General features: G+C 42.4%; 2 long non-coding RNA genes and 1 pseudogene across 2 annotated transcripts; 1 reads left to right on the top strand and 2 right to left on the bottom strand.

Annotated features, from left to right (window-relative positions):
* Positions 1–15,297: 15,297 nt before the first annotated feature.
* Positions 15,298–16,624, bottom strand: LOC121772182. The gene is made up of 2 exons (XR_006044280.1): positions 15,959–16,624; positions 15,298–15,886 (listed from the first exon to the last, which is right to left on the bottom strand). It is a non-coding gene; the product is annotated as an uncharacterized LOC121772182 (long non-coding RNA).
* A 3,257-nt stretch (positions 16,625–19,881) lies between these two features.
* LOC121768006 lies at positions 19,882–21,611 on the bottom strand. Its single transcript, XR_006043261.1, has 2 exons — positions 21,363–21,611; positions 19,882–20,557 (listed from the first exon to the last, which is right to left on the bottom strand). It is a non-coding gene; the product is annotated as an uncharacterized LOC121768006 (long non-coding RNA).
* A 531-nt stretch (positions 21,612–22,142) lies between these two features.
* Positions 22,143–31,157, top strand: LOC121791378 (annotated as a pseudogene).
* The last annotated feature ends 29,791 nt before the right edge of the window (positions 31,158–60,948 follow it).

The raw sequence follows: 60,948 nt of genomic DNA, 5'->3' as shown, positions 1-60,948 counted from the left end.
TGAAGACTAGGCATCAAAATAAACCAACTCTGCTAAGATCTCACGTCGAACGCTTAATCCACTTCGGATCCAAGCAATCCGAAACCAACAACAACTAGATTCCACTCCATAACTTCCGATCTAATAGATCTACTCCGATCAACTCTGAATTTAAACGTTTCCACAATCAAGCTACAAAACCAAATTCAAACCTCCGATTCATTCACCAACAAACTCCGATCACTCTGATCCAGCCATTACTCTGCTCAGATTCAGTAAACAATTGCGAAACACATCCAAAACAAGTAAGCTAGCTCAAACTCCAGAAAATCACAACAGCAAAATCAGACATCGACATAACAGAAAATTAAACTTGCATAAAACACGGAATAGTCGATAAAACAGAGTGCCGAGCTTCGAGCAGCGAAGCTCGGTGAAATCCACAAAATACGAGCAAAATAAACAGAAACTTGTTTCTTCGCCCTCAACGGGACGGTGTTACAACCCAACTTGAAAATACGAGAAAGCGGAAAATGAACCCAAGTGCGAAACCCCCTGAATTTCCCTCGAAGAACCCAAGTGTATAGAAAAGTGAACGAGCTACAGACTGTTAGTGAGGTCTCCACCTCTGCAGATCCCTCCAGAATGCATGCATCCTTCCTTTTATAGACACGAACATAATCTTCTAGAACCTTCGTAGAAATCTTCATTCTACCCTTCAGTTCTGAGATTTACTCCGTCTTGCAATTTCTTTCACAATGTTCACTTATTCGCCAGTTTCCTCGGGCGTGTGATTGCCTCCTTCTTTTCCTTGGCCTGGCGAATTTCTTCTATACACCTGGCTTAAGACATGTGTTAGACCCAGCAAATTCACGAATTTATCCCCTAGACCTATGCATGAAATTAGCCTTATCAATAGCCCGATCAATAATGGAATCGGAGTTCATTGCCTTAGATAAGGCTGGTGAGGAAGCCGAGTGGCTTAAGAACTTCCTTGAAGATATTTCATGTTGGTCTAAGCCAGTCCCACCAGTGCTGATCCACTGCGATAGCCAAACAGCTATTGGAAGGGCAAACAATGGCTTCTATAACGGTAAGTCTCGACATATACGTCGACGACATTACACCGTGAGACATTTGATCACAACATGGGTGATTACAATTGACTATGTGAAGTCAATAGATAATCTAGCGGATCCGCTAATCAAAGGGTTAAACCGTGATCAAATGAATAAGTTGCTAGAGGGAATGGGTTTGAAATCCACAAACTAAAGAATTGTCATAGTGGTAACCCAACCATGATGACTGGAGATCCCAAGAACTTGGTTCAAAGGGACAACTAAGCTATGAGAGTTCATGAGAAACACTCAACTATATCTATTCCCTAGAGAACAATAGAGTGTTGGAAAACTTGCCTAGTGGTGAGGCTAAGTCTATGACTTTTAATGACTCCTAAGGATCTCGAGGAGATTGAGTTCTCAAGGAGGCCGAGTAGGGCAAGATACTCGATTAGGAATCACCTATATAAGTGTGAAGTGAGGCTGCTTCAAATAACACACTTATGAATCCAAAGTGGTGTCCAAGGCCGCAAAGGGCACAAAACGTGAGAACGGATGAGGTTAAGGTGTTTAAGCGTTAACACCATTGTCTCGGTGCATACCGTGGGGGATTAGTTCAAAGCATCGCGCTACTAAGCCTCATGTGTATCCGATGGTGTCGACTATGGAAGGTTCAAAGCCAACAACTACCTATCCTTATGCTTATATACCTCTCGAGGGTTGAGTTTGTGTCTGCATGCATATGCATTTGGCTATTTCCACTCATGTGGGGGATTGTTGGAATCGTTGCGGTCAAAGGTCTTTGACCAAGAATACTTCCAACGAGACATTTAATTTTATGAAATTAAATAATATAGCGTCGATCTACGTTCGTAGTAGATGACCGTGGTATATTCATTTTCTCAAATACGATTCCCGGTGAGTGGGAAATAATGGATTAAAGTTACGAAATAATTACTAGTTAATTAAATGAGCTATGGGATTAATTAAGTATCCCACATTAAAAGTTAGAAGCTTATTAAAAAAGTATTTAATAAGTGGGATTATTACATGTAATACTTCTAGTGGACTAAGATGGGCTGTAGAGCCCACACGCGCACACACGCGCGCCGCCGCCGCCCGCCCCAGCCGCGAGCCCGTGCCCGTGGACTTGGATCTTGGCAATTGGTCTTTGGGTGGTCTTTGGACTGTTCTTTGGGCCTGGCCGTGGGGCTCGGTGCTTGGGCTCGACCCCAAGGCTGGTTGGTGTAGTTCTTTTTTGACCACCAACGTTTCCACGCCAGCAAGCCAAGTGGGATGACACATCGTCAGTATGACCCGGTAAGAGCCTACGTGGCTGACACGTGATGAAGTCCACGTCATTACGAACCTGGACGCACGCCTGTCCCGATGCATCAAGGAGCAGCTCTCGTAACGGTTTGTAACGCCCGTAACGTTTGGCAGTTACAATCTCGCATTGATGAAAGCCATCATGGCTGTTGACCCCCAGCAGTGGACTGAGCCCATAAATAGGCTAGCCATTTCATGCATCTCTACACAACATACGCAAAGCATATAGCATCATAAGCTCTCTCCCTCTCCTACATTGTTTTTCTGTCGAAAGCTATGTCCTCTCCTCCATCCAGTTCGTCGAAGCTCTGTTGATTGCGGTGCTGCTTCACCAGAGACGTAGTCATTTTATCTTTGGGGACGACACGCCAAACCGAGAGCACTACCGGGGCGTATCTCGTCTTGCGGAAAGAGGCCTCCTCGACTCGGCTAAACACTTTTACGGTCTTACTGTTTCGATTTTTTCCATTGTAATTTCGGTTCATTTCGTTCTTTTGTATTCCTTCTTTGGGTTGTATTACGCCCGACTTTTATCTCTTGTAAGAAGAAGAATCCCTACAAGTTTTTCGTCAAAATATCTTATTTGTGTTGGGTTGGGAAATACTCCATCCGTCCCCAAAGACTATGTACTTTGGGTTCAGCACAGGTTTTAATGTAAAATTGGTAAAGAAAGAGAGAGGTAGAGATAAAAAGTAATTAAACTATTGGTAGTGGGGAATGGGTGCCACCTCATTAGAGAGAAAAGAATTTCTAAAATTGGAAAGTGCATATTATTGTGAGATGGATTAAAAAGGAAAGAGTGCATATTCTTGTGGGACGGAGGGCATAACCAACAAAATTCAAAGTTTGTGATATTTTAGAACAATTTTAAAGTTCAGGTGAAATACCAAAATTTGGCCAAAGTTTATATGGTTTGAGGGACCAATATCCTTAGCTATTTTAAAACATTCATGATAAACAAACTTTACATTCTTCTAATGTCAAATTGAGACTGATAAGACATGTTACGTGTATTGGTTTCGGTCGAAATTTATCATGTATTGAGGAGATATAATTCACAAACATGTCAATTAGTTTGCCGGATAAGATCATATAGGTCCTAGGAGATGCAAAATTGAGCAATTAAAGTGAAGTCAGGTAGAAGCATTTTCTATGAAGAGCTGGCAAGCAAAGGTGCAAGGGTATTAGAGGATGTTAAAACTCTTAATTCTTGTCCTGCGTCGACTCGGTGAAGATCCTAGCTTCTCTATATAAGTGTGGATAATCCTCCCCCTTATAAGGTCTTTTAAGGGATGAGTGACCCATTTCTAATATGGTATCAGAGCTGGTCCAAGTCGATGATGGATTTTATATCTCTTTACTTTATCTCTTCTCTTGCTTACCCACGTGATGGAAGTCTGATGTGTCATTCCGGCCCACACGTGAGGGGGCGTGTTAAAACTTTTAATTCTTGTCCGACATCGACTTGGTGATGATCCTAACTCCTCTATATAAGTGTAAATAACCATCCCCCTTATAAAGTCTTTTAAAGGGTGAGTGACTTATTTCTAATAGAGGAGGCGGGCTTAAAGAAAATTTCGTCGAAGGGTACAAATGTCAACACACGAAGGAAGAAGTGCCCAAGGGATTTGAGTCAAGTCGTCCTATAAATAGAAAAACTATCCACGAAGAAAGAGATTGTAAATTGGCAAATCGCATGTATTGAATGGTTTATTTTCGTAAAAATGCTTAGATCTAGATTAGGTTCTATTTAGTTTGTCGACTCATGAAAGTTGACCAATTTACTTAGATTTTGTTTCATTTCGTTGAATGTCACTTATGTCCTTAGTCTAGAAATTGCACTCTATTTTCTTATTTAAATTGCTTCATGGTGTCTAGTTCCTCTATTTTCTGGTTTAATTATCTTAGGAATAAAAAATATAAGCATTGACTTATAAGGAGCAATGCAAAACCTATAAATCGATAACTTTAAATATGAGAAATAAGTTACTCTATCCATCCCATAAAAATATATATACTTTTAGATTGTTACAAATTTTAATGCACAATTGATAAAGTAAGAAAGAAATAGTAAAAAAAATGATTAAAGTATTATTAGTGGAGAATGCGTTCTACCAGGTTTGTTTTTTTTTTCTTTTTTTTTAAAGGAGGATCAACGATGGTTCCCCTCATCTACCCCCCGAAATGACTCGGACCCCCGACCTATAGGTCGGAGGTGAAGCGTCTTACCACCGAGCTGCGCTTCGTTGTCTAGTTGGGTACAAACAAGTAAACTGTCACCCCCAAACATGGATACAAGCAAGTAAACCGTCACCCCCCAAGGGAAACTAATCCCCAAGTTGGGGCTCCCAGGGGTCGAACTCGTGACCTCCAGGATGGACACGGTATCTAAGCGCCCTTTACCTCTAGGCCAAGGGGCTTGGAAAATGCGTTCTACCACGTTAGAGAGAAGAGAGTTTCCAAATTTAGAAAGTGCATATTCTTATGGGACAAACTAAAAATGAAATAGTGCATATTCTTGTGGGCCGAAGGGAGTAAAAATACTTCATCCGTCCCACAAAGTTTGTCCTAATTGGAATCTTTCCAAAATTAGACATTAAATATACTTTTCAATCTCCTTAATATGGAACCCTTATTCCACTACACATCTCTATTTAATACAAAGTCAAACAATTTCCTAAAAATCTACGCTAGATTAAATTGGGATAAACTTGAGTTTGATCTAAACTTTACGACACAGAAGGAATATGAATAGTACTATGATAAAGAAGTAGTATTATGAAGGATCAGTACAATGCCTAAAATCGAGTCAAATTTCTGCCATAAAGTTAAATGAAGAATGTAATTGAAAAACTGTAGGAACGTGTGGATTATAACTACCAAATGTCATACTCCATTTAGAGCATCTCCAATGGCGGACGTCTGGTCGGACATCCGCGACGGGCGACCGGGACGTCCGCCATTGTGGCGTGGCAAGTCGGATACGGACGTCCCGTAAGGACGTCGGATGTCCTCGGATGTGTGGGCGACGGGCGGGCGGACGTCCGCCATTGTGGCGTGGGTCGGACGTCCGATATTTAATTTTTTTTTTTTTAAAAACTCTATATATACGACTCGTTGAACTTCATTTCATTCGCACCACTTGTGTTAACAAGTTTCTCTCTTCTTTTACTACAAATTTCATTTCTACTTAATGGAGAACGACAGGAACTCCCCCGCCACGAGCGAGTCGCAGACTCCGACATTTCCCGCCGAACTGGAGGGATACTCTAGCGGAAATGCGACAACGGTTCCGGCAATGTCGGGGATGGGTGGAATGGGTAGGATGGGTGGTATGGGTGGGATGAGTGGGATGAGTGGGATGATGTCCCCTTACTGCAATATGTACAATTGGATGGGTGGTATGGGTGGTATGATGCCCAGGGCAGCGGGGATGGGGGCATGACCCCAACTATGATGGGGATGGGGATGGGGGGCATGACCCCAAATATGATGGGGATGGGTGGGATGATGCCGGGGATGATGCCGGGGATGATGCAGACCATGCCTGGGGGAGGGGGTGGCAGGGGGCCTGAACCACTAGCGGACGATGTCTATCGGCCGGTTATCGATATGTTGTCTACTGATACCCCCTCCAGTTTTGTTCCGCAGACTCAGTTCACCGGTGTGGAAACTTTCTCTTTTGAGGAGTTGGGGCTATCTCCAGTCAGGGAGACTCCCGATGATGTGGGGACAGCGGCAAGGGGCAGGGGCAAGGGCCGTGGCAGGGGCAAGGGCAAGGGGAAAGCCACGGGCTCTTCCTCGCGAACGGTGGCTGAGGAGGAGGATGATGAGGAGACGGGAAAGAGGACGGTCTGAAGCGTGTGGGAAAACGTCGCGCTTTCGAAGGCTTGGGTTTCAATAGTCGAGGATCCCTATGTCGGTGCTAACCAGCATATTGACAGACTGTGGCATCTCGTCGCTGATGCCTACCTCACACACAAACCGGCTGGGGCGAAGTGTCGCGTTCCCGAACAATGCCGGAAACAGTGAGAGCGGTTGAGGCCTAAGCTTAGTCGATTTGCAAGCCTCTACCAAAACAATCTCCGCCAGGAAACCAGCGGTATGTCCGAGGAGGATGTGAAGAACCGTGCCCTGGCGCAGAACCCCGACAGATCTTTGAAGTTCAAAGATTTCGACCAGTGGGAGTCCTATCTCGTGGTGAAGGATTCCCAAAAGTTTTGTGGGGGTGTCGAATCGGGCTGGCAGAAGCGGACGAAGATCAACGCTTCCGGTGAATACAACAGCAGTGCTGGTTCGCACGAGCTCCCAGAAGCCGAGGAAGTGTCCCCGCTACCTCAATCAGACTCCCGCCGGCGTCGTCGCCCGATTGGGCAAAAGGCTGCGCAGCGGAAGGCTAGGGGAAGCAGCAGCGGGTCGTTCGAGGTCCAATCGGAGGCCCCTGCTCCCCCAGAAGAGTACGACCGTCTCGCCCGCGCGCAGATAACGACTAGCTTGGTCCGGACCATGCATAGGTGGCATAGCACAACAGATCATGTGTACAAAAGGATGTTGAAGGATGTCATTGATGGATGTCGGCGCGATTTGGAGATGCCACCCATTGGAGATGATGGCGCCGAGATTAGCGGCGGGGACGACGGGGGCGGCACGGGCGACGGCGAAGGCGGCACGGGCGACGGCGAGGGCGGCACAGATGACGAGGAGTGAGCCGAGTCAAAAATTTTATTATGTAATTTTTTTTTTTTATTATGTAATTTTTTTTCTTATTCTTATGTAATTTTTTTTTAATGAAGCATTTGCAATTTTCCCGTATTCCGTGTTAAAATTATAATTCCGTTACGTATATTTGTGAATTTGTGATTTTTTTTATTGCGGGAAGTCCTAGTGGGAAGGGCGGATTGTGAAGGGGATGTCCTAGTGACGTAGCAGTGGGATGGGAAGTCCTAGTGACGTGGCAGGAGGTGTTTTTGGGAAGTCCTAGTGGATGTCCGAGTGGGACATCCGCCCACTGGAGATGCTCTTATAGTCCTAAAAAATAAGGACGAGTTTCTTCGAAGACCTGTCACTTTCTCCCCTTATGATAAAAAAATATAAAAATATAAAAAAATAAAAATAATAAAAAGAATGAAGAAAGGGCATTTTACTTCCCCAAATTGAAATCCTTTAAATATGAGAAATAAGATAAAAAAAATTAATGGGTAATATGATAAAGAATTAATTTAAAAATTAACTGTTGAGTCTAAGCTTCGTAAATATAGATGGATGTAATCAAATGCAAACACTAAATTGTACGAACTTCAAACTCTTATATGGATTATTAGAAAATGTCAACAAATGAAAAAATAATAGCAACAAAAAATGTCAACATGGTGTCAACGGTTGATGTTGTGTTGACGTTGTATTGACATTGTGTTGATACTGTGTGTTGACATCAAAATTTTAAAATTTTACACTGTGTTGACATTGTGTTGAAACTGTGTTGATACTGTGTTGAGGAGCTTGAAACTTGTACAATATTTAGAGTTTGCATTTTATCACTACCCGATAGATGTATACGTCACGTATCCTAAAAAAATAATGGAAGAAAAAGCTTTTGACAAAATTATACTGCATCCATTACATTCTAAGTGGGGCAATTCTATTTTATAATACAATGTTGTTTTGTGAGTTAAGTAGAAGATAATAAAATTGATAGAGTGATGTTTATATTTTAAGAAATACTACCTCCGTATTTTAAAAATAGAAACCTTTGAAACGACAGGAGTTTTACTGCACAACTGGTAAAGTAAAAGAGAAGAAGAGAAAAATTAGTAAAATAAGATAAAAGAAGAGAGAATTTGGTAAATTAAAAGAGATGAAGATAAAAGGTAATGAAATTAATGGTAGTGGATTGTGGGGTCCACTTTATTGTAGTTGTATAAGTGGTAAATAAATTGATGTATAGAAGTTTAAAGATTTTCTAAAATAGAAAGTTTGAAAGTTTCTATTTTTAAGAGACAGACTAAAATGGAAAGAGATGTTATTTTTAATAGGGTAGTGACTTAGAGACATAATGTTTCTATGCCATAATATCTTTATGTTTTTTGGCCATAAGTATAATTTACATTGTCCCTAATTTACCCTAACATGTGTATTGATATTATTTTATCTAATTAAGGAAAATTAAACCAAATTAATTATTCTTATCAAAATGCATAAACTTAATCATGCACTAAAGTAACGGATATAAAACCAACGGGTTGTAGCGCAGTTAGCAGGGCAGAGCTATGGTGACCTTGAGGTCATGGGTTCAAACCCCACAACCCGTTGGAGACTTTCGGCCTTAATCCGCAAGTCTGGTCGAGCAGGATTAATCCAATTCCGCCGAAGGCGAATGCGAAACACTTGTGGTCAAACAAAAAAAAAGTAACGGATTTAAAAACCATTCTTGTCATGTAAATTTAAGACTATTATTTTTAAAAATCATTAATATAGATTATGAATCAACTATTACAGTATTAATTAAAAAACTGCATAACTAAATTATTGTATTTAATTTTAAAATAATTTGATAACTTAAATAGCATTAAAGTGTTTTAATTAAATTTTTATTCAATCATTAGTTTAATTTTAGTTTTTTCTTTGTCTTTTGTGCTATTCTTTCATGACTTTTTTTCATTAAATTTTATGAAACATATATTTTATAGTATATCAAAAAAATAAAAAATAAGCATTTATCTTATACAGATTTGAATTGTATAATTAAATAATATCTTGCATTATCTTTTAATTTTTTTGTTATTTTCCTTAGTTTTTATTAAATATTATCTTGCATTATAATTTAATTTAATTATTATTTGTCATATGTTATACTCTGATTATTTACAGTGCAATAAGATTACAAAACAAATTTTAATTACTTCTAATGATTTGTTATTAAATTATTTAAATAATATTTATAAAACTAATTTGTAAAGAAATCCGATATTTTTTATTTGCTAATAAAAATATACTAATATTTAAAATTTTAAATATATATCTTTAAATAATGTAATAAAAGGGGAATAGTTAAAAAAATATTATTCAGTTACATTTTACTCCCTCCGTCCGTGAAATGTTGTCCAGTCTTGCCATTTCGGTCCGTCCGTGAAATATTGTCCACCTTGCTTGTTTTCCATTTTTAGTAAATGGTCTCTACTTTCCACTAACTCATTACACTCACATTCTATTATCCATTAACTTTTTCCACTTACTTTTCTTCACATTTCTTAAAACTTGTGTCAAGTCAAACATGTACAACATTTTGCGGACGGATGAAATAAAAGATTGTATGATACACGTGTTATTAAATGCATGCATAATACTATATGCATAATCTACATTTATATTCTTAAATAGGTTATAGGCGTATTGAATAAACAAATTAATATAAGGGTAATAAAGTATATACATAAAATACAATTTTAATTAAAAATACAATATAATATATAATTCTTTTAACCCCATTATGGCATTGTCATTATGTCTAAAAATCATTTTTCTTTTTAAAATACGGAGGTAGTATGTTATTTAGAGTGAAATGTCTCAAAAAGAGAAATATACTAATTTAGAGCGTGATGAAGATAATAAACTATAATTCCAAGAAAGATTCAACATATAAAATTATTAGACGCATTTGGTGAATTTATATTTATATAAGGATAAAATTATAAAGGTCATATTGAAGTATCAATTCTAGTAGCCAAATAAAAAGATGACTATGGACTATGGTTGAGCCTAAATGTTTTATTGTATTATCATTTCAGAATTTGAATTATATTTTAAAAAAATAAAAATAGAATCTTTATAAAATAGTCCCTCTGTCCCGTTTTAGCAGTCTCGATTACTTTTTGCACTCATTTTGTAAAAATGATAATAAATAGTTAAAGTAGAGAAAGGTAAAATAAGAGAGAATAATGCAGAGACGACTATTTATTCTCTACATTATTCTCTCTTTTACGATACCATTTCTCCACTTAAACTATTTATTATCAATTTTATAAAACGAGTGCAAAAAAGTAATCAACTCTGTTAAAGCGGGAAGGAGTAACTCACACGACCATCAAATAAATTAAAGGTGGTATATAATTATTTATATCAAATATGTAACGACGACAAATTGTTATGTTAGAATTCATGATAACAATAAGTAACGTTATATGAGTGACGAGCATTAAATTCATGATATCATTGTCTCTGGATTTAAATATAATAAGAAACGTTCATTTATAATTACATTAATAAATGTAAAAAAATTTATTACATGGTTTTATGATTTTATTATTTTATGAGTGACGAGCATTAAATTCATAATTTCTTCCTGAACTCATATTTTATATACGTATATAGGGAGCACACTATGGTGACATCATAGTTAAAATGACAACATAGACAAGCAACTCAGACATATTATTCCAAGCAATCTGTGATACTAAATCAGAACACTATAGTGATACCATAGTTAAGATGACAATCTAGGCAAGCATTATGAGCTACATAGGAAAGCAATCTGTGATATGTAGATAAACAACTCGACATATGATTCCAAGTAATATGCAATACGGAATCAAATATAATCAAGTTATCTGTGATGCATATGCAAGCAAGTTGTTTGTTACGCGGCAGACTAAGGTTGAATGCTGCTAAATCTAAGAATCCACATAATTTTTTTTAATAATAATCACATATAGGAGTACTCAATATCTCTTGGTTTCTTGGCGGATTTCAATTTGCAATTTAGGGCACACAAAATTTTGGGGTCTCTACCAGTAATATGTCTTGCCTCTATTACCGGTGATAAATATTGCCTGAAAATGCATAGAGTTAAAGATTATTGCATGTTATACTGCATTACGTTAGGATAATTGTTATTAGGATCCACTGTTCAAATAATTTCCTATAGTTGCTTTCATGTACATATTGTTACTATTTGGCATAGGCTTTATTATACATGGATTTTGTCAAGTTTCTAACAAATTAAATAGCTTAGTTTGATGCTTTTATTTGCTAAATAACATTCGTGTTGTTCGAAATCATTGTACACATTGAGTTTTGTTTTGTGTGGATTGTTGCTGAAGAAACTAAAGACTTGCATCTTTGATTACAACATAAGAAAATTTTTTGTAGACACTTTTTCCCTTTCTTGAACGAATTAATTGGCACATTTTCTTGATATTCTCCTAAGGCCATGTTTGATTGACGGGAAAATAAAGTTGGCAAGGAAAATTATTCATGGGAAAATGAATCCCAAGAATACGATTCCTAATAACTTTACTTTCTTGTGTTTGGAAAATATAAAAATTTTAAATTTTATATTTGATTTAAATACCAAACTAACATTATACTCCTACTTATTATTATTTTTATTTATAAAAAAGTAATAATATAAATTTTTTAATAAATTATTGATTACAAATGGTAATAATTATATTATTATATTTATTAGTTTAAATATGGATTATCCATTATAATATATAATAATATAATTGTGATTATAGTTACATGGACTACTATAATTATAAATGAAAATAAATAAATATGATTATAATAATTTTAATTATAATATTTACTGATATTATAATTGAATAAATTTTATAATTTAAAATTTCACTATTACTTTATTGATTAATTATTAAATTATAAAATAGTTATTATTATTTATTATTATATAATTTATATTATATGATTATATTTTAATTATTTAATAAATTATTATTATGATAATAACAAATATATATAAATATTATAATAATATTGTTATAATTATGATAATTTTAATTACAATAATAATAATAATAATAATATACTTATATTGCATTAAATATGTAGGAATCCTAAAACTGGGAAAGAGAATACCTAAGAAAAGTTAGGATTCAGAATACTAGAAAGTTGTACTAACTTTCCTTGTCTCGGGCATCTGATTACTTTCCCAATTTGATTAAAAACCGAAACAAACACAGAATTTTAAAATTTAAGAAATCAGATTATTTTCCCATGCAACCAAACATGGCAGAATTGTTGTTCTAAATCGGTAATTAATCTGTATGACCGTTGGGGTATTTTTTTACTGATTTTTTTTATCGATTTTCTGCTAATTTTTCGACCATCAAAATCGGTCTGAGTTAAAAAAAATAAAAACTTTTTGTTCCTTTTTTGGAATCAATTCTTCATTCAGAAAATAAAAAAGGATCTTTCAGATTTAGATTGAGAGATCCTTATTCTCTAACAAATATACTAATGAAAGTTAAATATTAAAAATTTCTGTTGAAAATGGTTTTTTTACAAATCTGTTTTTTGTCAGTTCGAATTTTCGATATATGCATGTGGAAGAAGTATACCATGAATTCGATTTATCTCAAATTTCTCTATGAGATTTTCTATTAGGGTGTGTTTGGGAGCATGGAATTGGAGGTGTGGAATTGGAATTGGAGCGTTCAATTCCAAATCCAATATTTAGCACCACAAAAATATTTGAATTTGGAATTGAATTGCAATTCCAAATCTTCCAATTCCACAAGTTAATAACATATCAAAAGTAGAAAATTTGAATTCCAAATAGTCATAAAATTAAATAAATTCACTAAATATATCCACAACACACACTACATATATTTCACACACTACACACATTACACACATATTTCACGCACTTCACACATTTCACACACTACACACATTTCATGCACCACACACACAACACACATTTCACACACTACACACATTTCATGCACTATACACACTACACACACTTCACACACTACACACATTTCATATACTACACGCACTACACACATTTCACACTATACACATATCATTTATTTCACATACTACACATATTTCACACACTACACATATTTCACACACTTCACACATTACACATGTGACACCTCGGAATTTTGATCCCGTCTTCCAATATTAATCGGGCTTAATTAGTATAATTAAGCGCTAGCAGAACCCGTGAAATCGTAGAACTCTCGTTGTAATCTTGACTGATGTGAGCACTTGTGCTAAGGCTCATTTCATGCATGTGTTTGGTGACAAAACTGCACCCAATTCTGTAATCTAACATGTAAATGTGAGCCAGGTGTGTGTGAATTCCGCCATAACCAGAGAAAGAACGGATCAATTAGGCGGAAGGACAGAACAAGAGAAATGAAGTAGAAACTGTTGTGCTAAGTTGATCAAGTCAGAATTTAGTGGAGCCAGCAGGAGCCGTCCTCGCATGGAAGATTGAGCGTAATCCGTAAACCCCAAAAGCCAAGGGCAGAAGAGACTTTTCGAGAGGACGGTACCCTAGGGATTTGAGCCCTACACCTCTCTACCTTTCTGTATATAGAAAGCCCAGCGTGAGTAAGAGGAGGACGGACAGAGAGGTACACAAGATACATCATAGAATTCAGCTCTCTTCTAGGGCTGAAATGGGAGCTCATCCTACTTTCACAGGCATAACTTCTGTCACACATGCACACTTGGTTCTTAGTTTAGTTTAGTTAGCAGCGTGTTGGTGTTGGTTTTACGATCTCTATCTTTTGGTTCTGTGATTCCGCTTTTAGAAGAAGCGATCAAACAATTTCTACTCTTAGTATTGTTCACTTTTAGTTTGTGCTTGACGTTTCAGTCATTGGATGTGTTGACTCAGTGATTTTAGTTTAACGACCAATGTTTTGTGGAAGTTGTTTACCATGCATGAACTCTCTGATATATGTTTGATTTCCGATTTATGACGCGCATCTTAGCTCAAATGTTTTTTTGTTGTTTATTCTGTTGGATCTGCTCTGTTGTCTATGAATCTTGCTCAGTTATGAAGTAATCATGGATGGGATGTGTTAGGACGTTTAGATCTGAGTATGTTTGCGTTTGATTCGTTTCGGTAGTCATAGATCTGAAGTTTCATTTTATTATTTGCATGAGTATGAGTAGGTCAGTTTGTTTACGTCTTCACAGTAGTTGCTCTCCCCGTTGATTTGGAGTTATGTGTTCGTTCGTGGGTTGTTCTTCCATGTTAAGTTCGTTATGATGAAATTCTCTGCACTCTGAATTACTCTGTTCCTTGGTTTAGTTTGTTGAAGAAGATGAGTTTGTTAGTAAAGTTTTACTTTATCGTACGTTTTGCATGTAGTATGTTTATTTTATGAGTAGCATGTGTGTAGAGTGTGCAATGGGTGAAGTGTTTTTTTTGGTATAGTGCGTGAACCATGTGTATTTTGTTTATAGTGTATGCAATGTGTGTAGTGTGTATATTGTGTGTAATGTGTGTATTTTGTATAGAGTGTGAATTGTGTGTATTTTGTGTATGGTGTGTGCAGTGTGTGTAATTTTTAAAAATTTTAATTTTTCGATACGATTCGTTTGGATCGAAAAAAATCTAAAAACAAAAAAAAACAAAAATTGGATGCTTGAAATATGTGAAATGTTGAAGTGTGAGAAATGCGTGTAGTGTGTGTTATGTGGGAAATGCGCGTAGTGTGTGAAATTTGTGTAGTGCGTACAGTGTGTGAAATGGGTGCAATGCATGTATAGTGTGTAGTGTGTGAAGTGTGTGTTATGTGGGAAATGCGTGTAGTGTGTGAAATGTGTGTAGTGCGTACAGTGTGTGAAATGGGTGCAATGCGTGTAGTGTGTAGTGCGTGAAGTGTGTGAAATGTGTGTAGTGTGTGAAATGTGTGTAGTGTATGGAATGTGTGAAATGTGTGTAATTTGTGAAATGCGTGTAGTGTGTGTAGTGTGTGAAATGTGCGTGTAGTGTGTGAAGTGTGTGAAATGTGTGAAGTGTGTGAAATGCGTGTAGTGTGTGTAGTGTGTGAAATGCATGTAGTGTGTAGTGCGTGAAGTGTGTGAAATGTGTGTATTTTGTGTAATGTGAGTGTGAGTGTATTTTGTATATAGTGTGTATGCATAAATTCTTCAAATTCAATTCCATATCAATTACTTCATTTTACCAAACATAGGATTTGAATTCCAAACGCAGCCTTAAAGTATTGTTTAACGTAGAAAGGGAAGTGTCGTTGGATCATTTTTTTCTTCGGTTGCCTTTCCGAAACAGTAGGTGTGTGTTTTTACATTATCCTGGATTAAGAAGTATATCTCCTGCTAAGTTCATCTACACAGACATGAATGTATCAGGTGCACTTATTTGGTAGCGTAGTTAATGTTTGCTTTTTGGCAGTACTCTCTCGAACGCTTCTACTAGCAACATGACATTTCTCTGGTTACGTGTACCGCCTTTTGCGACCGCTTCTCTGATTGCATAGTCCACCATCCATTCCTCCGAGTTTTTCCTTGCCTCCAGTTCTTGATACCTCAGGCTAACCTTTTCTGCTCCTTGAAGATGTAGTCCCCTCAGATTCCTGATTAGACTTCTCGCTTTTTACTGTAGCTCGTGTTGATCTTGCATCTTCAGTTTCTGGTGTTGCCTTGTTTTCATGAACTATGCTGCATTCGTCTTCAATGCAATTCAACTCTGTATCCCCTGTATAAGGCTCGTTTCTCGAATCCTTCGTGCCCTGCAGCTTTTTGATGTTGTTGTTATTGTCACATACGAAAATGGATTCAACGGAAGAAGTTTGTTTTGATACCTTATCGTGTTTGATGGCTTGCTTTGCACTTGGCTCCAGTAGATGTTGGTGTTGCATTAGGCGTTTGACATTTCATCTTGATAGCTCTGAGCTCGCGTCTTCTTGCTGGTACGAAGCACTTCAAAGGGGGAACAAGTGCGCGAAGACGCCCATTTAAAGAGCAGTAACTGCACGGGCAAACCTTCAAACCCGAGGTCCCCTGCAATCCTGCTCCTCCAGGATAATCAGGAAACTTGCTACCTTTCAAAGTCGAGGAACACGTTGCTCGCGCTACTTCTAAACTTCCACACAAGACATCTAAGGTAGTACTTTTTTTTACCAATGTTGATTCTTGCCTAGAGGTTGAGAAAAACCTTGTTGTGTGCAAACTTGAATGATCAGGGCTTGCTCGAGGAGTCTGCCTCGTTGTACGAACCTTGGATCGTTCTCTTCTTGCGTCAGCGCTAATGGTCGACTCATGTAATTTGGGAGCTCTTCCGGTTGGCTTACCAGCCTTGTGAAGTTTGGGGGATGGTGGCTGGGGCTCGTCTTTGAACCCGATTGCTTCATCTTTTTTTTGGATCAAGTCGGCAGAGATCGATGTTTTAACACGACGAACTTAGATTTTAGAGGAAAACCTAGCGCGCGCAGAAGCAAGGGAATTGAGGTTGGTTTTCTTTTCATGCAATGAAAGAAAAGAGGTGGGGTGAAAGAAAGATTTCATTTTAGGTCTTGAAATTGATATTCCAAGTTATGTGGTTCTTGAGCATTGAATGCTAAACCCTCCACTGCTGTCTACCTCCAAGCCCACGAAAAATCAGTTGTGGCTGCATAAAATAGCAATTCATATAGGAAAAGCAATTTATTAAATAGTAGTATCAATTATAGAAAGGAAAAGGAGAGATAATTTTCAAATGTATATTATGTAGTCATATAAAGGTATAATCAGGGGCAAACCTACACGGGTCTGAGACAACCATGGAACTGCCTTTAGTTCTTATTAAATATCTCATATATGACCGGCGTGAATTTTTTATGACCGGTGTGAGTTTTAAAAAAATGTTTAATTTTCTGAAGGAAAGTGAGTTGAAAATAGTTAATGGAATATGAATCTCACTTTTATAATAATTGTGAATATAATAAGTTAGTGGGATGTGAGTCTATTTAAAGTAGTACAATAGTACGAATGAAATGAGACATTTATTGAAGACCGTCCAAATAACAAAATATGATATATTTAATTGAGACCGGAAGGAGTATATAATAATCTGCTAGCGGAGATGGATCTTGCAATTAGGCTTGTGTGTAGGCGCCACGGATTCAAATCCATTTTACCGGAGCTCTGAATGTTGTCTTTTTATTTTGTTCTGCATTACCATTTTTTTTTTCTGCGGTGTGAATAAAATAAGAGAGAATAAACTAAGAGAGATGAAGAGAGAATAAAGCAAGTGAGAGGATTAATTTTTGCTAAAAATAGAAATGACTCAGTTATGTTGGAACTTCTCAAAATAGAAAAATGACTCAATGTACATGGAACAAGGGGAGTATAATATTAATATATAAAAGTGGGACTCATATTCCACTAACTTTTTCAAACTACTTTTCTTTACATTTTTTAAAACTCATGGCGAAACCGAAATCGACAATTATTAGGAGACGGAGGGAGTATTAAAGACGGAAGAAAACTTTAATTTTATATGCATAAAAAATTTAATAAAAGAAATAAAGGCTAAAAAATTTGAGAAAACTTCCATATTAAGTGCATTTAGTTTCCATATTATCTATGATTACACTTAGTACCAATTTAGTATCTTTACGAGGCGTTCGGTTTGCAAAATTGTATCCCCAAATTAAATATGTAATGGATTTAGTTCATGAGATTCAATACTACTCAATGGATAATCATGAGACAATTAGTCATAGTTAACCTCTATAACTAAAATAATCTCATAACTTTATCCTAAATTGTATCTTAGTACTATTTTATCTAGTACCGAACACCGCCTTAGATTAGAGAACTTTTAATTTGACACATCTAACTTATATTGCCAATTCAATATATCTAGATTAGTTTGTCGAAAACATATACTAAGACAGATTAATGAAAAATGTGATTATTTCAATATGATGTGATGGCCCATCCAATTTCAAAGTAATGGAAAATAACTTAGTACTACATATTAAATGAAAACTTACACCGCAACGATTTATGTGAAGCACGGACTGTAGTATATGGCTTTGTTTGAATCCAGTTTTAATTTTGTAATTGATCATAAACTCGTAATAATAATAATAATAATAATCATATAGAATCTGTTTAATGCTCGATCATCATTATAGCGTTACAGCAGTTTGCCCCAAAGTTGAGTCTCTCTATTAATTAAGGAATAATATAACCACTTCTTCACCGCAAGATTGGAGGTCCGACAACACATCCCAACATATACTAGCCCCATATTATTTTTCAAATCTAGAGCAAAATTCAGATACTTTTCTAAAAAAAATTTGCATAAAATAATGAGATTTTGAATTATTTTAACAAAAAGCTAAAAAAGAGTAATAAAAGCTATATTAGATTTTGCATTATAAGCGAAACATGATTAAAAAAAAAAGTCATTAGTAAAAAGGTTTCACAAATGTTTCTCTCAGTCTGTAGCTATCCAACAATTGTTGTACAGGTTCCTATATTCTCTGTTTTTTTTTCAAGAAGAAAACTTGCGTGGAATAAACAATTATAAATAGTTTATAAATTTTACATAAATAGAAAATATTATACGACATTTATTTGTTACTTAAAATAAAAAAAAGATGTGATCAAATACAAACCATATATCTAATACAAACTCAAAATTTTAATCCTATCCACTAATTATTAGTGATATGTGGTTAATATTGCGTAGCTTTTCTATCTCAACAAAAGCATGTATTTTGTCAACATAGGGTATTTTTGTGAGTTAATTTTCTGAACTATTTATGCTTCCTAATTTCTCTCCCACCTTCCAAAACTGAAAATATTCACATCTTGGAAAGGATCTTAACACCATAATTGACGTCTAAACTTTATTTTGAAGACTTAAATTGATTTCTTTGCCGGTGTATTCAAGAATTTATTTTATGACTGTACCGTCACCGGCGTAATATTATCCCGCTGAATCTCATATTTCATAAAATCAATTCCGGTGTATTCTGTGTCACAACGGTTTTTATTATATGGAGGGTTCTATCGCTGATAAAGGTAATTTCGTTGCCGCATGAGATTTTAGATTTTTTATTTCCAGATTCTTGTTTTCCATATGTCGAAGATTGCCACATTCGTGATTCATATTTTCCATACGTTGAAGATTGACATATTCATGATTCGTGATTTTCATATGTTGAAGATTTTTTATTTCCATATTTGTGATTTTCAAATTCTTAAGATGCGGATGTCTGTATGTTGAGTCGACTACCAATACAATTTGTTATTCAAATTGTATTTGTTTTCTGTTGAACCTGTGTTGAAATTATTGGAATTTTTGTTGATATGTTGTATCACATGGCTGATCCAATGTTGAAATTTGTAAGCTACGGTTGATTCCACGTTGCAATTCTATTGACATTTTTGTTGATTCTATATTGATATATAGTTGTTATGTTTGTTTTTCCGTTGAACTTGTGTTGAAATTATTGGCATTTAAGATTCTAAAGCGCAATTCTATTGACTTTTTTGTTGATTCTATGCAAAATGAGACTCAACAATGGTTTAAATTTTCAACTATTTGATAAGCATGTTTTCCATCTTTTAATTGCTTTTGTCTATTCAATTTTTCCACCAACATTCGACAAGCATTTGTCAATAATGTTTCAAGATATTTTTAGGATGTTCTTATAAGAGAATAAAGACCAACAACGTGCTCAATTTGATCCGAACAGAACACCAATATTATTTTTCAATCATGTGAAAATGAGTTCTTAATCTTTTAAATTCAAATAAGAACAATGTTAAAAAAAAGGAACATTCTCAAATCTCAACAAAGTAATGTGTTAAGAACAATATTAAAAAGGGGAACCTTCTCAAATCTCAACAAAGTACTGGGCTGAAAAAACTTGTCTGCTTCAAGCTATGCTAAATAGTTTCAACAACTAAACTAATTACTAATAACCAAAATGTTGCTTGAACATCCACAAAAAGTACCAACTTTCTCAAAAAAATCAAACACACTTTCTTTTCTTCTTTGCCGGCTCCTTGTTGGACATTTTACTGGGATCTTTATTCAACAAACCATTGATCTACCTCGCGAAATCTGTTCTAAACGAAGGGGTCACATTGATGTAACTTGTCACGTACTTTGTGAATCGGTCCCTGACTTTGTTGGATTCCGAAAGAAGCATTGTCTTGCAATAAGACCCCCTCAAAATCTGCAATGTCTTGACATTAACTCCTTGAAGACCACTATTCCACAAATTGATAGGCGTACCCATATATGTCTCCATATGTCTCATCAGGAAGACCGCAGAGTCCTTGTCGTTGTTAGTTGTTTTCCATGGCAAGTCCAGCAGCCGGATTCCACGTTCTTTACTTATCACTTTAGCAAGGTGTTTGAGGCCCTTGGTTAGGAGATACCGAACAAAAAATTCCCTCTACAGAAACAACATCATAAGTGAATCAATATAAACAGGTAGAACAAAACAATACTACCATTGTAACAATTTCAACATAGAGTCATTGTAAAATAAAAGACAATCTTTTCAACTAACCGTCAAACAACCTTAAGTGTTTTATTTCAATACAGCTTCAACAACATATCAGCAAATTTGTGTATGGAATACACCTAAAATCATCTCGAATGAGATGTAATACGAAATCACAAGATCATCACAAAATCAACACGCAATCAATATAAATTTAGCAAAAACTCAGCAGGCCAAATTCAATACAAAATCAACAGAAGTGATTCAACACGCTTAAGACAATGGACAAAAATTCAACAAAAAATCTGCAAACAATCAACATAAATTTTAGAATCACCATAGAATCAATACGATTTCAATAAAATATTCGACCTCGAACAAAATAATCAACGCAATTTAAACGTAAAAAATCACCAACAGCAAAACAAAAGAATCAATGAAATTTTAGCCCAAAAAATCAACACAGATATCATAATTCAACAAAAAAGCAACACAATAGATTCAACATAAATTCAACATAAAATTTTCATAAAATTAAGACAGATTTTAGAATCAATATAGAATCAACAAGATTTCAACCAAAATTCAATATCAACAAAGAATCAACGCAATTTCACCACAAAATTCAAGCATTTTTATCGACGACTGAGCACATGATCGAAATTAGCTATGTTTTTTGGCCGGAAAAACAACCAACTTGCAGGAAAAAAAATTCAATACTTATTTAAACTAGGGTTTTGGCTGAAAAACTCACTCTTCGAGGACTCCGCCTGATCCTGCCCAGGTTTTCGCCGACCAGAACTCATTGCAACTTGACGCCGCTGCTGCAGAGACTATTACCACCGTCGTTGCTGCTTCACAAATAATCGCCGCCGCAGCTGTTGAATGAGGGTTGAGAGAACTGAGGGGGAGAATAGTCGAAAAGGAGAGAGGACGACAAGAGGCGAAAAGTTGGAATGAGGGGGAGTAATGAGGGCGAAAAGTTGGAATGAGGGCGAAAAGTTGAAACAGTTTAATTAACGTGAATAGTGGGAAATCAGGATTACATAATTATTCTATAATTAAATGATTCACCGTATAATAAAAATGTCTAATATATCCTCTATTGACAGATTCATAGAAGTTATTGAAATTTTAATCTGGGAACATAATAAGCGTGGATCACTAATAATTAGTGGCTAGGATTAAAATTTAGAGTTTGTATTAAATATATGGTTTTTATCACTACCCAAATAAAACAATTAATAAAACTGAATTAAACTTCAAATAATATAAACTATAAAATATGGTACTTAGTATTTATTTTGAAACAAAATCAAATTTTAGTAATCAACATAAATATCATAACTTGATAACTATTTATGAAATTAACTCGAACAAATTAGACAAGTAAAATTTTGGGCCCGATAAGCCATTAAAATTGGTTTAATATTAAGTTAACTAATTTATTTTATTGACCAACCAAAATATGGATATTTATTTGTAAAAATAGGCTTTCAAATCACATACTCCATTGATTAGAGATAATTAAAGAGCAAGGTAAAAAAAAGTTAAAAATAAATTGGAAGCCATCCGATCCGATAAAACGGTACCCGACCCGAGGTTGATGTTGGTAAGCTGTCCAGCTCAACCAAACCAATACTCCTTTCTACAGAAGTATTGTCGCCGCCGAAGCACCTCCGACTACACTCCTTGTTCTCACTTGAAACAAATTCCAAGTAATAGCACCGACTGTTTTCCAGCTGGATTAAGTTTTTTTCTCCTCAATTTCTTTGTTGCAATCGTTACTTGTATGCAATCACCGTTGCAGGAATTTGTGATTGTTTTTGTTCGAAAACCTAATTTTTGTTAACTTTATTTTATGATTTTGCAGTCATTTTGATATACAATCATGTCTTGGTGCACTATTGAATCGGATCCAGGTATGTTTTGATTTCGCAATTCAATGTCTCCGATTTTGCCGGAAAAATGTACTAATGGAAAGGGAATAATAACTCATTGTATGATGTGTGGTCATGAGTTGTTGGAAAGAGAAATTCCTTTTCAAGTATAAGGCATCTCACTCACTACACTGACTGTGACTAGCATGGGAGTTCTCACTTTCCTTAACCTTAGGCTCATCAAAACACATATAGTAGACACGAAGATTACAATTTGTTCGTCTTTCTTTCCGAATTAAAAGAAAAATCAGTTTTTTTATCTGAGGCTTATGGACTGGATGAAGATGGATATGCGGTTTTATTCTTTCATTCATAATTGCTGGTATTGGGTGGGGGGGGGGGGTGAGAGAGATTCTTCCATGGTTCTGCTGTCTTCGATCGCGAGGCAGAGGCACCACTCTCAAATACATTCAACTTGTGTCCTTATCCATGTCTCCACCCCCGCCACACATCATAGTCATGGACTCATGGGTGTAAAACACCTGATTTGGGGCCCTAATTAATTAATTATTGTAATCAATCGGAACATGTTGGGACTGTTCGTTTTTTTTGGATTCTACTATGTTTATTAAGTAGGTTGTTAAATTAACTTAAATAGTAGTACTAGTAGTAAAGATTATGAGGCATTTTAACTGCCACGTGGAATACACTAATTAAGAAAATTGAACAAACTCAAATATAAAGTTGAAAGTTTAGTGCTTAATTTGAAATAAATAAAAGTTTAGTAACTAATTTGGAACCAGCTCTATAGTTTAGTAACCGTTTATGAAATTGACCCCCATTTTGTTTGATGTTCATTAATAAAAGCTCATGGAAGTGTGATAAAGTTTCTTATGCATTGTACATATCTATTCAGGGGTCTGTATATGTACTCCCTTTACCCCAAGTTAGTTGAGGCGTTTCTATTGAGCACTAGATTTAGGAATTGATGTTTAAAGGTTGCACTGGAGAGAGAATAAAGTATGGTTGTGAATAAAAGTATGAGTGAGAAAGAGCGAGTAAAAGAGAGAAAATAAAGTTTTATGCCAAAAAAGGAAATGAGCCAACTACCTTGGGACGACCCAAAAAGGAATATGACTTAACTACCTTTGGCGGAAGGAGTATGTTATTTCTATCTCCACTTATGTGTTACATATTTGAGTACATTCAGGAGATATTCTGAAATATGATAACTAAATACTTTCACGCTCTTCAATTTCTTTTGCCTGTACATAAAGTAAATTAAATTTTGTCTTGCACTACAGGTGTTTTCACTGAACTTATACAGCAGATGCAAGTTAAAGGTGTCCGGGTATTATTCTGCCAATAAATGCATTCAGGCCGGGTTCATTTATATTGAATTTAATGGTGTACCTTCCACGTGTCAACTTCATAACTTCCAATGAGTTTCGAATGCAAGCAATTTGCAATTGATCGTGCTTGGCAATTGATCAATCAGACTGGGATTCTTTGATTAAGATACCTTTTTTGGACTTTGGAGTGAGAGATGTGTATTACTCAGTTAAAGATTAATCATTTCCTTAGTCCTTTATGACTTGCCATATTTTGTTAGCCGGTCGTCCAGCTTTCCCTAATGGTAAGAAGAATGGCTAAATAAATTATATGACGTAAGTTAATGCTTCGTCATGTCATCTCCAAGTTCTAGGATATTTGACAATAATGCTTGCTGTCCTATCACAAAGGTTGTATGGCTCATTTGCCCAAAGTTATGGCCTTATCTGTTCTCTCAGTAGAAGTAGGTTTAGATGCTGTAGTCACTCGTTGTCCTATCACAAAGGTTGTATTGCTAATTAGCCCCAAGTTTTGGTCTTATTTTGTTCTCTCAGTAGAAGTGGGTTTAGATGCTGTTGATAGGAGTGAAGACGAGGGGAGGGGTAGGGAGCACGAGGTGTGCACGGAAGTACGATATGTAAAACGTAAGGCTAGTAATGAATGGAATTCGATCACTTGTATTGCAAGAACGATAGTAGCGAACACTCCTCCGCAGAGGCCTACGACAATGTCATCCAATTACAATGATCTATCCAAGATAAATTTAACTCCCTAATTACATTTATTTATACTAAAGCAACTTAACTGAAAAAGCATAAAACTAGGGATGCATGAAAATAGAGAATGCAGAACTGCTGCTGACGCTGGGCCGAGTCCTCAGCTGACTTCTTCAGACTCCCGCGCCTGCTTCCTTCTTTTCCTCGCCGCCCTCAACCGTCTCCCTCTTATTTCGGCGGCTGTATACCCTCCAGGCCTTGACCGTATCAATTGCCCCGGTCGCCGAAACAGCCTAGTCCTTAAGGCTGAAGAAAGGGAACTGTCCTCTGACATCCGCCGTGTCCATCCATGTTGCCTCGTCCTCCCCTAGTCCGACCCAACCAATGAGGACTTTTTCATCGACCTCGCCCTCCCGTCGCTCAGTCTTCCTTGCCAGTACCTTGTCTGGCAGGACCGGTGGGTCGGCACTGACCAGGCCGTCGGGAAGGTTGGCCTCCACCGGTTCGTCCCCAATGGCACGTTTGAGTAGCGAGACGTGGAACACCGGGTGGATGCAGGCCGAGTCGGGAAGCTGCAGCCGATACGCCGTCGACCCAATGCGCGCCTCGACCTTAAAGGGGCCAAAAAATCGCGGGGCCAATTTCCTGCTACGGGCCGCGAATAGTGTTGATTGGCGGTGAGGCCGGAACTTCAAGTAGACCATATCACCTACGCTGAACTCGACGTCCCGGCGTCGCTTGTTTGCAGAGGCGGTCATGCGATCCTGGGCGCTTCTCAAGTGGAGGCAAAGCAATTTCATAACCTCGTCGCGGGAGTGGAGCGTATCCAACACGGACTGCGCCCGAACCGATCCAGGGGCTGTAGGAGACCGGCCGGTGACTTGGTGTCGGTCTTATGACGCTGGCACGTTGCGCATGCAGCGACGAAATTGGTGACCTGTTTCATCATCCCGGGCCAATATACATTTGAGGCGATCCGGCGATACGTGCGGTAGGCCCCTGAGTGGCCTCCTGTGGGTGTGATATGGAACTCGGCGAGCAATTTTGGAACCCACGGTGAACGGGGGGAACGCCGATCCTCCCTTTGTAGAACAATGTTCCATGAACAAGCTCGTAATGAGGGGAGCTCGGCTCACCTGCCTCCAAAGCTGCCTTGATCTTGGCGAGGGCTGGGTCGGCAGATAGGGTCGCCTGGACCGAGGACCAATCCGGCCAAGATGGAACCGAGATTGCCGAGAGTTCTGGTGCTTCCTCGTCGCGGCGGGATAGGGCGTCGGCGGCCCGATTCAGCTTCCCTTCTTTGTAAACGATGGAGAAATCGTAGCCTAATAGTTTGGCCGCCCAATTTTGTTGTGCTGGGGTGGCTAAGGGGTGGGCTAGGAGCTGGCGTAGGCTCCGCTGATCCGTGTGGACGACGAAACGACGACCCAGCAAGTAGGGGCGCCAGTGATGGATTGCTAGGACGAGGGCCATGAGTTCCTTCTCGTAGGCCGACTTAGCTAACCATCGAGAGGATAATGTCTTGCTAAAATAGGCCACCGGCTGGCAGTCCTGCATCAGTACGGCCCCGAGGCCCCTCCCCGATGCGTCGCATTCTATCACAAACTCCTTAGTGAAGTCCGGCATCTTGAGCAGGGGGGCAGACGTCAAGGCCGATTTGAGGGCTTCGAAGGCGGCGGCTGCGGCCGGTGTCCAGTTCCATGCGACCTTCGGAGGCGGTGTGGGCTGCTTCTTTAGGAGCTCCGTTAGTGGGGCCGCGATTTTGCCGTAATCCTTGATAAATCGGCGATAATATCCTGTCAGACCGAGGAACCCGCGGATACTCTTCAGGGATGTTGGTGTCGGCCAGCGGAGGACGGCCGAGACTTTGGCCGGGTCCATTTTAACCCCCTCGAAAGACACAATGTGGCCGAGGTACTCGACGCTAACCCGACCCAGGAGACACTTCTTCGCGTTGACGCCGAGGGTGTGCGCGTTTAAGGCCTCGAAAACTTGGCGGAGGTGGCGCATATGGTCTGCCCAAGTCGCCCTGTAGACGAGAATGTCGTCGAAAAATACCAACACGAACTTCCGAAGGACTGGTCGGAAAATGTCGTTCATAAGGCTCTGGAAGGTGGCTGGGGCGTTGGTGAGGCCGAACGGCATGACGAGGAACTCGTAATGACCGAAGTGGGTTCTAAAAGCCGTCTTTGGGACGTCGTCGTTTGCCACCAGGATCTGGTGGTACCCTGCCTTTAAATCGATCTTGCTAAACCACTTGGCCCCATGCAACTCGTCAAGTTGCTCTTGGATCACCGGAATTGGGTATTTGTCCGGGACCGTCCGTTTGTTGAGTTCCCTGTAGTCCACACAAAATCGCCACGATCCGTCCTTTTTTCGAACAAGGAGCACCGGGCTCGAGAAGGGGCTGGTGCTGGGCTGAATCACTCCGGAACTCAGCATCTCGGCCACGAGCTTCTCCATCTCAACCTTCTGTAAGTGATTGTACCGATAGGGCCGCACTGAAACGGGGTTGGTGCCTGGAATGAGGGGTATCCTATGGTCAGTGCGGCGGCGTGGGGGCAGACCGACGGCGTCCCGCGTGATTGCCGGAAACTCCCCGATCAGTCCGAGCAGTTGCGACCTGGCCGACGGGGACAGGGCCGAATCCATCCCAAAGGGTTCGGCCGTGGCGGCTTGCTCCATAGCGCGGAGGACCCAGCAGTAGTCTCCCTCCTCGAGGCAGCGGAGGTCCTGGGTGGAGCACGCTCTGCGCATGAGAGACGGGTCGCCTTTGAGAGATACTGGGCGGCCGTGTACCCTGAAATCCATAGAAGACCGTTGCCAATTTGCCATGACATAGCCGAGTGACGCTAGCCATGCGACACCTAGAATGACATCTGATAGAAATCCGTGGGTTCCATCCAAAACCAATTGGTTTTAGGATGGAACCAATGGATTTCTATCATGGTATCAGAGCGGGTCGCCGACTGTGGGTCATATTTAACTGACCCAGCAGTATATCTGGGCTGAAACCGAAAAAAAGACTGACCCAGCAGTATAACTGGTCTGAAAATTTGGGCCAAGTGGTCCCAACCGATCGAAAAAAATTGGACCGATTGTCCAATCGATTAGAAAAAAGTCCAATTTGAGGGAGGGTGTTGGCAATTGAAACTAAAAATATATAACATATAACTGTCCCACATCGGTGTTAAGAGAAAACTGAAACCAGTATATAAGTCTTATGGGCCCCTCCTCCTATCACCAATTGGTTTTAGGATGGAACCAATGGATTTCTATCATGGTATCAGAGCGGGCCCAAGTCGATGATGGTTTTCTCTTTATCTCTTATCTACCTCACGAGTGGAAGACCGATGTCCTTTCCGGCCCACATCGATGATGGTTTCTCTTGCATTGCCTACCCACGTGATGGAAGACCGATGTCATTTCCGGCCCACACGTGAGGGGGCGTGTTAAATCCTCTAAATTCTGTCCCACATCGACTTGGTGAAGATCCCATCTAATCTATATAAGTGTGGATAACTCTCCCCCTTATGAGGCCTTTTAAGGGGTGAGTGGCCCATTTCTAATAACATCAATGTTCCGGAGGGGAAAAACGTAGCAAGACACCACAAACTCCTCATTTTCCAACTTCAGCGGCACGTCGTGGCAGATCCCTGATGCGCGACGCGTGGAGCCGTCACCTAATACCACCGAGTAGGGTGAGGTAGGCGTAATTGATAGCTCGAGCCGCTGGGCGCATTGCTCGGAAATAAAACAGTAATTAGCCCCGCTATCGATCATCACCTTAACGGAATGAGAGGCGATTGCTCCAAAAAGTTTCATTGTGTTTGCCGTGTCGAGACCGTTTAGGGACAATGCCGACAGCTGTGGCTCAGCCCCAGTTTCCACCACCTCAGCGTCGTCGGGCTCGGAATCAGCGGCCGAATCGTCATTGTCATCGCAAATCATGACGTTGAGAGTCCTGGGGGGCATCGGTGGGCTGGCCCAAACTTTAAGCCGCACTTGACACAGGTCCCTGCTGCGATATGCCGCCTATATTCCTCCGGCGACACGTTCCGAAAACGTTTGGAGATTGGCTTCGACGAGGCTGTTGAGTACGAGGGGTTTGGAGAATACCCTTTCGTGGCTGACTGAGTTGCGTGGCTCTGGTAGGAGTGCGTCTGGACCGTGGCTTGGGAGGGGGCAGGCCGCTGAGGTTGGGCTGATGCCATGATGTCGAGGTCTAGAGCCATTTCGACCGCGTCTTCATAGGTCGTGATTTTGGCAGCCTTCATTTGTAGCCGCACCTCGGGTCGGAGGGCAGCCATGAAAAAGCCCAGGTATTGCTGGCACGAGATGTCCGGTACCTGTGCAAGGCGCGCCTCGAAGGCCGCCACAAATTCCGCCAGCGACCCGGTGCGTCTGACCGCCGCGAATGCTTCATATTCGTTCAGGGCCCCGGTGCCCCCGAAACGCTTCATCAGCTCTCTTGCGAACCGAGCCCATGGCAGATCCGGGACTCGGTGTCGCAGCAATTGGTACCACGGCAGGGCCTCTCCTGCCAGTGTCACCATCGCTAAGCCCACCCGATCCTCGGGAGCGGTCCCGGCGATCAGAAAATACTGCTCAGCCCGTTCCTGCCAAGCGAGGGCATCCGAGCCATCGAATGTGGGCATGGGCGACACCGAGGCGCCCCCGGCCGCCGCTGTTTTTGAGGCATGGTTCGCTGAAGTGGAACCATCCTCGGGGTTGGATGCATCGTTGAGTTTCAGGGACGGGAAACCTGCTCGCATCTCCAGGAGCATGGCCGTGAGTTCGGAACGGACCTCGGCTACCTGGTCCTCCGTGTGGCGGAACTGAGTGTTGAGTTCCTTGACAGCCGCGTCCAATGAGAGATTGCTCTGACGCAGATCCCCGGTCGCCTTCTCCAATTCCTCCAGTCGTGAGTCCGCCCTTGAGTTAACCAGTGTTCACCGCACCAATTGATAGGAGTGAAGACGAGGGGAGGGGTAGGGAGCACGAGGTGTGCACGGAAGTACGATATGTAAAACGTAAGGCTAGTAATGAATGGAATTCGATCACTTGTATTGCAAGAACGATAGTAGCGAACACTCCTCCGCAGAGGCCTACGACAATGTCGTCCAATTACAATGATCTATCCAAGATAAATTTAACTCCCTAATTACATTTATTTATACTAAAGCAACTTAACTGAAAAAGCATAAAACTAGGGATGCATGAAAATAGGGAATGCAGAACTGCTGCTGACGCTGGGCCGAGTCCTCAGCTGACTTCTTCAGACTCCCGCGCCTGCTTCCTTCTTTTCCTCGCCGCCCTCAACCGTCTCCCTCTTATTTCGGCGGCTGTATACCCTCCAGGCCTTGACCGTATCAGCTGTTGTCATTTTTGTAATTTACATAGCAGACTTTTTTTAGCAATCAAGTATTTATTTCAATTGCTATGTTCAAACAGGTCGAGGAGCTGTATTCTTTAGATCTGGATTCACTAGACAATTTAAGGTAAACATCGTGCACATGACTTTGCTCAATTAATATAATGATTCTATTTTGTCCTCCTGCTTTTGGTTAAGCAATGCTTTCGAAGTTTCACTTTTATGTTATTGGTTCTGAGTTTCGTTTCTGTCTCTTGCGTGGACAGGCCAGTTTATGGGTTAATATTCCTCTTTAAAGAGAAAAGGATGACCGTCTTGTAATAAAGGATCCAAACCCAAACTTGTTTTTTGCCAGCCGGGTTAGTATCCATAACGAGAATCTCATCTAGTCGAAAAAGTTTTTGTAAGTGCTTCAATATATATAGGCATATAAAACTGCAGGTAATAAATAATGCCTGTGCAACCCAAGCAATCCTGTCGATTCTGCTGAACAGTCCTGATGTTGATATTGGACCAGAATTGTCAGCGCTGAACGAATTCACAAAAAACTTCCCGCCCGAGCCTAAGGGGTTGGCTATCAATAACAGCGACGCAATCCGCACAGCGCACAATAGTTTTGCAAGACCCGAGCCCTTTGTACCCGAAGAGCAAAGAGCATCTGGGAAAGACGATGACGTATATCACTTCATAAGCTATATACCAGTTGATGGGCGGCTGAAAGAGTATAAGCCTGGGGGACAAGGCGATATGGAATGGCTTCGCTTGGTACAATCTGTGATTCAGGAGCGCATCGAGAGATATTCCCAAAATGAAATAAGATTCAACCTGTTGGCCATAATAAAGAACAGGAAAGAAATTTACACAGCTGAGCTCAAAGATCTCCAGAGGAAGAGGGAACGAATCCTCCAACAACTTAGTGTGTTGCAGTCGGAGACTGTGCACGCGCTTAACATGTCGCTTTCAGAGATAAATGCTGGTATTGAAGCTGAGACTGAGAAGATAGTGATGGAGGAGGAGAAGTTCAAGAAATGGAGAACCGAAAACATCCGTCGAAAGCACAATTACATACCCTTTCTCTTCAACTTCTTAAAGATCCTTGCTGAAAAAAGAACACTTGGTTTAGAAATTGTAGAAATCAGTCTTCCTCTAGGCAATATGTGTGTAGATATCAAATTTGAGGCAAAACTGCTGGTAGATGATCAATTAAAATTTTAAATGCCTAATTCCAAAATATCAATCTTCTGTCATTTTGTGGGAGCGGATCCTCTCTATTGTGGTTAAAACGTAGCAGAAGTTGTTGTGTTGAAACACTGATCATTTTCTTCCATCTTCCGCCAAATCTGTGACTAAACAAACTTTGATATGCTTTTGTGGCTGAAACCGCATCGTTTAGTGAATCTCTCAATTCTTTGATTAAAAAAAAATGCAGATACGATTCTTGAAATAAATCTCCTGTCTTTTCCCAAATATTTCGTTCCCTCCTTTTTCTCTTCACGTACAAATGGAAACGAAATAGAGATCTTTAACCAAATAAATAAATAATGCACATACACTTCGTGAAATAAAAAATGTAATCCCTCCGTCGCATTAAGCATTAAAATATATGCAATTTCCATTTTCGTCTGTTTCCTAAAAAATATGTGCATTCTATTTTTAAAAAGCTATTCCAATTTATTACCCTTATACAACAATTTATTTATAACTTATACCACCATCAAACACTACTAATAATATGAGTGTCACTTGTTGGAAGGAAGATCCCCAAAATATCCTGCACAATTGAAGCAAAGATTACATAGAATCAAGGGAGAAGATCAGGGGAAATCAATCACACCAATTAGGGATATTATACACGGTTCTACCATAATTAAGCTTACCTTGTATAGCTCTCATTAGGCCTATATTACCGGTGTACCAAAGTTAGTGTAAATATACAAGAATTATCCCTAATACTCCATTTCTACATTGCATCCGAGCAGGGGCTCAGGAAATTATCATCATAGCCCAAACCTATACCTTTCTCGACCAAGAAGGCGAGAACAATAACCAGCCAAAATGTCAGAAGACAAACCAGAGACGGTCGAACCAGTGGCCGAGAAAATAAGATCGAGCAAGAGTGTTACCGTAGCCTTCAAACTAAACGGCTCAAACTATGCATTATGGGCGCGTTTAATGAAGGTATCCATAGGCGGCCGAGGAGTCTACCGCCATATATCCGGTGTCCCACCTCCACCACAGCCGGGGGAGAAAGGGTATACCGATTGGGAGGAGATAGACTTGATAGTCTTCTCCTGGATTATCGACAATATGGAAACCAACATCATCGCCGACTTTGCGCATCACCAAACGGCGAAAGCACTATGGGACACGTTAGCCGTAACTTTTGCAAGTTCGGCGGATTCGTATCTCATATACGACCTGCGAGACAAGGCGAGCAGAGTTATACAAGGAGAATTAACATTGGAAGCATACTGGAGTAGACTCCACGGATTGTGGATCGACATTGATCGATGCCCACACAAAACAGTAAATTGCTGCGATAAAGGGATAGCACAGTACCGAGACATCAAGGCTGAATTGAGATTGTTCAAATTTCTTACCGGATTAAACGAGAAATACGACTGGATCCGACGGGAGATCCTCAAAGAGGATCCCTACCCCTCAGCCGACGTAGCGTACGGATGGGTGAAACGGGAGGCGGCTCGACTCAAGATCATGTCACCGGCATCCGAATCGACCTCCATCGCTGTCGGGAGTGAGACATCATCGGGGGTCAGATTTGGGTTCGGGGCACGCGAATACCTTCCACCACAGAACAGAGGGCAACCATCGACGCAACGCAACACCACCAGCCGCCGGGGAAACAACCGTCCGGACAAATCCAAACTTTGGTGCTCCCACTGTGGAATGCAAAAACACACAAAGGAGACTTGCTTCCAATTAGTGGGATATCCAGAGTGGTGGGAAGAGGAGAAGGCCGGAAAGGCGAAGGTCGCTATAGGGACAAACAACGGAGGCCGAAATCAGACAGAAGGGGGGCGAGAGGCAACAACCTTTCAAGAAAGGAAAATCGATACCGGAGGTCTCCTAACCGACGACGGCGGACGCAGCGATAGCGGCGGTGGAGGGAAACCAGCCGAGGCGATGATCGCCTCATTCAGGCTAGACGGCGGGGAGACATGAGGTAAAGGGTTAGGGTTTGCAAGCCCTAACCCTATTGAACTCGATTCTGCTATTAAGTCCCTAAGTTTTAGAAAATCCGAAATTCAACCCCACTTCAGAAAATATACCATTATTAAACCCCAGCATGTTGATAATTATAAAATTGACCCCAGCCTGTTAGTAATTGCATAAGTAACCCCATTATTTGCAAAAATTCATTTGCGCCCCTTGAAAATCTTTCATATGCTTTTGAAGCCCGGGATGGGAAAATTAGTAACGAGACAGGGTGGATTTTTGACTGTGGGGCAACCGACACTATGTCATATGATAGGAATGATTTTTTGGAAATTCATAAAACACCCAAATCACATATTAAGACTGCAAATGGAGGGGTAACACCAGTGGAAGGGTAGGAACTATAGAAATCTTTCCTAACGTACATATTCCCAATTGCCTCTATGTGCCTAAATTGTCTCAGAAATTGATGTCGATAAGTCATGTGACTAAGGATTTAAACTGCTCACTCCTGATGCATCCAAACTTCTGTATGTTACAGGATATCCGGACGGGGAAGATTATTGGACGTGGCACTGAACGTCGCGGGCTCTACTTTGTGGACGAGATCGCTCGACGAGATGGTGCGGCGATGCTTGCTCACGGGTCCACTGATCGAAATGCTTGGCTCTGGCACCGTCGGATGGGACATACCTCTCCGGGTTATTTGAAATCCTTATTTCCTAAACTTTTTGTTCCTAAAGATTTTTCTTGTGAAGCATGCGTTTTGGCCAAGAGTCACCGAAACTCATTTAAACCTAATGATACTCGTGTTGAGACTGTTTTCTCTTTGGTTCATTCTGATGTGTGGGGCCCAGCGCCTATAGAACTATGGATTGCAGTAGAGCTATGTGGGTTTATTTCATGAAACACAAATCTGAAGTATATGATAAATTCGTGTTGTTTTACAAAATGGTTCAAACCCAATTTCAGACATCTGTCAAAATCCTTCGTTCAGATAATGGGGGGGAATTTTTAAACACTCCAATGACAAAATTTTTTGAAGAAAATGGGTTAGTACACCAAACCTCTTGCTCCCACACACCAGAACAAAACGGGGTGGCAGAACGAAAGAACCGAATCATCCTAGAAATGACCCGGGCTCTCCTATTTGACTCGAAAGTACCACCATCTTTTTGGCCGGAAGCCGTAGCCACATCCGTCTACCTCCTTAACCGACTTCCCACAAAAACCCTAAACCGAAAAACTCCTCTCGATCACCTATCCACCCTAACCAAAATTACCCCTGCCTTATCCTTACCACCTAAAACTTTTGGGTGTTCGGTTTATGTCCATGTTCCCAAGCATGAAAGGAATATATTTTCACCGTGTGCCATTAAATGCGTCTTCATGGGGTATGTGATTAACCAGAAAGGATATAGGTGTTATGACCCGAAAACCAAACGAGTGATTACCACCATGAACTGCAACTTTCTTGAAAATGAATTCTACTACCACCTTGGGACTCAGGGGGAGAGTGCGAGACAGGGGGAGACCCGAGAAAATGACTCCCTTCGGTGGTATGTGCCAAGTAACTTCGATTCGGACCTAACAGAACAAGCTGGCACTGTTCTTGAGCCGATCCCGTCCACAGGGACGACCCCGACAACGCTTCCGCCGCGTTCCTCTGATCCAACCGTAACGGAATCCGAGGTAATATCTAGTCCGAATCATGAAACTTCAGATACTGTTTCTGACTCACTTGGTACAGAAGAAGAAGAAGAGGAAGATACTACTATTGATCAGGATACAGGGCAGTATGTGCTTCCGCCGCGGAGTACGAGAGGAATTCCGCCCAAGAGATACTCCCCGGAACCCAGAGAAAGGAAAAGTAGGTACTCAGTGGCCAACTTCGCCGAAGCCAACATATCCAAAATGGCACGGGCATTCCATGCAGCACTCTGTGAAGAAGACATTCCTAGAACCTTTGAAGAGGCCTTCAGAATCAAGCACTGGAGGGAAGCTATGCTAGTCGAAATGAAAGCGCTGGAACGGAATGGCACTTGGGAAGTAAGCCCTCTGCCCGATGGGAAACATACAGTGGGCTGCAGATGGGTCTTCACAATTAAACGAAGACCAGACGGGAGTATTGAACGATACAAGGCGCGGTTAGTAGCAAAAGGATACACGCAGACCCAGGGAGTGGATTATTCTGAAACATTCTCCCCCGTTGCAAAGATGAACACAGTACGTGTATTGCTGTCTATCGCAGCAAACAAAGACTGGCCACTCCATCAGTATGACGTCACCAATGCCTTCCTTCATGGAGAACTGAAGGATCCTATTTATATGGACGCTCCACCTGGCTTCACAGAGGAATTTGGGCAAGACAAAGTGTGCAAATTAAGGAAGACTCTGTATGGGTTAAAGCAGTCACCGAGGGTCTGGTTCGGGAGATTCACGGACGTAATGAAGCGTTATGGATACAAGCAGAGTAACTCAGATCAAACCTTATTCACCAAACAGAGAGGAGAGAAGATCACTTGTCTTATAATCTACGTGGATGATATGATTATTACAGGGGATGATACAGAAGAAATGGACGATCTCAAGGGACATTTGGCTGCAGAGTTCGAAATGAAGAATCTAGGAGATCTCAAATATTTCCTTGGGATCGAGGTTCTCAGATCCGGAAAAGGAATCTTCATTAGCCAACGGAAATATGTTCTCGACCTCTTGACGAAAATGAGGATGCTAGAGTGCAGACTGACAGATACTCCCATTGTACAGAATCATGGCCTCCAAATAATCAAAGGAGCCGTATCAACTGATCGAGGAAGGTACCAACGGCTTGTGGGAAAGCTTATCTACCTATCCCACACTCGACCTGATATCGCATACTCAGTTGGGGTACTTAGTCAGTTTATGCATAACCCATAGTAGGAGCACTGGGAGGCGGCACTTAGAGTAGTGCGCTACTTGAAGGGAACGACCGGACATGGGGTACTGTTCCGGAAAAATGGACATCTTAACATCCATGGATACACCGATGCAGATTGGGCCGGAAACCCAGTTGATAGACGATCAACAGGAGGATACTTCACATTTGTGGGCAGAAATTTAGTCACTTGGAGGAGCAAGAAGCAGAAAGTAGTGACTCTATCAAGTGCAGAGGCTGAATTCCGAGGCATCAAAAGTGGACTCACGGAGATTCTATGGCTTAGAAGGGTGATGAAGGAGCTGAACCTCGGATCACAAAAACCGTGCAAATTACTCTGTGACAACAAGGCAGCAATCAGCATTTCAGAGAATCCGGTGCAACATGATAGAACCAAACACGTGGAAATTGATCGGCACTTCATAAAGGAGAATCTTGAAGAAAAGATAATAGAAATCCCATATGTGAAGTCCGAAGATCAATTGGCAGACATCCTGACTAAAGCCGTATCAGCCAAGATCTTTCAAGAAATGTTGAGCAAGTTAAACTTCGGGAATCCCGTCGCTTAACTTGAGGGGGAGTGTTGGAAGGAAGATCCCCAAAATATCCTGCACAATTGAAGCAAAGATTACATAGAATCAAGGGAGAAGATCAGGGGAAATCAATCACACCAATTATGGATATTATACACGGTTCTACCATAATTAAGCTTACCTTGTATAGCTCTCATTAGGCCTATATTAACAGTGTACCAAAGTTAGTATAAATATACAAGAATTATCCCTAATACTCAATTTCTACATCACTATCACTGACACTACTTTAATTGTCTTCTTCCCACCTCTCTTACTTTATCAATTTTGTTTTAGTATATATTTTTGCATTCCTAATCTTTGTTTCAATGGAGGGTGATCCAATTCATCAAGGAAGCCTCTTCCAAAATTTATGCTAAAAACGCGTATCAATTGTTGATGAAAAGACTAAGAGAGAAATTATTTATTTAGAATTAAGTTGGATAATTGAAAATTTGGTGTTGTATTCAAAACTAAACTTCATCTATTGTAGGTCATGAAGGCTGCTAATATATTTGGCTAGATAAATAACAGTAGTTCGATGCTTAATTGCTTTGAAATAAGACTAATCCAAAAATACTTGCTAAAAAAGGCATGAGGTGTTAGGGTTTAGGGTCATGAGGTGTTACTATATCAAAAATTATATTCAAGGTATGCATGAGGTGTGCCTCCAAAGCTTTGTACAGTGATGTAAGGAATTCAAAGCATGCATGAGATGTGCGTCCAAAACATTGTATAGGGCCGTGAGATATAATCTCAATCATCTTGATCTCGTTATTGATAATTAACACTAGATGTGCCTCTAATTCTATATAATGCTGCCAGGCATGTAAATCAAATACACAAATAAATTATTAAATCTTGACTTGTTAGCGTTTTGTAATGCCTTCGAACCTTAATTTTTGCATTTAATTGTTTTAATGTCATGTCGTTTGTGAATTAAATGACGAGTGAAATATTTATTTGGTGTTTTGTGACCTAATTAGACTAATGGTTGATTGTGCGATTGACCTAATTAATTTCTTCGATTTCATGATGAGGCATATTGAATAATTTGGTGCTTTTGTGTTTCGAACTAAATAGACTTTAATTGTTTTACGATATTGAATAGTGATGTAGAAATCATAATTTAAATTTAATAATCCCTTTCCTTGAGAATTATTTATTGGAGTACATTATGTGTTGGGTACGATAAATTAAACAAATCCAATCTTGTAAAATACAAAATGGGTGCTACATAATTTAAATAAAATTAATAAAATAAAATCCTACATTATCTAAATCTTTTAATATGATATGCACCAGAATCAAATCTATTTCTCTCTTCAAGCATTGTAATCTCTCCCATGATCTGCAAATAAAGTCCCAAAAAATAAAATCAATCGATCACAAATGAATTCTAAAGAATTACCCGTTTTTACACAAGCTGCAATCCCAAGTTGAAAGATGAGAACCGTACTCAAACAACCAAACGAATCCAATCGTCGCATAATCTTCCCTCCCTATCCTACAAGTCTCGAAATAAACTCATTAAACTTCTCTATCAGAAACCGAGAACCAAACTCAAGGTATGCACTCCTCACTCCCAACACCAAATTCCAATTTCATACCATCGCATCCATGTATCCTACACTATCATTCTCCATGTCAACCTCTGAACTCCCAATCGAACCAAGCAAATATTGAGGTATAACCTTTAGTCTCAATATCTTTTTCATACAAGTGTGCACACTATCTTTTGTAGTCAATGAAACCAACTATTAATTGAGTTGATTGAACAAACTGAGCGAAAACTGAATTAAAGAACAAACTTTTAAAGAAATGGAACTTAAGAACTTACCTTCAGGGCTGCACGGGGGCAAATCGGGACTGCTCAGGATAAATCGGGACTGCCGGTGAGCTGAGGAAATGGTGGGAGTTCAGCAACGACACTCCAACCTACTGACCCGACGGCACGACATCACAAAGTGGGTGCAAAGCAGCGCTGCTGCTGGTCACTGGCTACAGCCACGAGACAGCGGCGGTGGTGTAGTGATGAAAACAGCTACAACTAGACTCCATGGGGTGACAGACGGAGGCGACAGTCAGAAGTGGATTCCCATTCCATCGAAGACAGGAGGATTTTGTTTTAGGAACAACTCTTTAATGTGTCGTTCTGTCTGAGGTGGAAGAGGTGATGCTGATGGTGGCGGTATTGGTTGTGCTACACTTTCATCTATCTAGGTTGAGGTATAGACACCCTGCTCCCACGTCTTGGCAGCATTCTGATTCATTATCACACAAGTCATTATAGTTGTTCATATCCATCAATTGTAAGGCCACCTGCAACGCTTCACGCGGGTGGCTCGTAACCCGTCACGCTGGGACGAGACGGCGGCGAGACGCGTTGCAGCGTCCCGTCTCGTCCCCAGTCCGCCGAGCGTTCCGTCCCGCCGAGACGGATGGTGAGCCGTCTCGCCATGCGCCAGCGCGACGTGGCGTGCTCCGGCGCCATGCGTGGCGCCCACTCACCGGCCCGCGAGTGGGCATCGTCACGCTGACGCAATAAATTATTTTTTTAATTCGAATTTTAAAAAAAATAAAATCAAAAATCAAAAAAACGGTAATATTACCGTTAATATTACCGTTTTTTCTTTTTTTATTTTATTTTTTTACTCTATAAATACTCATAATTCATCCTCATTTCACACACAAATACACACCTATTCTTCCCAAATCATCTCCATTTCCTCTCCAATTTTCATCTAACCTCTAATCACAAAATGTCAGGCGACGGAAACTCTGGAAGTGGCGGCTCCGGCGGGTTTGACATCAACGCGTTCGGCGACTGGGGGCATGTACAATGTCCTGGGTGGTGATTCCGGTTCGTCGACGCCGGGGGTACCAACGACCCCATTTTGATGTGTGGCGGGCTCGGAAACGCGCGGATTAAGATTGGATCAAGTTATATGGAGGATAACTGAATCGGTTGGACCAGTTAGCAAATTGTCAGTTGCCACTTAATCGAATCAATCCTCGAACCGAAACGCGCCAAAGATAATATTTATAACTCCCGATTTCGCACTACTTTAATAGTAAAGCAGCAGGTTCGGGGTCGATCCCACAGAGAAGTTGGTGTGTCGAGTGTGTGAGTAGTGAACAGGGGGGTTGGCTGCTGCCACGCTTTAACTTGGGAGTTTTAACTACGGTTTTTATCTAGGCAGAATTCAAACTAGCTAGCTTGATCAACGGAAATTTAAACACTGGGTCAAGTAAATTGCAGGTAATAATAGAAAAGTAAATGCGCAATTTAAAAGAGAGAATAACTTCGATTAAACTAAGATACGATTAAAGCGTGAAAATAAACTAAGCTAACACTTCGAAAATAAAGAAAGCGGTAAACTGAGAAGAATCTCAGCGGGAAACTTAAGTTACGCCGACAGAAATGGTTATTCTGCAGCGCTCCCTTCGGTCGCCCTTTTAACTACGCTATCTAATCTAAACTAGAGATCTGAACTAAACTAAGCTAAGAGAGCAGAACTAAGATAAACTAAGCTAGAGAGCTGAACTAAGTTAAACTAAGCTAAACTAGGCGGAAAGTAAAGTCTCAGATACTTTCTTGTGGTGGCGCAGCCTCTATTTATAAGCTCGATTCGGCCTCCAGCTGGATAACGATCTTAACAGGGAATATTCACTCATGCAGAGGATGAGCGACTCATTGATTGCTACGTGCTCTTTCTTCTAGAATAATAACGCTTTTGGATAACAAATTTCTGATCGGTTCGTCTTGGCGTCTTCACAAGCTGGCATGTGTCCCCTTCTAGAACGTTGTCCTGGGTAACAGCGGTCCCCACTTTAACTGCTTTGCTGTGACATCCAGCTCATTTCCTCATGTTTTCCTTCTAGAAACCAGCGGTCCCCACTTTAACTGCTTGACCTCGCCCCTTGATCAACTCCTTCGATTTTTGGCCTTTTTCGCCTTTTGTACGTGATTGATCAGTTCGGCCTTGCTGCCTTGGACAAGTAGCATTTCTGCATATTTTAACACTTGTTTGCATGATAAACCGATCAAGTAGTATATGTTTTACCCCCAAAACCGATGCATGAAATGAGCCTTATCAAACTGCTCACACTTAAAACATACTTGTCCTCAAGTATAAAGAGAAAGAAAAAGAAAGAGAAAAAGATAAGGCAAATTTCAGGCATGGTTTACTTATTTCACAAGCAAAAGAAAGAAGAACAAGAACTAAAAACACGTATTCACATGTATGCATTGGACCGAATAATTTTCCAACAATCATACCCGAGGTCGAGGTCATACCATTAATCAGTAGCTTATGTTTTTGATTTTTCGCTTCTGCTTGATCAAGGAGTCAGCTTGTCAAGATTGCTAAATTTAAAAACCACTGTTGGATTCACTCAGTCACTCATTTCTCACCAGAGTTGTTAGGACTGTTCACTCGGTGTTGCTACAAATTTAATACTTTGAATCGGACTGCACAAGATAGTTCCTTAAGGTCTTTGTTTCGGGTTGTAACAGGGCTCAGGGGTAGTAACTTGTTAGGGTAGGGTCCTAGGGGTTCTTAGTTTAAAAGAGAAAATCACATGAGTCAAAAAGCCAAAGATTTGACTAAACTTGCTGGATCAAATTTGGGGTGTTTATTTCTTCTTCCACTTGATGCTCATTCTCGGTCAATGTTGACCCTTAGTCTTATAACTTTCGGCTTTATTTTATTTTTTTCATGGGTCAGGTTGCAACTATTTCCAGCCCCTTTCTTTTCTTAAACATTTTCTCATTTTTTTGTATGATCAACCTGATTGTCTAACTTGATCGACCCGACTACCTTTAATTTTTTTTATTCTATTGCTATCCCCTTTTGTTCCCCTTGATAAATTTCATCTCCTTGACCCTCCCTCATGTGATACGAAAATTTTTGGTTTTAAGGTTTCAAAGAATGGGTAAGAGTGTATGGGCTCAAAGTGGCTAACTAAGGGGTGCCTTTAGTAATGAGGCGGGTTCGTGGAACGAAGGAAGAAAAATGGCTCAACTGGTTAAATCCTAATGCCTTTAGTCCTCACTACTTGTGCAATTTTCATCTCAATATTAAAAGTTAGCCTCTCGTAATTTTTCTTTTGTAAAGAGTAGTAGAAAGTGTTCTACTTTTGGCTTATAACTCACATATAGAGAGGCTTCACAGTTGGTTTAGAAATTGAGCGATTCCATCATACTTGCGTCATTCAAATTGATCAAGTTTTTGCAATCAAGTTTTACATGTGAGCGTACTGAATTCTTTCTCTAACTCTTCCACGAAGTATTCAAGTCTTTCATTTATCCGATTTCATGCATATTTCCTATCTTATTGCTATCTAAAATTTGTTATTTTTGAAAAATTTTAGCATGTATGAATTTTCTGTAACTAACCCGTCCCCCCTCCCCACTGCATATGAGCTCGTCCTCGAGGGACTGGATGCAGTGGAAAGAAGGGTTAGGTACAGGCAATTTGCACAAAAACAAATAAGGGAAACTTCTCACACTTAGACCAAGCATTGGGCTAAGTGTGAGGCGGTGCCAATAATCAAAACATGCTAAGAAACACAGAAAAACGGAAACCAAAACAGATATGGGCAGACGAACAAAACAGATAGCAAAAGTGGACATGCATACTTCTCACACTTAGACCCAAGATAGGTCTAAGTATGGTGTGGAGCAGAATAACAGTTATACATACCCAAAAAAAAACAAATAAAACTAAAAAAGTTTCGGAACTTGAAATGAGTAGAGATCGGGGGGGTATACTCAATGCTTGCGGATCTGACTGGGGGACGCTGAGGGTGGCCTGGAGGATGGCGGGTGCCGAGGTGGAGGAGAGCTTGCAGAGGGAAGTGGTGTTTGCATAGCGAGGGTCAACTGGCGAATAGCCTGCAGAACCCTGGACTGAGCCACCAGTTGGGCATCCGAATTTGCTACTAGCTGAGTCAGCATTTGCTCCATGTGGAGTCTGCATTCATTTGTAGCACGTGCAGCCTCCTCTGGTTCTACTACGTTTGCTAGCTCCAACCTCTGCCTTGGCTGCCTGTCGGGGCTCGCCGGTTGATATGTTATCCTCCTCCTTCTCTCGCGTCTGACCTCCTCTAGCTCTTCACACCTGTCCTCCTGTTGTTCTGCCTGCTTCTCCTTCCGAGCCTTTGAGATGAAGTGAAGTTTTCCGTTATGCAATCGTTCGAGCACCTGAATTCTTACAAAGAAATCAATGTTAAACAGTTCAGGTTTTGGGCAGCGATTGGGAAGCTCCACACCCTCCTGGAATTCCAGGGTCCAATTTCGCCTTAGGTATGCTCCGAGAAGGTGGCAGACGTTGAGGTGGCGGGCGGGGCGATTGGCAATCTGACTTATCGAGTGGGCAATCCAATAGCCCAGGTGCACCCTCCTTTGGTCTTTCATGTACCACATGAAATAGAGCTCGGCCAGAGTAAGAATTGACAATTTATTTGCTTGGCCCAGGAGGTTGCAGGCTAGGAAGGCTTGGGCAAGGCGAAGGGCCGGATCAGCAATATGGTCCACTCTGGACTCAGACGCTTTAAACTCGGGGGCATGTCCGTTGCACAGGCTTTGCCAGACTGCCTGCTGATCAAAATCCGGCCTCCTCTGAGGAAGGCCAATGTCGCGCCCGAACCATTCTCCACTAGCTACCTGGGTCTCGGAGTCTCATCCGCACAGAGAACTCGTTCAGGCTCATCTTTTGCTTACACCTGAACACCCGGAAAGAGACGCTCCTGGCCTCCAAGTTTGTACTCCCGAAAAACCGGAAGGATGTGAAGAATTCTTTGGCCAGGTCTGCTGGCACGAAGGTATCCTCGCTCTCCAACAGCCACTCAAACCCGATCCCAGTAATATACTGGGTAAATTTCTCCTCAACCCGGATCTTCTCCAGGGATGGTTGGTGGAGTCTCTTGCCTGCCTTCATCAGCTTTGTGGCCGTCATCCTGTGGTGGACCTTCTCATTCCACTTGGGGTCTTCAAATACCAGCATCTGCCGGAGGAGGTCCGTGGTCAACACCACAATTTGTTTGGCATGTTCAGCAGCGGGAGGTGTTGCGTGCCTTCCTTGGTGCCTGCGGGATGTACGGGCCCACAGGAGCTCTCTTCCCTCTGTGTCACTGCCCCCAACTCCTTCTTGTGGAGGGGCTGGTTGGTCTGTGTCAGTAATAACGATGCCCTGGGCATCAATAATTACGGTGCCCCGGTGTGCGGGGCGCATCTTCTTCGGGAGAGGATGAACAGTCTCCTTTCCCTTTCCGTTTCTTCTCAGCTCTCTGGCGGCTATCCTCAACAGCCCTTCTTTTATCCTCGGCCTCTCCGGCCTCCTGGTTTATAGCCCCAACGACTCCTAAGTTCTCAGGCTCATCCGGCTCATTCAACAACTGCTGCGCTACACGGAGTCCTTCCTCTTGCCCTTCCTCTGCTTGTTGTATGTTGGCCATCCCGGCCTCCACCTCCCCCCCACTCTATTAACTTCCACCCTGCGCGCCCGGCAGTGTAGTGGCTCCTCCTCCTCCTCCTCCGGGACCGATTCATCCTCTGCATGATGAATAAAGTTCTATCCTGCCTCCCTCTGTAATATCTCGCTGGGAAAAAACGGAAGGTCCTCCGCAGACTCATCATCAACATTTATAACCTCGATCGATCGTGCTGGCTCGAGGAGAGTAAGGGAGCTGGAGCCGTCGCCATTGGATGGCGTCGGAGCACTAAAAACAGCCGTGCCTCCTGCATGCAGAGGCGGTACGGACGACATCCCTTCAGTCGGAGCGGCGGGAGGCTGCTCCTCTTCGTTTTCTTCAAAGTCGTCCCCATCGTACGGCACCAAGGGGACGAAGGGTATAGGTTCAGGGATGCGAAGAGGGGCTTGTGTTTGAGTGGTGGATGAAGGGTTTCGGGGATGATTTTGGGTTGTGGAGGCCACGGCTTTGTCCTTTGACAAGGTTACTCCCATTTGGGCTTTTACAGCTGCATAAACCGTCGTGATATCTATACTAGAGGGAAAACTTCGGAGGATTCTCGTCAAGCACCGTTGTGTTTCTTCGTCCACCACGGGTAATGAAGCTGCGGCGCTTGTTTGGGGTGGAGCGGTGGTTGGTGTAGGTGGGTAAGGGTTTTCTATATGGGTTTGTGAGGCAGTTTCTTGGTTACCATTATCAGCACTGGAACTGGAAGAGGAGGATGAAGTTGAGAGTTGTTTGAGCAGCATTTTTACTGGTAATGTAGGTTTCGGTGAAGAAGATGATGTTCTGGGAAAAGAGGTTTGATCTTGAGGGAATTTTTGGCGAGAGCAAAAAGGAAAGAGAGACATGCGGCTTGGGTAAAAGTAATTTGCGGATCTGAAATCTGCCTTTTATAATGATATTGCGACTGTTGGGATTCTCCACTGTAGAGATCCCTGCGGCTTTTCAAGTACGGGAAAGCCTTTTCAGAGTGCCAGCTGGCCTAGCTTCTCTGATACGCTTCGTTCCTCTCTCCAGGGTGTCCTTTCACTGTGTCGGATGGCGCTTCCTGACACCTTTTCAGTGGCTGCACACATCCTTTCATCTCCTGCCCTGCTCAACTTAATCGTTGTACCACCAATTAAATTTGAAATGCACTGATCAAGTGGACAATTAATTCTTAGTGAAACTTAATTAGCTCCACTTGATCAGTCTTCCTCCTTTCTTCCATCTTTTTATCTTGAATAATAATAAATAAAAATAAAACTTACTAAAAGCTATTTACACTAATTCCTAAGAGTTTTTGACCGGGTCCCCCTAGGGTGTCACTTGATCAGTTTAATAGATTGAGACTTTTCCGCTTGATCAAGCAGACTACCTATGAGTACCTAATCATTCCTTTTACCTGATTACTGGAGAGAGTTAGGCATGAGTAGTGGAATGTCGTCCACCACAAATACCTCCATTCCTTCTCTGTATGGCTTTACCCTATGACCATTCACCATGAAGGAAGGCGAATCTGAATCGCATCCCTGGAGTTCGATTGCACCATTCGCTCGGACGACGACAATGGTATAGGGACCTATCCACCTTGATCTGAGCTTCCCTGGCATCAATTTCAGCCTGGACTGAAATAGCAACACTTTCTGGCCTACTTTGAGCTCCTTCTAGCAGAGATTCTTATCATGCCACATCTTCGTCTTTTCTTTGTACCACATAGCAGAGTCGTAGGCATCCAGACGGAGCTCCTCAAGCTCCTGTAGTTGCATTCTTCTTTCTGCAGTCCCTGCATCGGTATTCATATTCATTTCCTTGATGGCCCAGTAAGCTTGATGCTCCACTCCCACCGGCAGATGGCACATCTTTCCAAATACCAGCCGGTATGGGGACATTCCTATAGGCGTTTTGAAAGCGGTCCTGTATGCCCAGAGTGCGTTCTCCAGACGACGGCTCCAGTCCTTCCTCGTGGGATTGACTGTCTTCTCTAGGATAGCCTTTATCTCTTTATTAGAAACCTCAGCCTGACCATTGGATTGCGGGTGATAAGGTGTGGATAGGCGGTGGTGGACTCTATACTTCCGCATCAAGGCTTCGATAGTTCTGTTTACGAAATGAGTTCCTTGGTCAGAGATGATAGCCCGTGGTACCCCGTATCGGGTAAATATGTTTGATTTCAAGAACTTCGCTACTTCTTTGGACTCACACGTCCTAGTTGCCTTTGCCTCGATCCATTTGGACACATAGTCCACTGCCACTAGTATATAGAGATTGCCTTCAGACACGGGAAAGGGTCCCATAAAGTCCATTCCCCATACATCAAATATTTCACAGACAATAATGGGGTTTTGAGGCATCTTGTCTCTAGTAGATATCCCTCCAGTAAGTTGGCATCGAGGGCACTTCTTGCAGAACTCATAAGCCTCTCTATGGATGGAAGGCCAGTAAAACCCGCTATCAAGTATTTTCCTTGTTGTTTTCTTCGGTCCAAAGTGCCCACCGCAAGCCAGTGTGGGGCAGTGGATCATCACATCTTCCTGTTCCCACTCTGGAATGCATCGTCGGATTACTTGATCTGCCCCCATTTTCCATAGGTAAGGATCGTCCCAATAGAAGTATCGGGAATCGCTTTTAAGCTTTAGCTTCTGTGCTCTTGTAATCTCATCACTTCTAGGTAACTCGCCCGTTACCAAGTAGTTGGCCATGTCCGCGAACCATGGCTCCTTTCTCGTGTTCTGTCCCTTGCTTCTCTGGTTGCCTAATCAACTCCCTCCGCTTGGTTGATCCACCGGCATTCAGGTGATGACTCGATCAGGCAGAGATGCTCTTCAGGGAAAGCGTCTGGAATTGCTTCTTCATTGTCCTTTTGCAAAATTCGACTTAGGTGATCTGCCACCTTGTTCTCACATCCTTTCTTATCCACTGCTTCCCAATCAAACTCCTGTAAAAGGAGTACCCACCTGATTAACCGCGGCTTTGACTCCTTTTTTGCTAAGAGGTATTTGATGGCCGCATGATCTGTATAAACAATTACTTTGGAACCAAGCAAGTATGGTCTGAACTTTTCAAACGCGAAGACTACCGATAGCATCTCCTTTTCGGTCACATCATAGTTCTTTTGTGCCTAATTCAGAGTTTTGGAGGCGTAAAAAATGACATAACTCTTCCCTTCGATTTTCTGACCTAATACTGCCCCCACAGCATAGTCACTAGCATCGCACATTACCTCAAAGGGGTGATTCCAGTCGGGGGCACGTATTATTGGAGAGCTTATCAATCGATCTTTTAGAAATTGGAACGCGGCTTTGCAAGCATCTGAGAACTCAAACTCGACCTCGTTCTGAAGAAGTCGTGTCAGTGGCTGGGCTATCTTTTCAAAATCTTTTATGAATCGTCTATAGAACCCAGCGTGCCCAGAAAGGCTCTGATCTCCTTCTGGTTGGTAGGATATGGAAGTTTTGCAATGACCGCTATCTTTGCTGGGTCGACCTCGATCCCTCTGCTTGACACTATGTGGCCCAAGACTATTCCTTCGGTAACCATAAAATGGCATTTCTCAAAATTCAGAACCAAGTCCTTTTGGCGGCATCTTTCCAATACCCTGTTCAGACTATGCAGCCCTTGATCAAAATCATCCCCATAGACAGTAAAATCGTCCATGAAAATCTCAATGCAGTCCTCCAATAGGTCTGAGAAAATGCTCATCATGCATCTCTGGAAGGAGCCCGGGGCGTTACAGAGGCCAAAAGGCATTCTCCTGTAAGCGTAAGTGCCAAAAGGGCAGGTGAACGTCGTCTTCTCCTGGTCTTCTGGATTCACAGCAATCTGGAAATAGCCACTATAACCATCCAGGAAACTGAAGTACTGCTTCCCTGCCAACTTCTCCAAAATTTGATCAATGAACGGCAGAGGGAAGTGATCCTTCTTCGTAGCTTGGTTCAGCTTCCTGTAATCTATGCACATTCTCCATCCAGTAACTGGCCTTGTCGGGATTAGCTCATTTTTTTCATTTTTTACCACTTGAATCCCTCCTTTCTTAGGCACCATGTGCACTGGGCTGACCCAGTTACTGTCGGGAATGGAACAGATAATCCCGATCGAAACCAACTTGACGATTTCCTTTAGCACCTCTTCCCTCATGTTGGGGTTGAGTTTCCGTTGTTGGTCGCGGTGTGGTTTGGCTCCTTCCTCCAGTCGGATGTGATGCATGCATAAGTCCGGGCTGATGCCTACCAAATCTGTCAGCTTCCAGCCGATGGCCCTCTGATTCCTTCTTAATACTTCCAGCAATCTGTCTTCCTGCCCCTGGGTTAATTGATTGTTGATGATGACAGGCTTGGTTTCATCTTCACCAAGGTAGGCATACTTTAGATGTGCGGGAAGGGGTTTTAACTCTTTTACAGGTTTTGGTTCTTCATTGGGCAGAGGGTTTTCTGCTGTGTCTCTTTCCAGTAGCTCGCCTTGATCATGCCGCTTCGCTAGGCTAGATACTTGAGCTGTCCCACTTGACCTAGCTGGCTTTGGGCGCTCACAAAAATCATTTATTGCACTTGCGACGGCTTAGTCGTCCATTTTTCCGACCTTCATGGTCTCAAACCATTCTTCCACTTCCTTTTCGACTTCCTTATCTGCGGCGGAGTTAGTGAACTGCCTTTTTATTAATTCTTCCTCCAAATACTCCTGTACCAAGGGCTCAGTCACATCGATGGAGTACACGTTCTCTCCGTCGGCTGGCCTTTTCATGGCCTCATCAATATTGAACGTGTATTGTTCTCCTTTGAAATTTAGGCTGATCGTTCCATTCCGTACGTCTATGATAGTGCTGGCTGTGGACAAGAACGGTCGTCCTAGTAGGACTCCGCTTGACTCCTTTGTTGCGGGCCAATGAGGACTTTTTCAACGACCTCGCCCTCCCGTCGCTCAGTCCTCCTTGCCAGTACCTTGTCTGGCAGGACCGGTGGGTCGGCACTGACCAGGCCGTCGGGAAGGTTGGCCTCCACCGGTTCGTCCCCAATGGCACATTTGAGTAGCGAGACGTGGAACACCGGGTGGATGCGGGCCGAGTCGGGAAGCTGTAGCCGATACGCCGTCGACCCAATGCGCGCCACGACCCTAAAGGGGCCAAAAAATCGCGGGGCCAATTTCCTGCTACGGGCCGCGAATAGTGTTGATTGGCGGTGAGGCCGGAACTTCAAGTAGACCATATCACCTACGCTGAACTCGACGTCCCGGCTCACTTGTTTGCAGAGGCGGTCATGAGATCCTGGGCGTTTCTCAAATGGAGGCGAAGCAATTTCATAACCTCGTCGCGGGAGTGGAGCGTATCCAACACGGACTGCGCCCGAAACTCTCCCGGAAGGAATGCATGTAGGGTGGGCGGGGGTCGGCCGTACACCACCTCGAACGGTGTCATGCCTGAGGCTGAGTGGATGCTAGTGTTGTAGCAGTACTCCGCCCATGCCAGCCACTTGTTCCACTGATTGGGCCGCTCCGACGAAAAACAACGCAGATATGTCTGCAAGCACCGGTTGAGCACCTCTGTCTGGCCTTCAGTTTCGGGATGGTAGGCGGAGCTCATTTTGAGCGTGGTGCCTGTGGCACGGAATAACTCTTTCCAGAAGGAGCTGAGGAAGATAGGATCGCGATTTGACACAATTGAACGAAGGATCCCGTGGAGACGCACTACCTCATTAGTGAAAGCCTCCGCAACCTGTCGGGCTGTGAAAGGGTGGCGCAGGCCGATGAAGTGGGCGTATTTGGAAAGGCGGTCGATGATGACAAAAATACAGTCCAGTCCCCTCGCTTTCGGCAGCCCCGAGACGAAGTCCATGCTGATATCTTCCCAAATTCGGTCTGGAATCGGTCTTATGATGCTGGCACGTTGCGCATGCAGCGACGAAATTGGTGACATGTTTCATCATCCCGGGCCAATAGACATTTGAGGCGATCCGACGATACGTGCGGTAGGCCCCTGAGTGGCCTCCTGTGGGTGTGATATGTAACTCGGCGAGCAATTTTGGAACCCACGGTGAACGGGGGGGAACGACGATCCTCCCTTTGTAGAACAATGTTCCATGAACAAGCTCGTAATGAGGGGAGCTCGGCTGGCCTGCCTCTAAAGCGGCCTTGATCTTGGCGAGGGCTGGGTCGGCAGATAGGGTCGCCTGGACCGAGGACCAATCCGGCCAAGATGGAACCGAGATTGCCGAGAGTTCTGGTGCTTCCTCGTCGCGGCGGGATAGGGCGTCGGCGGCCCGATTCAACTTCCCTTCTTTGTAACGATGGAGAAATCGTAGCCTAATAGTTTGGCCGCCCAATTTTGTTGTGCTGGGGTGGCTAAGGGGTGGGCTAGGAGCTGGCGTAGGCTCCGCTGATCCGTGTGGATGACGAAACGACGACCCAGCAAGTAGGGGCGCCAGTGATGGATTGCTAGGACGAGGGCCATGAGTTCCTTCTCGTAGGCCGACTTGGCTAACCATCGAGAGGATAATGTCTTGCTAAAATAGGCCACCGGCTGGCGGTCCTGCATCAGTACGGCCCCGAGGCCCCTCCCCGATGCGTCGCATTCTATCACAAACTCCTTAGTGAAGTCCGGCATCTTGAGCAGGGGGGCAGACGTCAAGGCCGATTTGAGGGCTTCGAAGGCGGCGGCTGCGGCCGGTGTCCAGTTCAATGCGACCTTCAGAGGCGGTGTGGGCTGCTTCTTTAGGAGCTCCGTTAGTGGGGCCGCGATTTTGCCATAATCCTTGATAAATCGGCGATAATATACTGTCAGACCGAGGAACCCGCGGATACTCTTCAGGGATGTTGGTGTCGGCCAGCGGAGGACGGCCGAGACTTTGGCCGGGTCCATTTTAACCTCCTCGAAAGACACAATGTGGCCGAGGTACTCGACGCTAGCCCGACCCAGGAGACACTTCTTCGCGTTGACGACGAGGGTGTGCGCGTTTAAGGCCTCGAAAACTTGGCGGAGGTGGCGCATATGGTCTGCCCAAGTCGCGCTGTAGACGAGAATGTCGTCGAAAAATACCAACATGAACTTCCGAAGGGCTGGTCGGAAAATGTCATTCATAAGCCTCTGGAAGGTGGCTGGGGCGTTGGTGAGGCCGAACGGCATGACGAGGAACTCGTAATGACCGGAGTGGGTTCTAAAAGCCGTCTTCGGGACGTCGTCGTTTGCCACCCGGATCTGGTGGTACCCTGCCTTTAAATCGATCTTGCTAAACCACTTGGCCCCATGCAACTCGTCAAGTAGCTCTTGGATCACCGGAATTGGGTATTTGTCCGGGACCGTCCGTTTGTTGAGTTCCCTGTAGTCCACACAATATCGCCACGATCCGTCCTTTTTCCGAACAAGGAGCACCGGGCTCGAGAAGGGGCTGGTGTTGGGCTGAATCACTTCGGAACTCAGCATCTCGGCCACGAGCTTCTCCATCTCATCCTTCTGTAAGTGATTGTACCGATAGGGCCGCAATGAAACGGGGTTGGTGCCTGGAATGAGGGGTATCCTATGGTCAGTGCGGTGGCGTGGGGGCAGACCGACGGCGTCCCACGTGATTGCCGGAAACTCCCCGATCAGTCCGAGCTGTTGCGGCCTGGCCGACGGGGACAGGGCCGAATCCATCCCAAAGGGTTCGGCCGTGGCGGCTTGCTCCATAGCGCGGAGGACCCAGTAGTAGTCTCCCTCCTCGAGGCAGCGGAGGTCCTGGGTGGAGCACGCTCTGCGCATGAGAGACGGGTCGCCTTTGAGAGATACTGGGCGGCCGTGTACCCTGAAATCCATAGAAGACCGTTGCCAATTTGCCATGACATAGCCGAGTGACGCTAGCCATACGACACCTAGAATGACATCAATGTTCCGGAGGGGAAAAACGTAGCAAGACACCACAAACTCCTCATTTACCAACTTCAGCGGCACGTCGTGGCAGATCCCTGATGCGCGACGCGTGGAGCCGTCACCTAATACCACCGAGTAGGGTGAGGTAGGCGTAATTGATAGCTCGAGCCGCTGGGCGCATTGCTCGGAAATAAAACAGTAATTAGCCCCGCTATCGATCATCACCTTAACGGAATGAGAGGCGATTGCTCCAAAAAGTTTCAGTGTGTTTGCCGTGTCGAGACCGTTTAGGGACAATGCCGACAGTTATGGCTCAGCCCCGGTTTCCACCACCTCAGCATCGTCGGGCTCGGAATCAGCGGCCGAATCGTCATTGTCATCGCAAATCATGACGTTGAGAGTCCTGGGGGGGGCATCGGTAGGCTGGCCCAAACTTTAAGCCGCACTTGACACAGGTCCCTGCTGCGATATGCCGCCTATATTCCTCCGGCGACACGTTTCGAAAACGTTTGGAGATTGGCTTCGACGAGGCTGTTGAGTACGAGGGGTTTGGAGAATACCCTTTCGTGGCTGACCGAGTTGCGTGGCTCTGGTAGGAGTGCGTCTGGACCGTGGCTTGGGAGCGGGCAGGCCGCTGAGGTTGGGCCGATGCCATGATGTCGAGGTCTAGAGCCATTTCGACCGCGTCTTCAAAGGTCGTGATTTTGGCGGCCTTCATTTGTAGCCGCACCTCGGGTCGGAGGGCAGCCATGAAAAAGCCCAGGTATTGCTGGCACGAGATGTCCGGTACCTGTGCAAGGCGCGCCTCGAAGGCCGCCACAAATTCCGCCAGCGACCCGGTGTGTCTGACCGCCGCGAATGCTTCATATTCGTTCAGGGCCCCGGTGCCCCCGAAACGCTTCATCAGCTCTCTTGCGAACCGAGCCCATGGCAGATCCGGGACTCGGTGTCGCAGCAATTGGTACCACGGCAGGGCCTCTCCTGCCAGTGCCACCATCGCCAAGCCCACCCGATCCTCGGGAGCGGTCCCGGCGATCAGAAAATACTGCTCAGCCCGTGCCAGCCAAGCGAGGGCATCCGAGCCATCGAATGTGGGCATGGGCGACACCGAGGCGCCCCCGGCCGCCGCTGTTTTTGAGGCATGGTTCGCTGAAGTGGAACCATCCTCGGGGTTGGATGCATCGTTGAGTTTCAGGGACGCGAAACCTGCTCGCATCTCCAGGAGCATGGCCGTGAGTTCGGAACGGACCTCGGCTACCTGGTCCTCCTCTCGATCACCTATCCACCCTAACCAAAATTCCCCCTGCCTTATCCTTACCACCTAAAACTTTTGGGTGTTCGGTTTATGTCCATGTTCCCAAGCATGAAAGGAATATATTTTCACCGTGTGCCATTAAATGCGTCTTCATGGGGTATGTGATTAACCAGAAAGGCTATAGGTGTTATGACCCGAAAACCAAACGAGTGATTACCACCATGAACTGCAACTTTCTTGAAAATGAATTCTACTACCACCTTGGGACTCAGGGGGAGAGTGCGAGACAGGGGGAGACCCGAGAAAATGACTCCCTTCGGTGGTATGTGCCAAGTAACTTCGATTCGGACCTAACAGAACAAGCTGGCACTGTTCTTGAGCCGATCCCGTCCACAGGGACGACCCCGACAACGCTTCCGCCGCGTTCCTCTGATCCAACCGTAACGGAATCCGAGGTAATATCTAGTCCGAATCATGAAACTTCAGATACTGTTTCTGACTCACTTGGTACAGAAGAAGAAGAAGAGGAAGATACTACTATTGATCAGGATACAGGGCAGTATGTGCTTCCGCCGCGGAGCACGAGAGGAATTCCGCCCAAGAGATACTCCCCGGAACCCAGAGAAAGGAAAAGTAGGTACTCAGTGGCCAACTTCGCCGAAGCCAACATATCCAAAATGGCACGGGCATTCCATGCAGCACTCTGTGAAGAAGACATTCCTAGAACCTTTGAAGAGGCCTTCAGAATCAAGCACTGGAGGGAAGCTATGCTAGTCGAAATGAAAGCGCTGGAACGGAATGGCACTTGGGAAGTAAGCCCTCTGCCCGATGGGAAACATACAGTGGGCTGCAGATGGGTCTTCACAATTAAACGAAGACCAGACGGGAGTATTGAACGATACAAGGCGCGGTTAGTAGCAAAAGGATACACGCAGATCCAGGGAGTGGATTATTCTGAAACATTCTCCCCCGTTGCAAAGATGAACACAGTACGTGTATTGCTGTCTATCGCAGCAAACAAAGACTGGCCACTCCATCAGTATGACGTCACCAATGCCTTCCTTCATGGAGAACTGAAGGATCCTATTTATATGGACGCTCCACCTGGCTTCACAGAGGAATTTGGGCAAGACAAAGTGTGCAAATTAAGGAAGACTCTGTATGGGTTAAAGCAGTCACCGAGGGTCTGGTTCGGGAGATTCACGGACGTAATGAAGCGTTATGGATACAAGCAGAGTAACTCAGATCAAACCTTATTCACCAAACAGAGAGGAGAGAAGATCACTTGTCTTATAATCTACGTGGATGATATGATTATTACAGGGGATGATACAGAAGAAATGGACGATCTCAAGGGACATTTGGCTGCAGAGTTCGAAATGAAGAATCTAGGAGATCTCAAATATTTCCTTGGGATCGAGGTTCTCAGATCCGGAAAAGGAATCTTCATTAGCCAACGGAAATATGTTCTCGACCTCTTGACGAAAATGAGGATGCTAGAGTGCAGACTGACAGATACTCCCATTGTACAGAATCATGGCCTCCAAATAATCAAAGGAGTCGTATCAACTGATCGAGGAAGGTACCAACGGCTTGTGGGAAAGCTTATCTACCTATCCCACACTCGACCTGATATCGCATACGCAGTTGGGGTACTTAGTCAGTTTATGCATAACCCATAGGAGGAGCACTGGGAGGCGGCACTTAGAGTAGTGCGCTACTTGAAGGGAACGACCGGACATGGGGTACTGTTCCGGAAAAATGGACATCTTAACATCCATGGATACACCGATGCAGATTGGGCCGGAAACCCAGTTGATAGACGATCAACAGGAGGATACTTCACATTTGTGGGCAGAAATTTAGTCACTTGGAGGAGCAAGAAGCAGAAAGTAGTGACTCTATCAAGTGCAGAGGCTGAATTCCGAGGCATCAAAAGTGGACTCACGGAGATTCTATGGCTTAGAAGGGTGATGAAGGAGCTGAACCTCGGATCACAAAAACCGTGCAAATTACTCTGTGACAACAAGGCAGCAATCAGCATTTCAGAGAATCCGGTGCAACATGATAGAACCAAACACGTGGAAATTGATCGGCACTTCATAAAGGAGAATCTTGAAGAAAAGATAATAGAAATCCCATATGTGAAGTCCGAAGATCAATTGGCAGACATCCTGACTAAAGCCGTATCAGCCAAGATCTTTCAAGAAATGTTGAGCAAGTTAAACTTCGGGAATCCCGTCGCTTAACTTGAGGGGGAGTGTTGGAAGGAAGATCCCCAAAATATCCTGCACAATTGAAGCAAAGATTACATAGAATCAAGGGAGAAGATCAGGGGAAATCAATCACACCAATTATGGATATTATACACGGTTCTACCATAATTAAGCTTACCTTGTATAGCTCTCATTAGGCCTATATTAACAGTGTACCAAAGTTAGTATAAATATACAAGAATTATCCCTAATACTCAATTTCTACATCACTATCACTGACACTACTTTAATTGTCTTCTTCCCACCTCTCTTACTTTATCAATTTTGTTTTAGTATATATTTTTGCATTCCTAATCTTTGTTTCAATGGAGGGTGATCCAATTCATCAAGGAAGCCTCTTCCAAAATTTATGCTAAAAACGCGTATCAATTGTTGATGAAAAGACTAAGAGAGAAATTATTTATTTAGAATTAAGTTGGATAATTGAAAATTTGGTGTTGTATTCAAAACTAAACTTCATCTATTGTAGGTCATGAAGGCTGCTAATATATTTGGCTAGATAAATAACAGTAGTTCGATGCTTAATTGCTTTGAAATAAGACTAATCCAAAAATACTTGCTAAAAAAGGCATGAGGTGTTAGGGTTTAGGGTCATGAGGTGTTACTATATCAAAAATTATATTCAAGGTATGCATGAGGTGTGCCTCCAAAGCTTTGTACAGTGATGTAAGGAATTCAAAGCATGCATGAGATGTGCGTCCAAAACATTGTATAGGGCCGTGAGATATAATCTCAATCATCTTGATCTCGTTATTGATAATTAACACTAGATGTGCCTCTAATTCTATATAATGCTGCCAGGCATGTAAATCAAATACACAAATAAATTATTAAATCTTGACTTGTTAGCGTTTTGTAATGCCTTCGAACCTTAATTTTTGCATTTAATTGTTTTAATGTCATGTCGTTTGTGAATTAAATGACGAGTGAAATATTTATTTGGTGTTTTGTGACCTAATTAGACTAATGGTTGATTGTGCGATTGACCTAATTAATTTCTTCGATTTCATGATGAGGCATATTGAATAATTTGGTGCTTTTGTGTTTCGAACTAAATAGACTTTAATTGTTTTACGATATTGAATAGTGATGTAGAAATCATAATTTAAATTTAATAATCCCTTTCCTTGAGAATTATTTATTGGAGTACATTATGTGTTGGGTACGATAAATTAAACAAATCCAATCTTGTAAAATACAAAATGGGTGCTACATAATTTAAATAAAATTAATAAAATAAAATCCTACATTATCTAAATCTTTTAATATGATATGCACCAGAATCAAATCTATTTCTCTCTTCAAGCATTGTAATCTCTCCCATGATCTGCAAATAAAGTCCCAAAAAATAAAATCAATCGATCACAAATGAATTCTAAAGAATTACCCGTTTTTACACAAGCTGCAATCCCAAGTTGAAAGATGAGAACCGTACTCAAACAACCAAACGAATCCAATCGTCGCATAATCTTCCCTCCCTATCCTACAAGTCTCGAAATAAACTCATTAAACTTCTCTATCAGAAACCGAGAACCAAACTCAAGGTATGCACTCCTCACTCCCAACACCAAATTCCAATTTCATACCATCGCATCCATGTATCCTACACTATCATTCTCCATGTCAACCTCTGAACTCCCAATCGAACCAAGCAAATATTGAGGTATAACCTTTAGTCTCAATATCTTTTTCATACAAGTGTGCACACTATCTTTTGTAGTCAATGAAACCAACTATTAATTGAGTTGATTGAACAAACTGAGCGAAAACTGAATTAAAGAACAAACTTTTAAAGAAATGGAACTTAAGAACTTACCTTCAGGGCTGCACGGGGGCAAATCGGGACTGCTCAGGATAAATCGGGACTGCCGGTGAGCTGAGGAAATGGTGGGAGTTCAGCAACGACACTCCAACCTACTGACCCGACGGCACGACATCACAAAGTGGGTGCAAAGCAGCGCTGCTGCTGGTCACTGGCTACAGCCACGAGACAGCGGCGGTGGTGTAGTGATGAAAACAGCTACAACTAGACTCCATGGGGTGACAGACGGAGGCGACAGTCAGAAGTGGATTCCCATTCCATCGAAGACAGGAGGATTTTGTTTTAGGAACAACTCTTTAATGTGTCGTTCTGTCTGAGGTGGAAGAGGTGATGCTGATGGTGGCGGTATTGGTTGTGCTACACTTTCATCTATCTAGGTTGAGGTATAGACACCCTGCTCCCACGTCTTGGCAGCATTCTGATTCATTATCACACAAGTCATTATAGTTGTTCATATCCATCAATTGTAAGGCCACCTGCAACGCTTCACGCGGGTGGCTCGTAACCCGTCACGCTGGGACGAGACGGCGGCGAGACGCGTTGCAGCGTCCCGTCTCGTCCCCAGTCCGCCGAGCGTTCCGTCCCGCCGAGACGGATGGTGAGCCGTCTCGCCATGCGCCAGCGCGACGTGGCGTGCTCCGGCGCCATGCGTGGCGCCCACTCACCGGCCCGCGAGTGGGCATCGTCACGCTGACGCAATAAATTATTTTTTTTTAATTCGAATTTTAAAAAAAATAAAATCAAAAATCAAAAAAACGGTAATATTACCGTTAATATTACCGTTTTTTCTTTTTTTATTTTATTTTTTTACTCTATAAATACTCATAATTCATCCTCATTTCACACACAAATACACACCTATTCTTCCCAAATCATCTCCATTTCCTCTCCAATTTTCATCTAACCTCTAATCACAAAATGTCAGGCGACGGAAACTCTGGAAGTGGCGGCTCCGGCGGGTTTGACATCAACGCGTTCGGCGACTGGGGGCATGTACAATGTCCTGGGTGGTGATTCCGGTTCGTCAACGCCGGGGGTACCAACGACCCCATTTTGATGTGTGGCGGGCTCGGAAACGCGCGGATTAAGATTGGATCAAGTTATATGGAGGATAACTGAATCGGTTGGACCAGTTAGCAAATTGTCAGTTGCCACTTAATCGAATCAATCCTCGAACCGAAACGCGCCAAAGATAATATTTATAACTCCCGATTTCGCACTACTTTAATAGTAAAGCAGCAGGTTCGGGGTCGATCCCACAGAGAAGTTGGTGTGTCGAGTGTGTGAGTAGTGAACAGGGGGGTTGGCTGCTGCCACGCTTTAACTTGGGAGTTTTAACTACGGTTTTTATCTAGGCAGAATTCAAACTAGCTAGCTTGATCAACGGAAATTTAAACACTGGGTCAAGTAAATTGCAGGTACTAACAGAAAAGTAAATGCGCAATTTAAAAGAGAGAATAACTTCGATTAAACTAAGATACGATTACAACGTGAAAATAAACTAAGCTAACACTTCGAAAATAAAGAAAGCGGTAAACTGAGAAGAATCTCAGCGGGAAACTTAAGTTACGCCGACAGAAATGGTTATTCTGCAGCGCTCCCTTCGGTCGCCCTTTTAACTACGCTATCTAAGTTAAACTAGAGATCTGAACTAAACTAAGCTAAGCTAGAGAGCTGAACTAAGATAAACTAAGCTAGAGAGCTGAACTAAGTAAAACTAAGCTAAACTAGGCGGAAAGTAAAGTCTCGGATACTTTCTTGTGGTGGCGCAGCCTCTATTTATAAGCTTGATTCGGCCTCCAGCTGGATAACGATCTTGACAGAGAATATTCACTCATGCAGAGGATGAGCGACTCATTGATTGCTACGTGCTCTTTCTTCTAGAATAACGACGCTTTTGGATAACAAATTTCTGATCGGTTCGTCCTGGCGTCTTCACAAGCTGGCATGTGTCCCCTTCTAGAACGTAGTCCTGGGTAACAGAATGGTGCGCCACATCCAGCTCATTTCCTCACGTTTTCCTACTAGAAACCAGCGGTCCCCACTTTAACTGCTTGACCTCGCCCCTTGATCAACTCCCCCGATTTTTGACCTTTTTCGCCTTTTGTACGTGCTTGATCAGTTCGGCCTTGCTGCCTTGGACAAGTAGCATTTCTGCACATTTTAACACTTGTTTGCGCGATAAACCGATCAAGTAGTATATGTTTTACCCCAAAAACCGATGCATGAAATGAGCCTTATCAAACTACTCACACTTAAAACGTACTTGTCCTCAAGTATAAAGAGAAAGAAAAAGAAAGAGAAAAAGATAAGGCAAATTTCAGGCATGGTTTACTTATTTCACAAGCAAAAGAAAGAAGAACAAGAACTAAAAACACGTATTCACATGTATGCATTGGACCGAATAATTTTCCAACAATCATACCCGAGGTCGAGGTCATACCATTAACCAGTAGCTTATGTTTTTGCTTTTTCGCTTCTGCTTGATCAAGGAGTCAGCTTGTCAAGATTGCTCAATTTAAAAACCATTGCTGCAGTCACTCATTTCTCACCAGAGATGTTAGGACTGTTCACTCGGTGTTGCTACAAATTTAATACTTTGAATCGGACTGCACAATATAGTTCCTTAAGGTCTTTGTTTCGGATTGTAACAGGGCTCAGGGGTAGTAACTTGTTAAGGTAGGGTCCTAGGGGTTCTAAGTTTAAAAGAGAAAATCACATGAGTCAAAAAGCCAAAGATTTGACTAAACTTGTTGGATCAAATTTGAGGTGTTTATTTCTTCTTCCACTTGATGCTCCTTCTCGGTCAATGTTGACCCTTAGTCTTATAACTTTCGGCTTTATTTTATTTTTTTCCTGGGTCAGGTTGCAACTATTTCCTGCCCCTTTCTTTTGTTAAACCTTTTCTCAATTTTTTGTATGATCAACCTGATTGTCTAACTTGATCGACCCGGCTACCTTTAATTTTTTTTTATTCTATTGCTATCCCCTTTAGTTCCCATTGATAAATTTCATCTCCTTGACCCTCTTCCCTCATGTGATACGAAAATTTTTGGTTTTAAGGTTTCAAAGAATGGGTAAGAGTGTATGGGCTCAAAGTGGCTAACTAAGGGGTGCCTTTAGTAATGAGGCGGGTTCGTGGAACGAAGGAAGAAAAACGGCTCAACTGGTTAAATCCTAATGCCTTTAGTCCTCACTACTTGTGCAATTTTCATCTCAATATTAAAAGTTAGCCTCTCGTAATTTTTCTTTTGTAAAGAGTAGTAGAAAGTGTTCTACTTTTGGCTTATAACTCACATATAGAGAGGCTTCACATTTGGTTTAGAAATTGAGCGATTCCATCATACTTGCGTCATTCAAATTGATCAAGTTTTTGCAATCAAGTTTTACATGTGAGCGTACTGAATTCTTTCTCTAACTCTTCCACGAAGTATTCAAGTCTTTCATTTATCCGATTTCATGCATATTTCCTATCTTATTGCTATCTAAAATTTGTTATTTTTGAAAAATTTTAGCATGTATGAATTTTCTGTAACTAACCCATCCCCCCTCCCCACTGCATATGAGCTCGTCCTCGAGGGACTGGATGCAGTGGAAAGAAGGGTTAGGTACAGGCAATTTGCACAAAAACAAACAAGGGAAACTTCTCACACTTAGACCAAGCATTGGGCTAAGTGTGAGGCGGTGCCAATAATCAAAACATGCTAAGAAACACAGAAAAACGGAA

This window comes from Salvia splendens, chromosome 2 (genome assembly GCF_004379255.2).
Source record: "Salvia splendens isolate huo1 chromosome 2, SspV2, whole genome shotgun sequence".
Taxonomy (NCBI): domain Eukaryota; kingdom Viridiplantae; phylum Streptophyta; class Magnoliopsida; order Lamiales; family Lamiaceae; genus Salvia; species Salvia splendens.
This window is presented reverse-complemented; position numbering and strand designations above follow the sequence as displayed.